Genomic DNA, 72089 nt, shown 5'->3' on the forward strand with positions numbered 1-72089 from the left:
TTTCTTTTTGTGATTTATATTTCATTTTTTGTTTATTTCTTTATATATAATTTTCCAATCTACCTCAAAGTCCTTCTCCTCTTTTTTATTTTATTCCTTTCTCCACTGTTTTCTAATGTTTTCTTCCTTTCTTTTCCCATCCCATTTTGCTTCCATATATTTGCCCTCAACCACCTTCCTTCTTTCTTTTTTCATTATGCTATCTTTTTTCTCCATATACCTATGTTTTTTATTAAGCTTCTATGATCTTCCCTGTATTTTTTTCCCCACTGAATACCCTTGTCTTGGTAAATGGGACACGATCAGCCCACGCTTGGCTCCTCGGGCATCAATGACTCTTTGAGCAGAGAATTAAAGGGCATGTGCATGGCTTGCAGAGCTGATGCGATAAGCTTCACACACTTCAAAGCTCACAGTTATGAAAGGGGCAGTGTGAAGACAGGAAATACCAACATGACCAAACATCATCATCATCATCATCATTATTATCATCTTCATTACTGATACATACAGGGATTTTCACAGTCATATGTGTTATAGAGCAGGTTTATCACGTAGTGAAATTGTGATAGTTGCATTTATTCAACATTACCGTATCTCATTCATGTAGTCAACATTGTTCTGACATAATTTCATCAAAGTAATTAAAACTTTAAAAAACAAACTAATACTAACGTTATCTCGACGTCTATCATTTTGCCATAATGTTTTGACAACCAAAAAGTCCTGTTGGCTCTGTCTTTAGATTTTTGGCCACACACCCCTAGTGTTAAGTGACACCAAACATTGAAGTAGGTGAATAAAGTGATCATGTGAATGTTCAATCTGTGACTGACTTAGCGCTCGTCCCACAGCAGGCTTCGGGCGCCCTTAGCAGCTTTGCTCCTACAAATCATGTTGCATTAATGTTCAAGACAGGGATATGGGGACAGACGAGGACAAAAAGTGCAGAGATGACATGGGAAATTAATCATCCGGAACATTCTTGGATTATGATAATGTCAGCTTTTGACTATTATAAAGCACAGGCTAGTTCAGTGTGTTAGCACTTTTCTCTTTGACTTCAGGCCAAAATATAGTGTACATACACTAGTGCTTCTCATAAACTTTAATATTCTGTAAAAAGGCCTTAATTTAAAACAAAATTTAAACACATAAATTAATATAGATTTAATACATGTAAATGGAAATATTTCGAGCATTTTTTTTTTCATTTCCATGAAGGCAGCATACAGCTCATTAAAATATCCAGTAACCCAAATTTTTTGAATATTTCATTTTGAATGTGACTAAATTACTATTCATACAGAATAAATATTGTACCTATATTGTATCTCCCTGTCTAGTATGGGAAGACTACTGATTTGACAGCTGTCTAGTAGACCATAATTGACACCCCTGACAAGGAGATAAGCCAGAGAAAGTACTGTTTTAAAGCATATTCATGGCCAGTTGGCTGGAAGGGGAAAAGTGTGGTAGGAAAAAATGCACAGGCAAGGAGAATGAGGCATAGAATTTAACTTGCTTGAAGTCCAGTGTGAACTTTCCACAACTGGTAATGATTTGTGGTACCAGTTCATATGTCGGTGTTTGTCCACTGTGTTTTATCAAGTACAAAGTCAAGACAACCACCTAGGAAGTGATTTCAGGGCACTTCATGGTTCTTTTTGCTGACAAGCTTTATGGAGATGCTGATTTCCTTTTTTCAGCACACTGTGCTCAGTGCCAAAACGTAACTGGTTTTAACATTAACCGGTCTGCTGACCATGATATTGCTGAATCTATGGGGTATTGTCAAGATGAGGATAAGAAACACCTTACCAAACAGTACTGACAGGATGAAGGCTGCTATTAAAGTAATCTTTTTTTTTTTATTATTATATAATAATTATATATATACTATATACTATAATATATTTTTTAAAATGTGCACACACAGAGACAGACGGACACTATATGGTGTGTCGATCCTTGTTACACATTCACAATCCTGAGGGTTGTCATCACATTGTGTGTGTCTCTTTCACACATTTATCCTATCCAAGATGGTTGAATGTCAGAATGTTGCGATGGTTGTGTCAGGGTAAGTAGCGAAGCACACAAAGCGATGCACTCTTTATGCATAGTGACCACAGTACTGTACAAGCCTCTTGAAGCAGCTTTGTAACCTCGGGTTGCTCCATTCAGCAACAAGATCCGCAGTTTTGGAGTTCCTCACACTCAGCAGTCTGGTCATGATGATTTGACCCGTGTACCAGCAGCTACAGTCACGATTTCTTATTACAATGGAACCTGGAGGTGGGTGAGATATATAAAGCAGCAAATGAACCTATTATATTGGAAGCAGAACAAATGGACAAACATAAGGATGTTAGTGACATTGACAAGGGCCAAATTATTATGACTAGATTACTCCAAAGTCCAAAACTGCAGATCTTGTTTGCTGTCTCCAGAAGAAAAAAAGGAAAATCGGTAAAGCAGTCACAGGGTCATTGATTTAAATGAGGAGCAAAGGCTGGCCTGTGTAGTCTAATCTAATAGAAGAGCTACTGCAGCTCAAATTGCTGAAAAGGTTAATGCTGGTTCCAGTAAAAAGGTGTCAGAACAGACAGCGCATCACTGTTTGGGTGGCAAAAGGGGAACCTGCTCAATATAAGCGGGCGGACATAATGTTTTTGCTCACCAGTGTAGATACTTTTATCCCTGTTTTTGATCTTTGCTTCAAAAGTATTGGAACAGAAGTTGAGATCAAAATATGAACATAAGATGATAGACAAGTATTTTGGCTTTACGTTCCTGACACATATATAAATCCATGTTGGTGTGTGTGTGTGTGTGTGTGTGTGTGTGTGTGTGTGTGTGTGTGAGACTGTGTGTTTTATACAACAGTTGTATGAAAAAAAAAGCTTATCTTGATTGCATGATATTTAACATTCAGTTTATTTTTACCACACTAAGAAGCCACACTCTCCATCTTTAAACTTATACTCTGAGTTTTCACTGGTTTACACTATACAGAGAGCTGGAAACCATTGATTTACACAGCTCTGAACACAGAACACCAACTTTCTCCCTCTTCCTCTTTCCCACACACACACACACACACACACACACTCATACACCCACACACACACTCACACACACACAGTGTGTGAACTCCAGTGTAACCATTATGTTTTAAAAGCCTGGACCTGCGCCAGGTGCCGGATCGTTATAACACCACAACAAAAAACCTAGATACAATAGTGTAGCATTTCAAATGGCAGATCAAGGAAAGGGGAGGAGTGCACTTTCTTTTTTAATTCTAGGTTTGCATTTTATTGAAACTCCAATACTACAGTAAAATAAAAAAGTCAGCAGACTAAATGCTAGTAAGATAACAATCTCACCATGAAAGCAGATAACTAACAGATAAGTAAAGATGGAAGCTGAAACATTTTTTTTAATTTATTAATAATTGTTTTACATCTAGCCAGTAAACCTCATGTGTGTCGGATGAATGGTTAGAGATGTACAGTTATGAAAACTGTGTATGAAAGCCACAATCTGCTTATGTACTAAACACGGTTTACCAAGTTGGGCACAAGTTAGTAAAAGTACAATGAAATCATTTGAAATACTGTACAAACAAACTTTGTTTTAGACCAGAAGCACTACAGTTACAGTCATTGTTTTATATTAAGGTACATTTTAAGTGGAAGAAAATCTGATTAAATACTGGAATTTATGTCTTGTTTATAAAATCTTGCATAATACCGCTCCTACTCCACTTAAAAAGTTTATTACACAGAGAAAAGATACTTATCAGGCTACCTGAGGAACAATCCGATTGCATTGTTTCATTTAGAAGAAGTAATTTTAGCCAGTCAACATGTTCTCTTAAAGCATCGCAAGAAGTAGATGTTATTCAGTACCAACTACACACATAAGAGACTCTCAGGTCAGCTGAACTCAGGGTTTACTGATTGTACAGAGTATGCTGTGTAAAAATAGCACTGTTCTGTTATTTTGGTACTTGCCTCATGACTTGCTGGCAAGGTTTTGTGCTTTTTTGTGTTTGTGGTGTGTTTAGCCCCCGCTATAAATTTTGCGTTTTACTTTCTGTTTTTTTTTTTTTACTGGTCGCTAACTTTTACACAAAAACTTGCTGTAACTAAATTGCACCTATACGTATATAACATAAATAGGAAAAATATTAAGTGGTCATTAATTCAACTAAGCAAATGGATTTCAGAAAGGTGAGTGTTAGTTTTAATCCCAAAATCTGTGTGTGGGTCAGGGTTTGTGTTTGGGCGATTGTGTTTGGTTGAGTGTATTTAAATAACATATTTGTAGATTTTTATGTTTGGGCGAGTGTTTGTTGGTGTTTCTGTGGGTTTTGATGTTTGCATTTGACAATACTGTTCTTCCAAGATCTATTCCAGAACAGCTGAGGTTTGTATCTTAAAATAACAGCTGAATGTTGTTGTTACTTAATTACCTAACACCATAAGTGTCATTTCATAGTTTGAAAAAATCCAGTATTGTCCTAGAATGTAAAAATGAAATCCAAACTTTGTACTGGGACTTCATAAGTTTGGGTAAGGTTCTGTGCTTAGGTGTGTTTATAGACATTTGTGGGTGTTTGGTTAAGCATATGTTTGAGTCAGTGTTTGTGTTTTGTGTGCCTAAGGGTAAGGTAAGCATTTTTGTTTGTGTTTGGATGAGTGCGTGAGTAAGTGTGCTTGGGTGAGTGTTTGGATGAGTGGTTGTGTTTGGGTGGTTGTTTATGATTTATGTTTATGTTTGGGTAAGGTGTCTTTGGTTGAGTGTTTGTCTTAGGTTGAGTGGTTGTGTTCGGGTGGTTGTTTATGTTTGGGTAAGTGTTTGGTTGAGTTGTGGTTGGGTATAAAGGAGTGTTATTCTTGGATGGGTGTTTATATTTTGGTGAGTGTATGTTTTTGATTAAGTTGTTGTGTTCGGGTAAGTGTTTATATTCAGGTGGGTGTTTATGTCTGGGTGAGTGATCGTGGTTGGGTAAGTGGTTATGGTTGATTGGGATTGAGTGCTTGCTTGGTTGAGTGTTTGTGGATGGCTGAATGGTTGTGTTTGGTTAAGAGGTTGTGTGTGGTTAACTCTTTATTTTTGGATAATTGCTTGGTTTGGTATTTGTATTTGGATGACTGATTGTGCTTGGGTGAATGTTTATGTTCGGGTCTTTGTGGCTGAGTGGATGTTAATGGACGATTTTAATGTGTTTTGGGTTTTGGATCTGATGATCTTTGCACAGGTAGTTCTCAAAGATGGCTTTATTCTTTTTAGCAGTGACTTAGGCGATGAATGCTCGTGTTGTTGGTTGAGTTTTGATGAATTTCCAATAGAGGTTTAAAAAACTCAAAGTAATTAGTTCATCAGCAAGATTTTTTATCCTTATTTTTGTGATTAATTAAAGACCATTAATTTCATTTCATTATAGAATGCAAATTTTTATATGTTTCATTGGGTTGCAAAGTTTTAGCCAATATTAAATAGGTAATGCTGTTTTGTTAGTATTTGTTGATTTGGATTTTATTGCAAATAAGGGTCTGCATGCTTTATCTGTGAGCATCTCCACACAGTAAAACACCTCAAGGTTAGAAAGATTATTTTTTATTTTTTATTTGTTAAGATACTACCCTGATCTGCCTTTACATAATTACAAGAATAATCACCCTGTCTGAGCGGGGTTTTTTTTCCCCACAAAAATACAGAAATCCTTTTTTTTTTTTTTTTTCTATGCAATTTTTATATCACTCACATTTTCTTGGTACACTGATCCAATAAAATCAAACACTTTACTGCCTCTATACCAGACTGAAGGCATTTAAGAATCAGTTCTTCATGCCAGAATGAAATGACTTCTACAAAGCAAGCAATAATATATCCCTTTTTTTTCTGGTTGTCTTTATAAGCATGGGAATGCGTAGATGTGGGCTTTGGCGTGGTGCATAGGTATCTAAAAAGAAAATTGCTTCTTTTTAAAGGAGTAATGTTTGTGTAATGGTGACAATGTGTGCATTGGGAATACAGCAGAACACTAACCTAAACTGTCTTTCTATGCTTGTTTTTGAAGATGTGGCCTTTGTTCTGGTTTGTAGAGAAGCTGTCAGTGTCTTGAATGAGGCTGAATAAGTTACTTAAAGCCTTGTACATCTGTCATTGCTATATTTAAAAAATTTTGTTGCTGATGTCATCTGGTAAAAAAATTCTATTTATATCCTCTTACTTCATAAAGTTAGATTTTGTCACCCAGGGGATTGTACTGAAGTTTCATTTTATTTATTTGGGACTGACAGGTTTGAATACAGTGGTCAAATTCTTTATCCAGATTTGTTGGTTTATTCAACTGACATTTCAGAGTTATGGATTCAATGCTTTTTCTATTCCATTTCCTTCATTAAACCTTAGTTGGTTGAAATTGTTCGGCTTGTCTTAAAAAAAAGAATTTATGAGCAATAAAAGGTTGTACTAAAGGTCCTTCATCTCCATGTTTAGCTCTACCCAGGAGATTCCATTTTATTTGTTCAAATCAGGCACAAAATAGACAGCACAGATTTGTGTTTTGAATTAAACCACTAAGAGAGTTGCTGCAACATGGGTGTTAAACGTTTGACATTAGATTGCTTTTTCAATGAGTTTACAAAAAAGAGTCGATCTTCTACAGAAGCATAATGATTTTTATGTTATTGTTTGTTAAGCTCATTTGTTGAATAAACTCAGACTGTGAGGCTAATGTTGCTGACCATAGCTTGTACTGCATGCTGATAAATTTAAGGATGGTAATTTTAAGGAATAGTGACATACAGTGTGTCAAATAAGTATTTGATCACTTGCTTATCAGCCAGATTTCTGACCTTAAAGGACCTGTTATTTTGCTTTTAAATAGTTCAGCTACACTCTGCTCATGATTCTAAATTAGTAGCACCTGTTTGAGGTCATTAGCTGTCATAAAGACACCCAAAGTCTAAGTAGATACATGGGGTATCAATGATGCTAAGAATGGTAAAGAATCAGCCCAGAACTACTGAGGAGGAGCTGGTCAATGCCGTGAAGAGAGCTGGGACCATTGTTTCCAAGGCTACCATCAGTAATACACTAAGACGTCATGGTTAAAAATCTTGCATTGCATGGAAGGTCAGTCCATGTCCATGCCCGTCTGAAGTTTGCCAGGGACCATCTGAATGATTCAGAGGAGTCATGGGAGAAAGTCCTGTGGTCAGATGAGACCAAAGTAAAACATTTTGGTCTTAACTCCATTCGCCGTGTTTGGAGGAAGAAGAATGATGAGTATCATCCCAATAATACCATACTTACAGTGAAGCATGGGGCTGGAAGCATCACACTCTGGGGGTGTTTTTCGGCACAAGGGACAGGACGACTGCACTGTATTAAATAGAGGATGAACGGGGCCATGTATTGTGACATATTGAGCAAAAACCTCCTTCCCTCAGTCAGAGCATTAAAGATGGGTCGTGGCTGGATCTTTTAACATGACAATGACCCAAAACACACAGGCAGGAAAACCTGTGAGTGGCTCTGTAAGAAGCATATGGACTATTTAAAAGCAAAATAACAGGTCTTTGAGGGTCAGAAATCGGGCTGATAAGCAAGTGATCAAATACTTATTTGACACAGTAATTCACAAATAAATTGGTAAAAAAAACTGGTGCCAAATGCCATATACCTGTATGTAAATAAATAAATAAATAAATAAATAGAGAATGTGTTTTTTTTTTCTCTCCTATTTTTAGCCTTTGCATTCTGATTTGGCAAGAAAATTGTATATTGTAATGGCGTGTTTGACAAAAGTGTGCAAAATCTTGTGGACAGCTTTCCAAGAAAAGTAGAAGCTGTTATAGCTGAAAAAGGGGACCAACAATGTCATTGCAGGTTTGGCCAAATACTTTTGTTTATAAAATACACTTGCAAAGTTCATTTCCAGTGAAAGTATTGAGAAATTCAGTGGAGAATCAAAATGATAAGACTGTCTCTGATGAGCAAGCCAAGGATGACGGCGACAGAAAAACTCCCTGAAAAACTCCCTGGAAAAACTCCCTGAGATGGTAATAGGAAGAAATCTTCCTTGAGTAATCAGACTCAACAGGGAACCCATCTTTATTTTAGACTCAGCCCATGAGTGTGTAGTGGGGAGGTACAGTATGTTGCATCCTAACCTGAAGCAGTCTGTAAATCTTACAAGAGTGTTCATTTTATTCTCCTATTTTAGTTGATTTTATTGTGATTGTACTTTGTTTGTGACAACATCCCTTGCTATATTGGCATCTCTGTCTATAAATCACTGCTTGTGGAAATTAAATCTGTTCTATTGCAAATTTCAGCTTTGAGATCTCTACATACAGTAGTTGTTTCCCCAGTGTCAGAAACAGAATGGTCTCTGCTTTCACAGTGGGAAAGGTGTCCTCATTAAAAAAAAAAAAAAAGTGATTTGTGTTGTAGGATGTACACTCCACCAGGAATACTGTTGATGTTGATAAGGATAACTTGGATTAGTCTGAACCAAATGTGTGATTCTCCTGTGAGTAGCATACCACACTCATTTTAAGAGGGAGCATTGTAATCTTTCTTTGCTATGGTGGGAAGTGTATCAACATGGCAGTGTGAATACAGATGGCACCATCTATGTTCCTTACGGTGTAGATAAACATTTTTAGATAAACTGGGGAACACAAAACCTGGACATTTTAGGAGCTTATTTTGAAAGTGGTGAATTACATAAGTTAAATGGTTAAGCGAAAACAGCTTGTTTTATGAAAGTATTGCAAATAGATTTGGACTGTTCGAGCATTTCATAAAACAACAACTGTGTAATTTCAGATTAATTATTCATATATTATATAATACATTATAATGTAATGTAACATAATTGTAATACAGTAAAACCTTGGATTGCGAGTAACTTGGTGCGTGAGTGTTTTGCAATACGAGCAACTTTTTTTTAGCAATTTTATCTCGGTAAACGAGTAAGGTCTTGAAATATGAGGATTCCGTATACGCTTTGTCTGCCAAGCGTCACGTGATCACATTTGAGCCAATGGTTCTTGTGTCCCTTGTGTGCTGTGGGATTGTGGGTAATCGTCTGCATGCTCGGTCTTAGCGCATGTGCATCACTCGTATAGTCACCATCCATGCATGCATGTACTGCTTACTATAACATTGTGACTGTGTATGTGCGCATGAAGAAAAAGGTTAAAAAGGCTGTGGAATTGTGGGAGATTAATCTGTTTAATGACAACACAATGTTACATTTCCATGAAATCCTCAAAAGGAGTCAAAAGCAAGTATCATTTGAGCAGTGATTCCATTTCTGGTTTTCTCGCATAGTTGAAAGACATGTGATTCATGTTGACTGGGATTTCCAAACTGCTCATAGTGTGAGTGTGTCTTGGTCTGCCTCTCTCTTTCTCTCTTCCTGCCCGTTTGTCTCTCTTAGTTTCTCTCTTTCTTTATGTCCTGCTCTCATAGTTTTTTTTTACTCTCTCTTACTCTACGGTGACCAGATTTCAACATTCCACATTACAAATGGTGCAGTGGACAATTGTATTCTCTTGACCCCGAATGTATAAATGGAAACTCCCTCGTCATGTTTTTTATTAAAATGACATTTATGTTTAAGCAAAAAAAAAAAAAAAATCCATTATACCAACTGTCTCTGCACTTTCTCATTTCTTTCTTTCTTACCTACTGTTTTCACTGCCCTTGCTTCATTCCAATTACACCCCTTTTTCCACTCTCTGAACAGTCCTCTTAAACACTTCTCATCTCCAATATAACTTCCTCTTACTGGTCACTGTTATACTGTAAGATACTTATTTAGACAAAATGCAAAAGAGAAGAGAATGAAACTTGAGATTAAATGAACAAGGTGGCTGTTAATAGTAGTCTTTATTAAATACACTTATAGTTTTCTATTAGTAAACTGAGATGTTTAGAATTACGTGACCATTTTCTGGTCATGTTAATTATTGTAGTTTATTTCTGAGCATTTAGCCAGCATAGTAGCTACTTATAACAATCTTACCCAAATCTAATGTGTTTCATAAAACATTGGACATGGTCCAACTTACTAGTTAAATATTTAAAAATTATTATTAATTGTTTATTTTAAGGTAGTAGAAGAAAATGAGTGTTTAGAAGGCATTAAAACTGATATAACAAGCAGTCCCCATTTTTGCCCAATGTGTAATGACACAATAGGTGTGCATCATGCAGAAGTTTCTGCTCATACATCTGTCATCCCAGGTAATGTCTGTGGACATTTATGTAGAAAGTTTGCCAATATTACTTTTTCTCACTGCCTGTCTCACACCTATCAATCTCTCTCTCTTTCTCTCTCTCTCTCTTTGACCCCCAGGCCGTGGACCGGTACCGGTCCGTGGATCAAATGGTACCGGGCCGTATATAAATAATTAAATATTTCCATTTTATGTATTATCTGAGTCTGAACGATATTTTATTTAAAAAAAAGTTTTTTTTAATGTTATTTTGAGAAATGACCGGATTCTCCTGGTTACATCTTGCGCGCCATTACGAGAGCCGCTGCAAAGATTTCTCTCAGACAAGAAGTCACCGCTGGCAGCACATTTCAGTGACGAGGAATGGGTCGCAAAACTGGCTTACCGGTGTTCTGGAGAAGAGTAGAGCTTGTGAGTATTAGCGGGCACACCAACATGCAGAAGCCTTATCTGACAGTTCATACTCCCCATTTTTTTTCTTTTTTCTCTCTCAGGTTGCCTGTCTGTCTCTTTATCTGTCTCTCTCTATTTCTATCATTCTTTATCTCTTGTTCTCCCTCTCTCCCCTCACTGATATTTTCTATACTGTTTCTCTCACTCAGTTATCTCACTGACATCAGGCAGGAGACATGACGTGAGCAATCGTGAGCGTGTGCCTAAGCGCTGCTGTCCCTCGATGATGTAACATGTGCGCATATTGGTGATGATGGTGGAGTTTGAATTGACTGAAGCGACTCAGCGGCACTTCATAAAGAGTCAATGAAGGCCAATCTTGCGCGGAGACAGCCTGCTCGTCGTTTACAGAGCAGGAATTATTATCGCTGGGAGACGTGCTCAGCAAGCAGAAAGCGCCTGGAATTCACTCAGCGGGTTTAAGAACGCAAGCCCTACACACTCGAGTGTGCTTTTAAGAGGAGTGATGTGCCTTTCCCTGGGTTAGAGGGTTAGTTGTAAAGCTGAACACGAGGGATATTTAGTCATGCTGCTCTTTATTAGACCTGGATAAAGCATGACATCATCTGATGTCTCTAGACATGATGTACATTTTACCCAGCTGATACAACCTTACACATAAATGTCTATTCATTTACTGTTAAAGTCTATTCACCAGTGTTTCTTTCTACACTGTTCTTTAGGTGAAAAAAATCCTGAGCAGTTGTTCTTCAGACCATTCACAGCAAATTGTGCTGTTCTGCCTGAACAGAATTACGGAATTATCTCCTTTCCTGAGCCGGATTTGACCAAAGTACAGAAACCTCATGCTGCCTTTTGTAATGTGGGACCGACTAGAAGAAATGGTTGATGACGAAAAAAGAAAGTAAGAATTTAAAGGGTTTAGAAAAAATTAAAAATAAGAAAAGGAATTGAGAAAGAAAGAAAGAAAGAAAGAAAGAAATGATGTGAAAAATGAAATGACAATGTCAAATTGATGGAAAGAAAGAAAGGAACGATGGAACGAACAAATGAAAGTGAAATTATTTTAAATAAAAAAAAACAAGCATGTGAAAGAAAGGACAAAGAAAGAAAGAAAGAAAGAAACAAAGAAAGAAAAATGTAAAAATATCTATTTTTAAATATATACAAATCAAAAAACAGGTGTATGAAAGCAAAAAAGGACAAAAAAGTAAGAAAAAAAGAAAGAAAAAAAAGTTGAATGAGAAGGAAAAAGAACATGGAGCAAGGAAGTAAGGAAGGAAGGGTTAAGAAAAAAAAGTTAAGAGTAATTAAATTCATGGAAAAACAAGAATTTGAAAGAGAAAGGAAAAGAAGAGAAAGGCTGGAAAAAGAAAGAAAGAAAGAAAGACATTTTGGAAAAGAATGAAGGTGAAAAATATGATTACATAAGATAAAGGAAATAAATCAACAAAAAAGGATTGAGAAGGAAAGAAAAAAGAGGGAAAGAAGGAAAGAAAGTGTTGAAAAACAGATCTGGGTTTGTGATGTTTTATTCTTTATATAGCCACACACACACACACACACATACACACAACATACAGGAAGCGCCCACTTTGAAAACGTTTACACGTGCAGACACAATAATGTCGTTTAAAATGCTAGCCATACTGAAGGCAGCTTTCTATTTTCAGTGTAATTATGGTGTCTTTTCAGTCGCACTAAGACTTTCATAGCAATCTTAGAGCACGTCAGAGGTAAATATCAGATGTTCCTGACAGATCTCACTTATGTCCAGCCTCAAACTAGCTAAATTGTAAGTTTAGGTAATGAGCTAGAGTAATCTCACATGTAGTCGCTTAGCAACAGTGTATTTGCATATTATATATTTGTGCTTAGTTTACAGTTTAAGAAACCCAAACTTTTAGAAAGCACTGCTTGACGTGAGAATTTATTATTATTTTTTTAATTCTCACAAAAAAAAAAAACTGGTGGAACCTTCAAGACAAAGCAGCATTTATGCCATAACAATTTATTTCCCCGAGTTCCATCTTGAAGATTTACCTATATTTTTTGTCTTGCCAGTTCCAGATTCAATCAGTGGAAGGATTTATGAAGGGGAAGCCAGTGGGCCATGATGCCGGCTCACTTCCTGCATCTCGCTTTAGGCTTAAAAAGATCCTGAAGCCTGGACATAAATGTATAAGCGCCTGCTGCTGGTCACAGAGGTGTTTTGGACCATGTCTTCAGGGACAAGCATCTTTCTGCTTTATTGCCGTGCTGCGTGTTCGTTCTCCAAACTTTTCTGACAGCTGTTTATGTTTTCGGAGATGAAGCAGCCTCTTGGCCTCCATCGTCTCTGCTCAGGAGCCTTTTCCGTTTAAAGACTGGATTTAGAGAACCTTCCATCACCCAACCAGGCCCCTCGGGACATGCAAAAGTTCAAAAGGAAATCTCATTTTACTCACAGAAGTATAATTTTAGGGGGGAAAAATCTAAGATACTAAGGCATTTGTAAAATTGGAAGTTAATTTTTTTTTCTCATGAACATTAAAATGCCTTAATATTGTTCAGTGTCAATACAAATTGGGCAATGAGTTTCAAATCTAGCACCAGGTTCACAGCAGGATACAAACGGGGAACTGTGGTTATTATCTTAGTTAAGAGAGTCAACATTCCTCCACCTTATTCCAACTGGAGGGTTTCCTCAACTTTCCAAACTACTTTGTGTATGAGAGCAGAGATGGATATGTGTCCAAAATAAGATAAATGTCTGTAGCTGCCTGGATCAGAGAAAATTGTGGAGAAGGAAGGAAGAAAGGAAAGAAGAAAGGAAGGATTATTTGAGGAGGAAAAAAATTAGGCAAGTAAATAACAAAACTGACAATAAGCAAAAAAAGCAAGCATGCAGCAAAAATAAAAGAAAGAAAGAAAGAAAGAAAGAAAAAGAATGGTTAAGAACAAATCAAAAGGAAAAAAAATAAAACAAGCTAGAAATATACAAAAAGACACAAAGAAAGGGACCAAGAAGGAAACGATGGCTGATGAGAAAATAAGGGAGCAAGCAAGAAACAAAGGCGTAAGCAATCAAAGAAAAGGAAAGAAACATTTGAGGAAGAAAGGAGTAAACAAGTAAGCAATAAAAACAATAGACAAGCAAGAAAAAAGAAATAAACAAAGCAAGCTAGAAAGAAACAAAAACATAAAAAGGATGCAAATAATTAATGAGAAGAAAGAAAGAAAGAAAGAAAAAAGAAAGAAAGAAAGAAAGAAAGAAAGAAAGAAAGTAAAATAATATTGTTTCTCTCACAAGCATGCTTAGGGTTGTAGAGGCATAAATCCTACCTGCATTATTTAAAGAAAGGTGTGTTTTAATGTCACAGTGTCTCTCAGAACTGCTTTAACAACCATGTCTTTGTCTTAAGCTCTTTCATAATCTGAACTGAGCTGTGTCCTGGTCACTGTTCAGAGCTTCTAGCCCAAAGCCAGAGTGCTGTTACAGCCGCATCACAGCGTCAAATTTGATTTCTACTAAAGGGGTATGGTTGTAGTGTGTTCTATGCCGCTAGTGGACGAAGTGTGCTGGAATGGAGCTTTGCTGTAGATCTGTGATACTTTTGGACTGTGCAGCTTGCTGTCACTTCTATCTAGGCCACAGTGGTGAAGGTTTACTTCTCCATGCTCCTGGAATCATCACACTAAGGGGAGAAAATCTCATCACTATGGAATAATTCATTCTGTTTTTCTACTTTCTTACACAGGCTTTATCGAGTTCCATTTTCAACGCAGCCTTCCTTTTTCTGTTTAAACCCCATGTTTGTTTAGTTGGTGGTTCTACTTGGCCATATGAAGACTATACCTACAAAACCTTACCAATGTCAGATAGTTCAGTTGGTAGAGTGGATTACAGTAGATGCTTTAAATGGACCTCCATTCCTTGTTTGAACTCGGCTGGAAGAATGCCGCAATCCCTGCAGCTATTTATCAATAATTCAGCTCCTCACACCCTTTCGTTGCTTTTCTCTCTACTTCATTCCATCCTCCAGGTTGCCATGAGAACATGGAGTGGGTGGGCTTAGGTGGACATAAGTGTATTTTAAGCAGGATTGGTGGATTCCAGGTAGGTGTAGGTGGATTTAACGTGTGGGTTTTAGGATGGAAATTATTCTATAGACAAGCCAGGGTCAAGTTGTAGGGCTTGCAAGAAGCCATGGGTTCATTGGGTGGATTTTTGAGCCAAGGTTTCAGTAGATGTGCATTGAATGTGTCTGTGTTTACTTGTTAGATTTTGACGTAGACATAAATTGGATCTCATTTTTTATGGATGGGTTCCTGTGTTAATCCTGGACTAGTGTGGGTTCCTTGGATGGATTTCTTTTCACTGGGTTTCAGGTTGATCTCAGATAGTTATTGGTAGGTGTCAGGTGGGAACAGGCCAAAATGCCTTAATTCTTCTTCTTCTTTTTAGATCCCTAGCCATCGGTTGGTAGATTTGTTTGTCCTCTCAGCCAACACAACGCTGTGGGTGCTGATGGATTCCAAACAACATTCACGATTCTCTTCCACTTTTGACAGTCTGCAGCCTTGCACTTGGCTTCATCAATGGTCAGTTGTTGGCTCCGCAGATCTTCTTCGATTTGTTTAATTCATGTTTTCTTTGGTGCTGCTCATTGGAACCTCCAGTGGTGTGGCTGTTCTCTTGACATGATTTTGTATGGTAGCCTATTGCTATTCATTCTGCAGATGTGACCAAACCATTTGGTCTTTGACTGCCAGTTGATGGTCACACCAGATTTAAATTGTCTCTTTTCAGTGATGGTCCAGTAAAGATATTCCTAGTATCTGGCAAAGGAATTTCATTTGGAACACCTCAAGCTTGTTCATCTCTGCTTTGAGCAAAGTCCACATTTCCAACCCATACAAAAAATTGGCAGGTCCAGAAGAACCAAACTTCGGTTTTGGTTGTAATATAATTTTGTTTCCAAAGACACCATTTGAGTCACACAAATGCTGCCATTGCCTGACTGATTCTGTTGTGAATCTCCATGGTTGATGCCACAAATTTCTCCTGCACAAGCGATCCCAAGTATTTGAATTTTTGCACCTGCTGGATTTTGACCTTGTTAAAGTAGATCTTAGTGATAGTGGCTATGCGGAATAGGATGCCAGTAGCTTGAGTCTCAGTGTCGGGAAGAATGGAGCTATCACCGGTGAACAGTAGGTCTGTGGGGAAGTCATTCTAGTCATACTGGACACTGCGCTTGCTCTCAAATGCCTTCTCTCATAATGGCATCAATCACAATATTGAAGAGCAGAGGCGACACAACCTCACCCTGGCGTACTTCAGTTTGGATGGAGAAGCCCTCAGAGAGCTCATTCCGGATGTGTACTCTGCTTGTTGAGACGTTGTATTAAGCCTAGAGAAGCCTGATGATCCTAAGCAGCACATGTTTAACCTCCAATGCTCTCCACAGAATGTGCCACTGCCCACAGTCAAAAGCAGATTTGAAATCGAAGAAGACAATGACAGTCCGCCTCCCGCATCTCACTCTTTCTTCCATCAGTTGTTGGATGGTGAATATTTGATCACAACAACCCCTATGTGGCCTGAATCCTGATTGCTCTTTGTGGCTGGTCTGCTCGCGGTGGCTCTGCAGGCTTGATTGAATTATTTTGGTGAAAACTTTGCCGGCAATGGACAACAGATAGGATGGCACAACCAGGTATAAGGTTTAGGTGCAAGTACTTTTTCACATAGGAACTGGCAGTTTTTTCCTCATTAAAAAGTTTCAGGTGGTTATCAGATGAGATTTCTAAATTTAGCAGTTCATTTACATGCACAGTTAAGTCAAGCTATGGTGAAGCTCACCTAGGCTGTTTAATTGAACTACTATCTTTGCTCCATTATACAAGCACAGCAGGACAATCAATTTCTTCTTTACCAAAGTATGTCAGCCTTTACTATAATAGGTGCCCCATTTCAATTTGGCCTCTCTTAGCATTTTATTCCTGGTTGATCTATTATGTGACTAGGTAGCTACTGTACTGCTAACACACTATCTGGGTTTGCTATTCTGAATTTGAGAAGTCTGCTTTTGTATGATTTCAGTAAGCATAACATGTTTACATTTATTTTAAAAGTCTGGTTCTAGTCAGACTCACACACTTGGTCAGGATAACATAACTTCATGTAAAAGTACTGACTGTGTGGGTGGATATCAGGTGGTAGTCGGTTCAGTTTGTGGGTTTTGGATGGATTTCAGGTGACTGTGAGTGTCTTTTAGGTGGACATGGATTGAATTACCTGTGGTAAACAATTAGAAATGCAGCTCCAGTCTCTATAAACCTTTTTTCTTAAATGCTCTTTTGGGTAACAATTGTTCTTTTCTAAATGGATACTTGGAATTTCCCTAAAAGGGCAAATCTCTGGTGGTTTATGAGATGTTTGCTTCTTTACAAAAAGCATAAAATTGAGTTTTACACTTGTTGTCACTAAGCATGCTATATTTAGCATAGTGAATGTCCATGCTTTAAGCGATTTCTAAAAATACAAGGCATTATTTTTTAGCTCATTTTGATAAAGACATTATGCATGTCCAACATTCTAAACCTTGCAATGTGTGTAATGAACCAGCGACACAATTTGCTACATAATCAGAAACATAATTAAATTACAGTACTGTCTCTCCAATAAGCTGATTAGCCTATTACCTACAACATTAATGGGGTGCTGTGCAAAAGCACTGTACATCATTGTCTATTACTTTCAAGAATGAAGTTTAATAATAGCACTCATGTCAAGCACCATGGTCTAAGAAACACCACATTAATAAAAGCTCATCCATGCTGATACAGAGTAATGATATGCTCAGCGAGGCAATTTGCTGTACGTTTCCGAACACGGCTGTGTGGAGAAAAGCTCTGAATAAGGCCTGTTCATGCTGGAAATATCTGATGCACCTGGAATTTCTGTGTCCTCCCGGGAAAGCGAGAATATTGACTCCAATTACGAACGCATGAACTGAGACTGAGAAAATATGCAACAATACCACAGGTTTCAACATCGTAACAGCAAGCAATTTCACCCCCGAACCTGCTTTATTACATCGTGCTGCTTACATAATCACATCTTAATTGTTTACCGAATGTAATTATTCTGCGCTATGTTGCAGTGCTTAATGAAGAATTTAATAAGAACGATGACAGCATGCTCAGAGTGGCGGAATATTAGCCACTGTGGAATTCCATTACATTAATATGACACATACTGGAGTGGTTTCTTCAATCAAGTTTCCAATTATAACCACCAGACGTCAATATTTTTTCCTCCAGACAGACCATTGCCGTGGTAACAACATTCTGACCAAATTGGGTGCGTCAGTCCCATAGATCACCATGGATCTCAATAGACTAAGATTTTTCATTTATATTACATTTACATTTCTGTTTCTTTTTGTCTGTGCCTGTTTTTTTCTTCGTTTGCATATGTCTGTTTATCACGAGTTCCATCTTAACATCCAGTGGAATCTTCTTCCATCTTTAAAATATTAGCATTTGGAGTCATAGGGGTGAGTTAACAAATTCTGTAAAAGTACATTTCTAGATAGATAAATATATAGAATTCATTAATAATTATTATCATCCATAAATATCCGTCATCTTTACCACCAATCCTGCATTGATAATAGCAGGATATAGGGCACTGTCCCAGGGAATCAGGATACACCCTGGAAAGGGTGCCAACCCATCTCTGGAAACAAACACACACACTCACACATACTATAGAAACAGCAATTAGACTACACTGCCTGTTTTTGGACTGTGGGAGGACTGGAATACTCAGAAAAACCCATTATGAAATGAAGGAAGACCATGAAGTCTCCATGCATGCAGAACTGGAGGTGAGAGGTGACAGTGCTAACCACTAAGTCATTCCTAACCTTGTACAAAATTATAATTTTACAAGGGTTGCAATTTTTCCTGGTTTAACATTAATGTTTCATGATTACAGATAAACACTGTTTTTTTTTGTTGTTTTTTTACGTATGTTTGAACACAAGTGTTACAAGATACAGGTTTATTAAATCGGCTTTGTATGAAGCACTGACTTACTGTATAACTCTTTTTAAGAGCATAGATTTATAAAAATGTTAAATATTTCTGACAGGTCATGGCAATCTTTTCAGGAAGTGGCATTTTGCTATATAAACACCGCTTGCTTTACCTCATTGCTCATGCTGACTTCTGATACAACTTGATTATTGCGTTTAGAGTGCAGTCATCTCATCTGTTTACACTACTCTAGATTTTTTACTTCAAATCAGAAACATGGTTAGTAACAATTAGCACACAACTACCTGATTCTTGCCATGGTTCTTTAAATAAAGTTAAAGCTGATCGAGTTTCTTTTCTCCTCATGTTTTTAATCCATACCCAAATACACTCTCCAGATGCTTGACTCGTTGTCACATCCGCACATCTGGAGCGCACATTTTGGACTTCTGCGCTCTTTTCTCTAAGCTGCATCTGCAGTGTGCGACCTGCTTCAACCACTCCACTCCCACCCCGCCTGTGTCCAAATATTTGTAAAAAGCTACATTTTTATTGTTATGCATAAACATTATGATGAGAGAAAAGTGTCAGAATGAGGTCTGGTGGTGATCTCTGCTTCCCTGAGCATCACCTACAGTAAGTGTTACCCAGATCTTAAATCCTTCAATTCTCAAATCTAGGGTTTTATGAATGCCTAATTGCATTTAAAAGCAATTCCACACTTTATTTGGAGATTTAAATTGCATTTTTAAGGTACATTAACTTAATTGGCTTAATTAGCATATTTATTTAGTTTTTTTTAGACAATTAAAGTAGAAATTTAGGCGCCAAGTAGACAAATGAAAATCTTTTGTCTCCTTTTTTAATTCCAAAACCAAAGGGTATCTGACATAGCTAAGGGGTAAGTAAAACATTTCCAAAAATATATTATTAAATAATCATATCATCTAAAGACAGAATTTTATATTATCGATAACATTTCCACTGAGGCACCTGTACAGAAGCTCTGAAGCACAAACTTTTAATAACTTTTATCCTCGCTAGGTTTAGTTCAGAAGTTTATGTTTAAAGATGGAGAATTGAAAAGGAAACCCAAGCAGGTGAGGGCCTTGGCTTTAGTCTAAAGAGTGAATAAGGGCTCCCTAGCAGTCTTGGCCTCTTCATTGTCCTCACTGGGCGTTCACGTTTAGCACGTTATAAAACACCCTGCAACTGAACCTTTCATGTTATTCAAGCAATACTTTTGTGTCTGCTTATTAATCTTCAACAATGTTCTGTGTTTGTTTGGACTTGCAAACCCACAAGCTCTTGAAGTACGCATGAAAATGAAAAACCTGTTGAGGTTGGTACAAGCGCTAATGATTAGTTTTGAGACCATGACCATCTTTGGGCAAGAATGCTAGACGATTGCGTGACCTGGATTTTGTGAAAATAACCATGCACCTATTCCAGCACTAATTATTCTTGCTTTTGTATGTTCTTGGAACGGGACCATATGGGGAAATGCAATGCATATTTTTTATTTATTTAACATCTGCTTGTTAAAAAAATTAGAGGTTAGATGAAGAGCTGAACTGGACCTAATTGCAGGAGCTGAAACTTTACTTTGAATGCATTCTTCATCAGATTACCCATTCGACAATTGAGCATTTCAGCCTAGACTATGAAGTGAAATAACAAACCAACAAATGCAGGAATAGGTATTTCCATAAGCTCAGTTTCAACCAGCATAGAAAACTGGTAAAAGTTTTGTGTGTGTGTTTCATTACAATCTCCATACATACTACACATTAAAAACATTTTTTTAAACTTAACTACAAATACTGGGCATATACATGTAATCAATAATCAACCAACAACTTCAAAGTAAATGTTTTCTTAAAAAAATTATCTGGTGTAAACAGAAATGAAAATTGTGAAAATGTGAAATAGTGTAAAGTACTGAATGATTTCAAATTTCAATTTGCAGCAACTAAGAGTCAAGCAGACATCATATCAAAGATAAAATATTTCAATTATTTTTAGGCCAATATCTCCCTTTTAACATATCTCCCAGTGACATATCTCATTATCCAAGGCAGTACACCTAAATCAGATATGTAATATATTGAGCAATAGAATGTAAAATAAAAAGGAATAAAATACCTTAACAAGACAGAAAGGAAATATAGGCAAAACGTTCTCTTTACATGTTTGTTCCTTGATGCTAAATGCGAAACTGATTGCAACTAGCTTTGGTTTTGGTCCAACAGCTCCCCTAATGCAGGCCCAACTAGATAAACTTATGGTACGACTAATTACTTTGTAAAAGGCTGAATATTTGAAATGTGCACTATGTAGTTTATCACCAAAACATGGTAATTAAAAAGTTAGGTGCTAGGTGTTTATTTCATCTCAGCTACACCATAATAATCCTTCCATTATGATTGAAGATATAAAATTATACCCCATTTACAGAAATATTCATCATATTTTTTGAGCAACCAATTTTTCTTTCTTTTTTTTTTTCTTTCTATTTTGGCTTGTTTTTAATAACAGTCTTTTTCATGCCAGTGACCACCAAACCTACCAGACAGCTAATGGAAACACTGCAAGTCCTTCAGTCAAAGAGTGAAAGAGTGACACTGAAACAGAGTAACAGGGAGAGAAGATGCCGCTGAAGGCCATTAGAGTGATCGAGAGTGACAGCGCCCCAACACTCATTAGCTTCTAGCTCCTACCAATGCCGATACACTGGGTGATGTGGCAAAGACTGTCTGGCATTGACACATAGAGATGTGACATACTATTTTATTTTGAAAATGGAAGGACAATGATTGGGATCAGCTGTCTGTCGGGGACTCCAAGGATGTGTTTAGGAGCTTTAGGAAGGTTTGCAGTCAATTTAGCCAAATGTAATATACCAAATCCAGAGTACACGCCCGGTGAAAGATAATACCCTGTTCATTTCCAGGCTAGTACCAAACCTAATGTTATCAAATAACAAGTTTGCTATCCAGTTCAATGGCTATAACCTAGTTCTATCCAATGCCTAGGTCCAGCACCCAACACATAATCCCATCAAGTAACTGCCAGTCATGTCAAGTGCATAGCATCAACTTCAGTATAAACCGTAAGTTTCAGCACCCATCATTCTATTGATATAGGCCTGATAGCAAGTTCAGTGCCTATCATTGGTCCATGACATCCAAAATAACCAATTTTGCCCTATACCAGTATGCAACACTCAATCCAATGGGGTCCAGTATCCATCACTCAGTCAAGTTTAGGTTACTATAGCTCCCAGTCGGAGTAAATCAAGTCTAGCACCCAACAATTAGTCAGATAATAAAGTCAAAATGGAGTCTCAAATCTAGTATCTAATACATATGCACCAGATAAACAATCTAGACCAGGAATAGGCAAGTTCGTTCCTAGAGAGCCGCAGTTCTGCAGATTCCAGCTGCAACTCTGAAAAACTCACCTGTCTGTTGCGTTAGTAATTCTGAAGAACCTGATCACCTTGTTCAGGTGTGTTTGATTAGGGTTGGAGCTAAACTCAACTCAGACCTAATCAACTCAGTCCCCAACACAAATAACATCCAGGAACAGATTCTCACCAAATGCAGATCCAGGTAATTGTGTATAATCCAAACCATGATCAGTTCACTACCTATTTCAGTTCATACTCAGTCAAGTATCCAGAACTGTTCCTAGTCCAGTCCAGTACCAGACAGGTCAAGTGCAAAACCTCATTGATTGGGTCCAAACCAAACCCCCAGTCCAGTAGTCTTTCAAGTGAACCATGCAATCAGTCTATGCAAAAATCTAGTCAAAATCTGGTCCAGACTAGCCAGGTTAGCTCACTGATTTTAATATCTGTCATTTTAAAATGCCATTTTGCCATGTTGATTCAGTTACAACCCACCTCCTTCTCCTGGGCCCGCACCCAGAAAACTGCCAAAGCTATATTTAATCATTTAAATTTGTATTATTTCTTATTCAGATCACGAAAAAGTTCTATATATGTATTTTGTCTCCCATTAATAAAATATCCCTAACGTCCTAACGCAAACAGTGCGTGATGCTTTCCATCATGATCACTCTTTGATTCCTCACATGTTAATTATGCACGTATGTAACCCTAGCCCTCGACCGAACGAGATACACAGACACAACCTCTGTGTGCATTCACATGTATATCAGTCCACCCTCCACCCCCACCCACCCCACACACACATATAAACGCACACACAAGAGTTAGTCATCCTTTGCCTTTCTACTCCTCTAGTATTCATCGGCGCTGCAAATGTGACTTTTCCCCGCTTGAATAAGTACAAAACACTCCAGGGCTTCTTCAATTAGAAAATAGTGAAAGAAGAGGAAGAGGAATAAAAAGAGCGAGCAAGTGAACGACACACACACTCCAGTGCACGCTAATCTTCATAGTGCTTGTTAAAATGTTTGTGTCCACAATTTTGGACAACTTTGTCTTTAAATGTAATAAATAACCAAGCTGGAAAAGGTCATCAAGGCTAATCAGTGATTTCGGCTCATGGATGAAGCGATATTCAAGACAATACATTGAGTTTATCAGCTCTGACCGTATTCCATCATTTGTTCTGTACAAGGCATTGGCCCCAACCAATCCAGTGTAAAGAAAGTTCCATGAGCAGAGACTGATCATGTTCCAATCAGAAGTGAAAATTTAAAAAAGGTGGGCAAACAAAAAACCCAAGTCTTCCCAAGTCTTTATAGACTGTTTTCGAGGCTAGAAGTCTTCATGTCTCATGATAAGAAAATACAGTCCCACCTGTAGGCCTGCTTTGTGGGGAAAAAAAGATAGAAAGATATTTAGGTTCTCTGGATGAACACAAAGTTAAAGTAAGGAAACTGACTACTGTTAAGTAAATTGTCATGAAGTGACTTGATATCAGTGTTTGTGAATAAAGATGTCATCAAGATTACCAGTGGCAGCCCATCTTTTGAGCTACCATCAAGTACTTAAATCATGAGTAAATACTCAGGTACAGGAGCGCACTTCATTGATGAAGAATGGCACATATCATTTGAATGAACTGCTATAAATGGAAGCAAGATATTTTGCTGATGGTTGCACCAATGTGTGGGAGCTAACACATCTTTTCCAAGGCTGGTGATAATTATTAAGCTGTCCATCACACACACACACACACACACACACACACACACACATACACAAGCTCCCATTATCATTATTCAAATGACAAACTCTAGGTGACACTTAAAGTGCACTAGAGAGTAGGGAGTAGGGTACTGTTTAGGACAGGGCAAGGCAGGGCAGGGTTCCCACCTGAGAGCCATTAGGGTTTAGTTTCAGTTAAGTATGCAGTTTCTGATGTCAAGCCCCTCAGGCTCTAAAAGGTGCTATTAGTCACACACACATACGCATACACACACCTACACTTGTATAACGGGGTGTGTTCTATTCACTGTATTCTGTGTTGGAGGAATTTTTTGGCGTAGGTCTCGGAGTTGTGTCTGAACCTGAGCGTGTCCTGTGACTCACTGGCAGCACCTGGAAAGTGAACTCTAAACAAACTATGTGTTTGTGTGTGTGTTTAAGGAACTTCTGTGATTAAGCATGTGTGTGTGTTGGCAACCTATCTAGGGAAGAACTCTTTTTTTTCAGATCCCTTGTGACCTGCACCCTTCATTCTTCGCCTATACCATTTATCCTGTACAGGGTTGTGGATAGCTGGGCCCTATCCCACGACTTTAGGCACAAGGTGGGGTAGACCCTGGGCATAGTGCCAATCCATTGCAGCGCACACACACATGCAATTAGCCTATTCTGCATTTCCTTGGATTGTGGGAAAAAAAACTGTAGTACGTGGAGGAACCCTCCAAACATGGGGAGAACATGAAAACTTCATGCAGACAGACCCAAGGTATGCATCAAACGCTTGACCCTGGAGGTGCAAAGCCACAGTGCTAAACGCTACGCCACTGTGCTGCACTACATAGGATAAGCCTGATATATAGATAATAGATGTATGGTGGAACATTCAACAGAAAACAATGGGGAAGATTAGAAAAGGAAGCAAAAAAAGGAAAAAAACAAAGATAGAAATTATAAAGTATGTTAGGTTTTAGCTAGCTGAAACCGTGTGCCTGTTTTGCTGTGTCCTTTTTGTGACGTAGTGTCTGCAGCATGTTAACTTGAATGCTAATCAGAATGGTCACATAAATGCACAGCAGAGATGATTTGGCGTGTCACTCGCTTCGTCTCTTTGATCTTGACTAGTTTCTTCTCCGATTTTGGCGACAATTGAGAAATGTTGTGGTCGGGCGTTGAAGTTGCTGAGAAATGACAAATTCTCTTTCTTTCTTTCTCAGTTACTTTGCTTGGGGCCAAATTCCACATGAGAACCGACACAATTCCAGCGCCTCACATCTCAGTAATTCTGCTTCTCTGTTATGTGAAGAAGTGCTTTGTGAGGCTGGGACTCGCTCCGAGGGTCTGCTGTATTTTGGGATATTTCTCTTTCCAGATGTCAACGTTAGTGGCTAATTTTCCGCCTGTTTGGATCCACATCAGTTCTGTCTGCGTTTGATCTTGCGTCTGTACCAGCCCGAGTTTGCCATGAGCAAGACATCATCGATTTCATTTAAAAGTTTATCAGCACAGAACACACACCTTAGGATCGGACGTGATAAACTGTAAAAAGCAAATTACAGATTTGTGTAGCTAAAAAAGAACACTAACTTAAGAAAGCGTACTCCATTCAATATGCTGGTTTTCTGTTAATATAGGAAGCAAGTATAATGCAGGCACGATTAATATGCAGTATGACGATGCGCCTGTCAGTCTCAGTAAAAAAGGTGTGGCCTTTTGTCTATAGTCTCATTGAAGAAGGCAGACTTTGTGGCTACACTCTCACTAAAAAAAGGTGTGGCTTCGGGCAGTCTGAGTCATTTCATCACACTGCTTCATTCATCCTTCATGTTTATGACTTTTAGTACTTTTAGAAGGAAAGCACAAGTGTTTTGTCAGTCTTCTCTAAACCTCAGCATTTCACATTAACGTCATTCATCCCCTTATTCTTCTACTATAGCTCCCTTTCTCCTTCCATTTTTCTATCACTCCATTTTTTTCTCCGTTGCTTCACCTCCACCGCTCTGCCTCACCACTGTGAAGCTATTTTTAGCTTCCTGGCTGCAAATCCGGAATAAGCAGATCCTTCCTCCGCAGAATCGAATAAACTGATGCAGCGTCTCCTGCTGCAAAAAAGTTCAGCCAAGGGGACAGTCGAGGGACAAAATAAACCAAGGGGGGCAATTCAAGGAATAAAACCGAGCGCAATAATCGGGGTAGGAAAATGAGAAGGACAAAAATAAGGGAAAATTGGGGGTGGAAAAGCAAGAGTGACAAAAAAAGGCACAAAAAACAACAAAACAAGGACAATCTGGAAGTGGAAACAAGAACGATAATTAGTGATCAAAATCAACAAAGACAATCAAGGAGATAAACAACAGGGACACAGACAATAGCAGTAATCAATGGCCAGAACAAGGGGGAGAATTAAGGGACAAAATACAAAAGGGGTTTAAAACAAGAAGGATAATCGAATGACAATAGGAGAAAAAGAAAAAACAAGAGATGCAATTTAGAGACAAAAAAAAGGAACAATTGATTAAAAGAATTGAAACAAGCTACACATTTAACAGACAAAAAAGTAAAAACAATCAAGGGGCACAAGAACAAGAGCAGGGCAAAAGAAGTGGGTCCAATTAAGGTAGAAAAACACATCCAATGATGAAAAATAGGAAAGAAAAGAAACAAGATACTTAAGGCAAAATACACAGGAGTAACAGTGAAGGACAAACATAAGAAAGATAATTGATGAAAAACAACAAGAGGGGAGGAAATAAAACAAATTAATCAAGGGACAAAACAAAGAGCCACAACTGAGTGACAAAAATAAGAGCAATAAAAACAAGAAGGACAACTGACGGGTAAACAAGATAAACAGTTGAGACATAAAAACAAGAATGACAAAAAAAAGGATGAGGGACAATGCAGGAGGGGCCAATAAGGACAACAATGAAAGGGACAGTGAGGACAAAGAACAAAACAATGTGGATTTAAAAAAGTCTTTCTCTCTCTCTCCCTCTCTCTCTCTCGCTCTTTTTTCTCTGATGCTGCTCTACCCATGCCTGCTGACAGGAAGTTCCCTCACCATGAGCGTGTCATGAAGATAAATTAGGACATGATCAGGATTCCTGACTGTCAAGACATGTCTCTCTCTCTCTCTTTCTCTCTCAGGAACCATCTCTCTGACGTAAACACACTTCATGCCGTGGCCATCCCGCAGATCTTATCAAAGATGTCTCCCCACCACGTTTATTATCCATGCAGTGGGTCCCTAACAAGTTCTGTCCTCAAAAAAGAAGCAAATTAAATAAAACGTTTGAGGTAAAAAACAAGCAGGTCAGTTGAGGGACAAAAACAAAAGGGATAAAAAGAGGAGGGAAACAATAAATGAGAGACAAAAACAACGGAGAAAAGAGGTTTTTAAAATGACACAAACAGAAACGAAGGTCAGTTAAAGAAAAATAAATAAATTGTGGCTTGTGTTTTGGGGAGGATTACAATTGCTAAAAATTACTAGTCATAATAGTTCTAAAATAAATAAAAGTGCAGACATAAAATTTTTAAACACTTTTAAGCTTTTCGTGCTTATCTAAAGTTTTTTTTTTCTTTTTTTTTATCATTCTACAAAACTCCACAATGATAAAGTAAAAACAGGTTGTTGGAGTGTTTTGTTAATTTATAAAATATATTACTTAATAAATAAATTTTCCTTCAGATGATACTACACCTGTGCCTAACAGACTTTATTAAATATAATTAGAAAAGTTACACATTTGTCTATTTAATGACTCACAGTAGATTTTGAAAACACATCCATGAGGTCAAGAGAATTATCTGTAGAGCTGCAATACAAGATTGTGTCAAGACACAGATCCGAGGAAAGATACAAGAAAGCTTCTGGAGCATTAAAAACACCCAAGAGCACAATAACCTCCATCATTCTCAAATAGAAGAAATTTGGAACAAATTAAATCTTCTCAGGTCTGGCCCACCCAAAAGCCAGACTGAGTAATCAGTGATGAAGAGCCTTGGTTATACCAATCAGGACTATATGATAGAGAAGCCAGGCAAAAGGTACATGACAACTTGCTGTGAGTTTGCCAAAAAGTGAAATGACTCTTAGACAGAAACAACATCTGCTCTGATGACACAAATAATAAACCATTTGTAATCAAGAAATCGAGCACTTAGGATCACCTTATTAAAACCATCCCTTCAATCAAACATGGTGGTAATAGCATCATGCTGTGTATTTGTATGCAACTGGGACTGGGAGATTAGTCAGTATGGGGGAAGGGAGAGGGGGGTGGAAAAAGCAGAAGAGCCATACTGAGCCAAAAACTTCTCCATAGTGATCAGGATCTCAGGGAGGATTGACGGTTTATGTTTCAAAGAGATAACAATCCGAAACAAACTGCCATGAAAGTACAGGAGTGGCTTCAGAACATCTCTGTGAAAGTCCTGGCGTGGCTCAGCCAGAGTCTGGACCAGGGCCCAGGACAGCATCTCTGGAGAGACCTGAACATGTCAGGGGACCAACACTGACCATCCAAACGGGTTCAGCTTAAATGCTTCTGCCAGAAAGAATGGAAGAAACTTCCAAAAGGAAGGAGTGCCAAGCCTGTAGCATCATTCACAAGCAGACGTGAGGCTGTCATTGCTGCCAAAGGTGCTTTGAACAAGTACTAAGTGATAAGCCTGAATACTTACATGGATGAATACTTACTATTGTTTGTGCTTTCACTGGGGAGTATTGTGTGTAGAATAATGAGAAAAAGGATTTACATCAATTTTAGAATCATTGTGAATCATAATTCAAATGGAAAATTTGTAAAAGTTGAAAAATGTCAAATGAGAAAGACAGTGACATATAAAATGGTAAAAATGATGACCTTAATCATGCAAAAGCAAAAAACAAAAACAAGATGTGCAAATAAAAATGTCACAATCACAAAAAGACTAAGATTAAAATTCAGCGTCTGGTATCAAGTATTTCTTTATGTGTTAAGGGGAAAGAACATCCAAAAGAACAATTACATAATTGACTTATAATATGGTCCAAAAATAATGTCTAGAGGAAAGCACTGTCCTAAATAATGTTCAAAAGAAAATGTCCTCAATATTTGTGTCCAAAATAAGATGTGTGTCCCAAATAAAAATGCCCAGAATAACAAAGAAGCGTGGTGTTGTGTTTATGAAGGATGGATTGAAACTCTCTCGAGCCCTGAAACTCTAAATCACATGAAAATTGAGAAGTTTATTCAACTGAGGGAATCCTTACACAAGCAGAAAAGAATCTAACTCTCCAGAAACACTTAGGAGCTACAATATGCTCAGTACTATAAAACTTTTTTCTCGAAGTGAGAAAAGGTAAATGGGCAGGTTTTTTGTTATTATTATTATTATTATTATTATTAATATTATTATTATGTTTATATATAAACATTGTTATAAAATGACATATTGTGGCGTGGGCGGGGCGGCGGCTGACGACCAGCATGCTTTGCGGGAATGTCGGTGTGTTCACCATGATGGGGAAAGGTGTTTGGGTTAGTGACTTCGGCCCTGTTGTGTGTGTGTTGAGGTGTAACGTGTGAAATGTGTTCTAATTCAGGCTGACGCTGAATTAGCGGTAGGCTCCTGAGTGAAGGTGCTGCTCATGCCATACTGGCTGTATGCTAAATAAAGTACTCCCAGCCATTGCATTGGGCAGCAAATAAGCTCACTCGTCTCTCCAGCATTTCTTCAGGCGTAAAAACGCTACAATATATTAAGTTTGTTTCTATTTATATTTTAACATTTGTTTTCTAATTAGCTAATGTCCAAACTTTTTATTAAAAATTATTTGTTTTATTAAAATTAATATAAATGAAAAAATATTGCACATAATGTTTTAGTCTACATTTAAAATTTTCTTTTGTGTATCTTCTTATTTACTATAATGTTTTTTTACATAAATTTTATATATTTTTTTAGCTCAAATGGCTAATTCACTGCCTTTTATTTTGATTGATAATGTCTTAATGTTGCTTTTACTTTTAATTTTTTAATATAATTTTTATGTTTTGTTTAACTACTTCTTATGTAAATTTGTTTCTGCAAAATTCAATTTTTTTTATTTGAATTTCCTAATGTTTAAGCTTTGCTGTCCCTTCAATTTCTTTATTTAAATTTACTAATGTTCTTTGTTTTGTTTTTTTCTTTAATTGTTTTTCCTAATAGCTTTTTGTTTTATTAATCTTTTGTATAATCTTAAATCTTATTTTTTATGTTCTGTTATGTTTTTAATTGTTTTATATTTGAATTTTTTTTAAGTTCTTATTTTTATTTTATTTTTTTATTTGGCTGGCAAATCCTCTTGATTATTATTTTTTATATAACTTTATCATTTTTAATTTCTAACTTTTTTCTAACAAAGATAACACAGTGTACGTGGCCGATCACAGTTCCAGGTGCCTGAGGTTTAATCTTGAGCTTGGGTAAATTTTTCAGGTTTCTGCCTCTTAACTCCCTAAAAAAAGCCAGTAAGTAGACTGGATAAAACAAACTAGCAAGATATGTGAATGGCAACCCATTCCAGATGTATTGCTGCCTTATCACATCAAGGTGGTTTAAATGTAATTTGGCAAATAGATTAGATTAGATTAGATTAGATTAGATTAGATTAGATTAGTAAACTGTGAAAATTAATCCTGAAAGAAAATCCCAAGAACGGAAAAATAATAAATCTGATGAATACCACTGTCACTGGTGTCTGAATGATTATCATGCTGACAGTTTTAATCAGATGCTAAGTTTTTAATTACTGTTTTGTTAAGGCCTGTTTCAAATGATGTGGTTACACACGCCTGTGATTAATCCCACACACTGCTACTTGATCATTTCTAAATTCAGGTTACTTTAATCCTGCCGCTTTGCCATCAGTCAGCTTTACATTGAGGAATGTGGATCTGTGTTGAAACATGCCTAAAAAGCGAATACAAAACAGTATGTGTGTATATGTGTGTGTGTGTGTGTGTGTGTGTTAATGCCATGGTAACAGAGCTTCATTTCAGCAGATATGCAATGGGATTAAACAACACTCATAAATCTCATGTGTATACATGCATATCTATAGGGGTTTGGTTAAATTTCTCATTTAAATGTACCACTGTACAATAATATTAAGCAATACCTAGTATATTGATTATAAATAAATAAGAAATGTCCTCTTTCCTATTTTAACATTCAATTCTCCTTAATAATCTCTTCTGACTAAAAATATATAAATGCAAAAATTATTAAACTTGACAACCAAGCTATTTTTTTCATATTTATTCTTTTTTTTCTTTACCTTTTACAAAGTATTTCCATTTTCAAACCATTTAAGAAGTTCCTGAGTTCCTGAGAGGCCAGCATTTTAGGTGTGAAGCAGGCAGTCTGATCATGGCTCCGGTGTACTGAGAAAACTTTCTGACTTGATGCTGAAAGGCTGCGAGAAGTGCATTAGTGTAGCAGGGGGATATATAGAAAAATAAAGAAAGTTCTCATAACTGTGTTCTGTTATACTGCGCATTTAAAAAAGTCCTGCTTCGACATGAATGCCCTACATAAATAAAAGTGGATGTAATTGGCCAGATTTTAAAGGAAGAGACTTGGTGTGGGTGTGTCTAGTATTTTATGTTTTCATAACATCAGTGAACATACTGTATGAGCTCTCTCTTTCTCTCTCTCTCACAAACATACACTCTCCCCTGCCCCCCCAACCAACACACACACACACACACACACAAGAAACAAAGTAGTCAGCAAACTTTCCATGACTGCTCTGAGCTAATGTAAACATTCCCGCTTGTTCATGTTTAAATAGCTTCAGCTTAGAGTATGTACAGTACGTGTAGAGTTAATAACAATCTTCGACACGCAAATATTATTCTTATTTATTGTGGTCATTTATTTGAGTTATTTAAGTTTAATAAACATAGTCATGTCCCCTACTTTTTCAAAAATACAATAATATAAATCAACTGATGATAGCAGGTCTTGTATTAGGCAAATACAACCTGTAACTTATTTTTAAAATAACATTATATATTATGTATAATATACCTAATATGTTAAATTACATAATAATAATAATAATACTATACTGAGCATACCCTTTCTGCATCCACAGGATTTACGAGGGTAAGTTGCATTTAGGTGCATCTAATCATTAGCCCTTGATTTAATGATCATCAGCAACTATGCAGACTTCTAGAAAAGCAGAAGGTTTGGCAGTTTGCTAATCTAGAGAATTCAGGTGTGTGTTAACACAATGCCAGGAGGGAAAGACATACTGTAAGCAGTGGTCTTAGAGAAAGCAATTATTGCTGCACATCAATCTGGAAAGGGTTATAAAACCATTTTCAAACAATTTTGAGTTAAGCATTCTACAGTAAGAAAGATCATCCACAAGCAGAAAGCATTCAAGGCAGTTGCTAATCTTCCCAGGAGCAGACGTTCCAGCACCCCAAGGTCAGACCATACAGTGCACAGAGAAATACGATAAATGTAAAAGTTACCATATCAGACCATACAAGCCTTACCGAGCATTTTAAATCTTAAACTCAATGGTGGCACAATTAGAAAAAGACTGAAAAAGTATGGATTTGTTTGGAAGGGCTCCTAGGAGAAAGCCTCTTCTGTCTAAAATGAGCATGGAAGCAAAAATGAGATTCACAGAACTGCATCTGGACAAAGCACAATGATCCTGGAACAATGTCCTATGGACAAATGAGGCCGAAATTCCCCCACAATGACTGATAAAATCATACAGAAAATTATTACATCAAGTTATTATTAAAGGTGGATCTCCAAGCTATTGAATCATGGTGTTCCTTTTTTTTTTCTTCTTGGCTTTATTTTGTTAAATAAATAATGATACAACATGTTGTTTCTCTAAGGTTCTATTTGCCTAATTATGTTTTTACATAAAAACATAGAATTAAAAGAAGTTGCACTCTTCAACTTTTAGACATGACTATGGTGTTTATTATAGCTAAGGAAATTGCTTAATGTGATATAATGCAAAAATGAAATGTAAAGAAATGTATAATTTTTGCATACATAACCATCTCATCTCCATTTTTTAAGGACATGAATAATTAATATGATGCACCGGAGCATGGGTGTAAATTAGAGAAGGAAGATTCTGACAAGCAAAGTGCAAAACAATGTTTATTTTCTACACTGTTGCTGGAAACCCATGATGGTAAATCTTTTTCATAAAGAAACAAGGACGCAAAATATGAGTCCACACAACCAAATGCTAAAAACATGGTTGTAATTATTTGCTAGTATGTATTGCTAATTAGGAAGGATATAATTAAGAAAAATTGTCATTCGGAGTCAAATGATAAGAAAAAAAAAAAACAGTATTTTTTAGCCTGACTTGTGAACACAGAATGTGGCTAACATGCTGTCAATAGAAAGTAGATTACTTACCCCAGAAAAAAAACACTGAAAAGGACAAAAAAAGTAAATGCCACAGGAGCTTGACAGACAGGTCCATAAATAAATAAGGTTCATGACATGCTAACTTGTCACTTAGAACAAAGAGAATGGACATGGATGTAAAGTGTGCACTTTTTCTTACCTGTCAGTTCTGTCAAAAATGTTGACAGGCTTGATAATTTCTTGCTAGTTAGCATTACTGTCATACTTCATCATGTAAGCTAGCTCTCACAAGATCATGATGTGGTCTTGGTAGACTAAAAGTTAGCTGAAAATCTTGTAGATATTAGAAGTAAATTAAAAATTTAAAAGCATTTTACAATGACACTAAAATGTTATAAATAAATGAAGTTAATACTTCCAAATATGGTGCTAGTTAAAATATGCTAAACAGTGCTACTACAGTTCACTAACATTTCCTTGCAGGGATGATCTAATCAGTCAAAAATAAGACTGAATCCATTGACAATGTGGAATTTCTCATGTGTATCATGGCACTCTCTGTCGTGTGTGTGTGTGTGTGTGTGTGTGTAAAAAAAATAGGTGGCTAAAGTGAGGTATGGCTGATTGACAGAAAGCCATCACTTTAACATATTATATTGATGAAGCCTGCAGTGCTACGTATGCATATCACACTTAGCTAGTAGTCAGCAAAATTATGAATTTAAATATTAATTTGACTTTTTTTAAAGTCAAAGGTAAACTTTAATCAACAACTGAAACATGTGTTGTCATTTCTTTGGAAATGTGTAGCATAAAAGACTGGTTTTAATCTCCTTACTATTAGCTAACAAAGCTAGCTACCTCAAAACAGCAGTGTACTAGTGCTGGCCAATTTGGTTAGCAAGCTTGGAAACATTTACACTGATATTACGTAGTTAGGGATGTTACTATCCATATAAATAAAAGAAAGGTTTTGTATGTACATTTGTCAGAACTCGCTCTTTGATTGATATCTTTATGTTTCATACACTGGATGACCCGAACCCAGGCTCAGAAAATGTCCTGTTTGTCTGTACAGTATGTCTGTCCCAGATGTGACAGTATCCTGAAAAACTGTCTTAAAATAATTTAATGAAACTTTGGCAGTACTTAGCTAATAGCCTAAAGTTAAACTTGCACTATTAATTACATCAAAATGTTGAGTAGACGTGAAGTTAGGAGCAGTTGTGCCAAATTATAAACCACAAGTTTTGACAGTGTACTGCTGTGGGCGTGTCTTAAACCGTGCACTGGACAGAATTTTATTAAACTTCTGCAGTACTGTACTTACATATCTGCCTGAAGTTTAACCTGCACCATAAATAAAATAAAAATGTTAAATAAAAGTGATGTAATGAACAGTTATGTGTCAGATTAAATAACCTACTTCAAATATTCTAATAATCTATTTGCTCACTCTAAACAAAGATCTACACCAATAGATATTAATTAAAAAATCTAAGCTTAATATTTTTACTGGGATTAGTTTATATTTTTTACTGCTGAAATAACAGCACTGATATGGTTTAAGTGAATTTTAATGTGCTGGAGTTCTTTTAACACAAAGCTTAATCTTTATCCGGCCAACTTCTTCAAGTCAGGCAGACATGTGGGGGGCATAAAACCTGAAATAATAATATCATTACCATAAAGCTAATTAGCTTATTTTTAGCCTTTAAACTTCTTCTATAAACTATAAACTCTCTCATTCACATGCTAAAGAAGAGCAATTGCAAATATAGAAAAGAAATTAAGTGCTAGCATCGTGTAGATGCTTTTTATTCCTGTACACTATACTGTAACTTTTATTTACATCCATCATTACAACATTAAAAGGCACACATACATACAAATGTTCAGTTATGTACAAATATATACAGAATAAATAAACTCTGATCTACATCAGTACAAAATAAAGCTATGGTGCTCTTACATACAGCGAATCCTTTTCAGACCACCCTGCATAATTATTGATCATGCTGAGTCAAAAGTGTTCATTTAATTCTGTAGTGGAATGAAAATCAAAAGAAAAAAAACTGTATACTTCAATCTCGTACACACCAGTAGCTACACTTGATTGTCAAGTGCCATCGCTTAAATGGCATTTCGAGTAGTGCAATTATACTTTTATCTGTAATATTATGACCTGCATTAAATGCTGGGATGGTGATTATAATGAGATGCAAAAGACGATGCTATTGACAAAAGTTTTTTCTTTTCTTTTTTTTGTGGCGTTACCAAAAAATAAAATCACAAATAAATAAATACAACTTAATGGAAAATGCACAGAAGACATCCTAAAATGACATTAAGCTGACAATATATCATGTGCACCTTCTGCATAGGTCATCTTTTAACTGTTCTGCTGTACAAAGTATTGGCACCACTCTATCCCCCAAGAAAAAAAAAACAAAAACATTGGAACATGGTGTGGTTCAAGGAGTTAAGGTACAGTGGTGTATAATGAGAAACCAACCTTAAGCACACCAACAGCTAATAACATCTTAACTTCATGATCATTAACACTCACTGCATGGAAGACAAGGAGATTTAGATTTTAATTTAATTGCATTTTTCCACCAAAAATCGACAGTACAGCTTGGTTCAAAAGTGCCAGGAGTACCTCTACTCCTGATGCTCCTCATCACAAAGATTAATGGATTATACTCATTTCAGCTCCACCCACATTTCCTGACTTGGCTCACATGGTAATGGGTGATGCATTATTTGGCTTGATATAGAACCCTACCTTGATATAGGCTTTATTTGGCTTGATATAGAACCCTACAACAGATCCTAATCATAAATGTTCTATGTAGAACCCTATAAGGAGCCTGACAATCCTTAATTATGAAATTATCAAAAGAACCCTGTTTTGTAAAAATGTACCATGTATTCAAATAGCTAAAGCACCATGTAGGTTCTGGTTATTAAGAATAAAACAATACACAATTAATGGATTATTAGGTAATTAAGTTTTCTTAGCATCCAAAATGTGGTCTACTTGGAATCCTTTCTGCTGTGTTGTAGGGTTCTACATGGAACAATGACATCGCCATAAACAGGTTAGATTACTGTAACATACTGTAACCTTAGGTTATAGGTTTTGTGAAATGTTTGTTTGTAGTAATACACGAACGTACCAATAATGTTAATATAATTCCTATAGCTCTGGATGTGTTCTCAATTTCCGTAAAAAGAAACTTGTTTAAAAATTCTTAAAAACACTCAAAATACCTTTTTCTTAAAAAAAAAAGTGTTTAACATAACATAACGTAATAGCCAACTGAAGTATAATAAATTTAAAACAGGTTTGAAAACCATTTTGAATAAGGAAGTACAATACAAACAGAAATCCTATTAGCGTTATCTTGTGTATATGTATGCCATAGGTTTTATGAAGATATAACCTCTCTGCATGGAGACTTCTAGCAACATGGTGTTAATATATCACAGTTTGGACTTTAGTGTAAAATTACAGTTTCCTGGTGTTCATGATTTTATGAAATACAATTCTTAAAAGAAACCTTCCAAAACTTCTAATTAACATTACTATGCCTTTATCTAGTATATCCATGTTGAATTGCCATGCATTGAGATTATTAAGGACATACTAAGGTTTATTTCACTGATTTTAAATCAGAACTTAATAATGCACAGTACTATCCAAAAGTCTTGAGCCACCCCTGATTTCTTCATATTAAATTAAATTTATTTATAGAAATGGGAATATATGTGACTGCTGCTGGCTGCAAAGTGTCTAAAAATACGATTTATAAATTGTTGTTTAAGTAACACTGGCCTCAGCAGCAACCCCATTTCCCCTCTTGTTGGTTCCAACAACAGCATTCAGCATCACCAGTACTGTATACTAATCACCTGCCTGGTCATCTGTCTTCATCTGCACCTGTTTCTCACTGGTTCATGCTTTAAGTTAGATTTTGTTTTTATGTTTAAATGATTCATAGGTCACTGTGTGGCTTAACAAATAAAAAAACATTCCTCTGAACCTTCTCAGCTACAGCGACTGGACTGAAAATGAGAGCAAAATAATTGCCAAAAATCAGAGCCAAAAAAGTCATTCAGTAGGCCTGGAGAAGTATTCCCCAAGACTACACTTTTTATATTAAATAAGTTGTACTTTATTTCCACGAAAAAAGAAACAACAGAACTGTTGGCATTGATAGCTCAGAGGTAGGTGTCATGCCTGCCATTGGGAATGCCTGGTTCAATTCCTAGACAATTTTTAGACCCCTAGCCATTCCCTTTTCTAAAAAAAAAAATATATATATTTTTACACTATTGAAAAATGCCTTGTTTGTAAAGTGGGAGTATTTTTATTGCACATGTCCACGCACTTAAGCCTGGATAAAAGGATTGCATTAGGAAGGGCATCTGGTGTAAAAACCTGCACCAAATCAAATATGTAGAACAGATGATATCTTTTCCTATGAAGTTAAATGCAAACCTTCCTAAACACACATAAAAAACATGGTAATATTATAGAAAGCTTTTATATTGGTTCTTAGCTAATAATTTCAAGCTTTCTATAAACTAGCTTTTTCTAACATTTATATATATTTAAATTGTTTTGTAATTAAATTGTATTTGATGTACCATTAATACATTTTGTTACCCTTCTTACTTGCCAAGATACCATGTGAGTCATGTTGGGACATGGGGTGAAGCTAAAAGCAACTGCAAACACTGATTGGTCAAAATCTAATCCATGATCATGCTGATTATTATATCAAGGTGAACTACTGTCTTTACTCTGTCTTTAAAGTAATAGTAGGATTTACATTTAATCTTTAAGGACTCCCTCAAAAGGAAGTAAGGAAAAATGCTGAAAAAGGGCTTTAAATTTTTAAGAGTATACGAGGTGACAATTTGCCAATTTTGACCTATTTTACCAGACTGCAAGGGGCTGCGTTTAACAAATGGCACATGTTATTTATGGCAAATTGTCAAGACTTAATAGACTAGCCAATGACCTCATTTGACATTTATGAAAAGTAGGTCAAGGTTTCTTTTCAGTAACGTCCACTCCTCTGTGTCCTGCTAAATGACCATGTTCATGAAGACTTTATGTCTGCTTCAAACTCATCAAGGCACTTTGGGTATTATCTCTCGAAGCAGGTATGATAGTAAAGTGTTACAGTGTGCTGCATCTCAGTTAAAAGTTGTCTGGTGCTCAAGTACCTCTAAGTAATCAGGTTCGGCATGTAGATTAGCTTTCAGTTCAAAGTACTCGTTTTTAGTCTGCTCCACCATAACCTTCCTCGGCCTGGAGTAGACAAGTGTCTCCATCAGTTTGAGCTCTTGATGATGACTGGGCACTTGCACGTCCTGTAACTGTGAGATGTTTTTCCTGAGATATTCTGTGATGCTAAGCTGTTGGAGTTCACGCTCCCGCTCCAGGATGTTTTTGTACAAAGATCCCTTGTCACCCAAAGAAACAAAATCAGCAGGATATTCGTGGGACACTGCCTTGTACTTCATTGACCCTGTAAGAGGGGAGCCATTCTCTTTATCCTTGATGCTGTGGCAAAACCGTTTTGGTTTCTCTGCGTCGTAATCCTCTGTGTCATAGTCTTTGTGCTGTGAACAATAGCTGGGGTTCCTGCAAACCTGAATGATTGGACTTCGGGAAGCTTCATCATACATGTTTGTGTCATGCCTCTCTGCCAAGTGGTGAGTTGTTTTCTGGCCATACATGCTGTAATGCAGGTGTATCGGGCTGTTCTCACGAGGCTGTTCTTCGTTTTGCTTTTTCTTTGAATCCCTGCGCCGGCGATGCAAGACAAATACAATGATCCCAGCAGAGCAGAAGATGATGGTAAGGAAAAGAATAAGAAGGCAGAGAATGAGGACAGAAAGAGGAACTGCATTCGTTAAGGATCGGAAAAAGCTGTGTATGCCTCCATCTGGTGCTTCTGTTGTTACATCCCCTAATTCACTTGAAGGCAGAGAGTTATGGGTGACTAAACCAGGGCAGAGAACATCATGCTTTAGGTTCCTGACCTCAAAATTAAGCACCTTTTTGGGACTCTGGCACAAGATGGAACCTACCGCTGTTTCCTTTCTCAGCTTCTCCAACCATTGCTTCATGCTGACTAGATCACAAGTACAATCCCAAGGATTGTCCTCAAGATAAATCTGTTCCAGAAATTCAAGCTGCTCCAACACATTACTGACCTGCAGGTGCACGAACAGATTGTTCCTTAAATTCAACTTGGCCAGGGGGACATTCCTAAATATTTGTGCTGGTAGAGCACTGAGCTGGTTGTTGTTCAAGAACAGGAGCTTTAGGTTTGTCAAAGGGTTAAATGAGCCTGCCTCAATCTCCCTGATTGCATTGTATTCTAAGTACAAATACTCCAGATTATGGAGGCCTACAAACATAGTTGCAGTTATCTTCTCTATTCTATTACCATTCAGGTACAGCTTTTTAAGACTGCTCAAACTGAGGAAAGTTTCATTGTCCAAATAGTTTATTTGGTTGTTCGCCAAATTCAGCAATTCCAAACTGTCATATGTGACGAAATCATATTTTAGCAGTCTCTCTATCATGTTCCCAGTTAGAACAAGCTTACTTGGGCTTTGCTGAAAAATTCCAAGATCCGATATTCTTTGGATGCCCCGATCCTCACAGTGCATGAGGAACCCAGTGTTAGGATGGTTATGACAAAAACACTGTGGTGCACAGGATGTCTTTGGGACATGAGACGGTGTGGGAATCTTTACATCATTTTTTGAGTCTGGTATTTGGAGCACCTTTGTAGAAGGGGTAACAACCATGTCCAGAGACTTGGAAGGTTCTTCAAAGTTTATATCTGCATGGGATGGGCACAATACATCACGCTTTACTTTGGCCAGAGGAATACCCCTGAGATGCTCGGGACTGCTGCAAACCACTTCTCCAATGGCCGACTGTGCTCGCATGTTCTCGATCCAGACCTTCAAATGAAGGTTCTGGCAGTCACAAACCCATTTGTTGTCTTCTAGCAGAAGCTCAATAATGCGGCCGATGTGTTCCAGAAAGCCCACATAGGGCAGAGTCTGCAGGTTGTTTCCACGAAGATCCAGATGAGTCAGCGGCACAAATCGGAAGATGTTGTTGGGAAGGAAGTCGATGGAGTTGTCGTTGAGGATCAGGACTTTGAGATGGACAAGTTTGCTGAAAGCTCCAGGCTCCACAACTCGGATAAAGTTTGTGTCAGCCTGGAGGTACTCCAAATTTATCAATCCGTGAAAAGTATCTTCCTTCAACATCACCAGGAAATTACTGTTAATGTGCAACTTCTTCAAGGAGCCCAGTGCACTGAAAACTCCAGGTACTAGCTCTTGTATGCTGTTACCACCCAGATGCAGGGTGACTGCATTTCTGAAAGCCTCCATGTCCTCTGGGAGCAGCTCCACAATATCATTTTTGTATAGATTTAGGTGGAAAGGTCTATCTGAAGGTACCTGGACTTGAGAAATCTTGTTTATGCGTCTCTCCTCACAGTTTATATGCAACACTCCGTCTTTCTCCTCACAGATGCACAGTGTTTCACAAGCTCCTCCAAAAGAAACCTTGGGGCTCTCGTCCTCATGAAAACTAGCACAAGCTATAAAGGAACAAAGAAACAGAATCCTGGGCAGCATTTTCTCTCTTGGGTGTCTGCAAAGACAAGAAAAGGGAGAAAATGAGGAGTTAACTACCATAACATGGAGGAAAAAAAACGAAAAATGACATTTGGTTGTGAAAATGCTGCAAAGCATTAATTAGACCATAATTACTAAAACCTGTTATATGCATGGTTGCTTTGAATGACAACAGCCTGGGTCATCAGTTGTCACCTGCTTCTAATGGCATATCTCTGGACCTCACATAATTCCCAATGTGTAACTAAAAAAAAAAAAAAAAAAAAAAAATCTTTCAAAAGTTCATAGGTGTCTAAAAACATTTGCAAGGAGCTCTGTTAATCTTTTAAGAAGGCTTTTTTTATGTTGAAGATCACATAATTAAATGCTATGCTCAGAAGAAATCCAGTCCATCTCACTGGAATAAAGCAAAGTACAAACTCTTCTGTACTTCAGAAGAAAAAAAAAAGTTAAATTCAAAGTTCCACTCTTGCCTCAGAATGTTACAAAGTGCTGACTTTCCAGACACCCTCTATACATTTTAAATAGATATTTAAATCCCCTTACAGAAACCCTACCTTTAATCTGCCATTGGAGCATCTGATAAACAGGTTCCTGTAAATAGCTTTTTCCTTGGAAATGCGAACGTGTCAGTACTTGCACATTACTCTATAAACCTGTATTTTTTTTTTTTTTACAGTGGTGTCAGTGCTGTTTCCTTAATTAGTTCACCTCTAACCTTGAACTAAAACTTTAGTCACTGCTAATATCTATATAATGTAAGATAGTCTTACGTTTCTACAACTTTCCATAAGAAATGTAACTATGATATAGGTACCCATGTCACCCGATGGTACGTGTAACATGGTATATATGTAGCACCATGGTATGTTTAACAGTACCATGGTACTTATTTTCCAATATACTACATGTCATAACATACACTAATACATACTTTGGTACGACAGTACATGTACTGTAATATGATATTATGGAACACATACCAAACTGTCAGACATATGTTATACATATTTATGTACCACAGTGGCTACCAGTGTTCATCAGGTATAGTACTGGCTGCACAACAACATATCAACAGTATCTACCAACATACCTAAAATATAGTACGGTACATACACACATACCATATTAGATACCTGGTGAACTTTGGTATCCCCTGTGGAATCTAACAAGTAACATGATATTTAAAAAAGTACTGTGGTACATACCGTATTACTCCCATGATACCCATTGAAGTGCCAGAGTACCTACCCTGATACCATAAGTCATTTAGTGCCTACCATGGTAAAGCCTGAAGTACCATGTAGTTGTAAGGTTTTCTAATATTATGTGAATGTTCCCATGCCTCTATGGCCATCAAATATATGAATATACATACAAGTAGCTTGTTCAATTCAATTCAATTTTATTTGTATAGCGCTTTTAACAATTGTCATTGTTGCAAAGCAGCTTTACACAATCAAAAGAATTATTTAAGCCTGTATGGAATGTAAGTGTGCATGAATCAAGATGAGCAGATTGTCTCTGGTGAGCAAGACGCGGGGGACAGTGGCAAGGAAAAACTCCCTGAGATGGTAAAAGGAAGAAACCTTGAGAGGAACCAGACTCAACAGGGAACCCATCCTCATCTGGGTGAAACAGAAATCAGGAATTGATCTGCATTTATACAGTGTGTTGGATGGCAGGCAGTTGATGTTAATTGATGTAAATATGGAGTCCAGGTAGTTATTGGAGACAATTGCAATCTTGAACTATCGAGCAACCGCAGCCAAGTCAAGTCTTCAGAGAAACAGCTGTCAACACCAGTTGAGGCCAGAACCGTCTTTATGGTAGTGAAACCATCCCCAGACACCAGACGCATCCCAAAAAGACACACGGGGCATCCATGCAACGAGATCTCCAACCAGAAGCGGGGCACCAGGATGGGTCAGAAAGGTTCGTTGGGCAGAGGGAGTCTGGATCACTGGCAGCTCAGGAACGACATGGTGTCCACTGGAACACTTTTGTTTAACCAGAAAATGCTAATGTGTTTTCCTATCCTGCCCAAAGCTTAAATATGCTCTCAATAAACAGAGAAATTCAGACACATCATGCATGCATGTGAGTTTGTCTCACTCCTCCAATTCGGAGCTGGCTGGTAGGCATATTAAGGTGCAACACACACAGCAAGCAATAATTTTTCTTTTAATTTATCTTAAAACTTACATATGCACGCTAACATGATGTTTATACAATCATCATGCCCATGTTCATAGAAACAGTACATTCGTATTATTTTACACAACTCATTAATGCACCTTCAACTTATGTGTATCTCTTATTGTGATTTTTGCTTGTTGCTTATTAATTGTAAAATCTATCTATCTATCTATCTATCTATCTAGTTTAACAATTTTGACACTTTTCCTAAACCATATTACACTATGGTCTATAGTTTATCATAGTAACAAGACTCCAAAAGCTTAAAGTTAGCATTCTTTAACTATTCCACATCAGCTTTGATGTATGCTTGGGGTCATGGTTCTGTTGAAAGCACAAATTTCACCAAGTTTCAACTGTCTAGCTTATATTTTGAGTTTATGCTAAAGAGGTAGTCACCCTTGTTTATTATTCCATCCACTTTGTGCAATTCACCATCAAGCAAATTAAAATGGTTGAGGATTGAATGTCCTCCAAACAAACCTCCGGTCAAATCTTTTCTTCAGAAGGAGGTGCACATGTTCACAAACTTACAGTGTTGTGAGCTTGAAAGTGTGGATTTTGGAGCAGCTGCTACTTTCACGGATATCCTGCTATACTGTACACATGGACACTGCTTCCATCTGTACCTCTGTGGTTCTTGGGTTGTATCTAAACCATCTTCTTTGGGTCCCATTGTACTGAGGGTTGTTCAATCCATTATGTTCTACCAAACAAACCATATTGGCAGAGAGAAGCTACCAGCTACCGCCCTAAATCAGGATCTATAACAGAAAGTTGAAAGGGCTCGACAAATTGAAGCATTTCTTAACTTTTGGCAGCACTGAATTAATAATCTGTGTGGTTGTATGTATTTCTTGACCCTGTGGTCGATATGCAAGTTGTATAATCATTCAAGTCCAGTTCAAAGACACAATTAAAAGCCTAATATTAGCATGACATTCATGCAACTGTGCATATGATAGCTTTTTATCATAACTGTTAAATACTGTAATAAATTAAAATGACAACCCAGGCATTGCTAGAGCAATATAAAGTTTTTTTTTGTTTGTTTTTATTTTCCCTGGACTGTTACACACACCACTAAGAAAGATAAATAGGAAAGAAATGATGAAACCTCAATTTTACCAGCAGGAAAAAACATTAAATAAATATTATGCACATGTGTATATCTATTTAAACGACTCATTTCATTTTCCATGACGTAACGTATCCTGATTGTGATCTAAATTATAATTTTTTTATTAATCCGTGCTCAGCTGGCTGACCTTCAATACTGGTTATGTATTCACAATGCATGCTTTGATAGCTTGTCCTGTGAGGTTGCTTACACTGTCCTAGTGCTCTTCCTGCAGAGAGACAAACATCCACTCATTTTTCATCAGCCTTAACGCAATTTTGAACTTGACGTGAGGACACAGCAGCGGCATCACGTCTGTTTGACAGCAATGCTACAGTCAATCGATTTCCCAGCTGAAATCAAACAGTGGCAGGTCAAAAAAAAAAAAAAAAGAAAAGAAAAAACTCTAGGCTGTGGGCGCTGACGAAACGAAGAGCAAGTAAGAGATGAAACGATCAAACGCTGCTCATTTATTCCCACCCGGGGACACAGGCACGGGTTGGACGAAATGAGATTAAAACAATACACAAGGGGAAAGGCCTCCTGCCCCATTAGGACTTGCTGAAGCTGAGATTTCAACCTCCCACGCATGCCAAATAATGAGGCAGTTAAGAAAAAAAAAAAGCAGACAGTTGTGCTACTTGTAAATCCCAGCATCAATCAATGTGTGTTGAAAAAAAGGAAGGAAAGAAAAAAAAACAGTTTTACGCTAAGCACACGTCATGTTTCTGTAGTGCTGATAAATTACCGTTTAATTAACATGCGGTTTTGTAGGAAATGGCAACGGATCAGGAGGTGCTTAGCACGCAATCATAAATCATACACACCAGACCATGAGAAAAATTTGCCAAACAAAATACCACTCAGTAGGACTCATCATTTTTCTTACCAGTTGTTAATTGTGATTTCAGCAATTCAGCAATATGCAAATGAGCACACAGTAACAGTAACCACTTTTTCTAATCTTATCAGAGGATCCAAAGATCCTGTTTTGTTGGTGTTTGTTTCATGACGTACAACAGAATTTGTCGACCAAGCACACGCTTACTTGGTGACTTTTAAATCTGAATTTATGTATTATAAATTTATGTAACATAAATATGATGAGTCAATGTCCTATTATAAGAAATAAAAATAGTATCTTTAAAAAAAATATATATATATAAAAAAATGGAAAATACTAATATATATCTAAATATATATATATATATCTCGAGCCAACCTCAAGTACCAGTTTAATTTTATACCTTGAAAAAAAAAAGACAGCCATATGTTTGAAGAATTTCGTCTGAGGAAATGCCTCTCGCGTATCTCTATACTTGTGTGCTATGGCTGTATTTCAGCAGATGCTGTAATGGGCTATTATTTTCAGTAGCTTATTAGCGTTTGGTGCTAACCACCGCAACCTGAATGCTGAGAGGGAGAACACAGTGTCTCGTTTAATAACTACAGAAAAAGCAGTTCGTTGCAACTTTAGTGCCAAAAACTATCCAATATTAACACTTTAATTGAGCCTATATGGCCGCTTCTCATGAAATATTTAAGCTGTTAGCGACTAGAAGCTTCGCATGCACCAGGGGTTGCGTTTTGTGTTTACAGCGGGCAAGTTTTGTGTCTGGACATGTCGAAATAACAGCCGCTGTTTGCAACACTGGAAGAGGGAGTTAGACATTTGTTACCCTAAAGCGAGTAATTACACACTCTTAGTGCACTGAGCTAGCTAAACAGATTAAACATGTGCTGTTCACCTTTTCATTAGTTATCACACTGACGGGTCTCACTTGGCTAATCCACTAGTTTGAGTATACTGGGATATATAAAAAAGTTTAATAAAACCAAACATGTTAACAATGTTGTTTTTGGTTTGTTTGTTTGTCTGCTGGTTGTTCTCTCTCTCTCTCTCTCTCTCTCTCTCTTTCTCTCTCTTTCTTTTTTCATTTTACTAGCTAATGCTAGCCAGCTACTTACCTCAACTTACTCCAAAACATGTTGATAAGTTAACATTATCATTTAAGTATGGAAATATTAAACACAGTCAATCCAGTATTTTGTGACAAACACTATATCAAGCTAAAAAACAGGACATTCATGCTCACAGTTACGTCATATGAGATATCTTGTTAGTGGCTAATTACACCTTAGCTATGCCACAATAACACTACAACTATCAATCTCATATGCTAGCTGCTTACAAGATTAGCATGAAATTTTGTCACATAATGGATTTCAGAACATCCCCGCTAGATATATGCTAAGCTAAATAATTTCCTGAGGTGCTGACACTCAAGGTATTGTGTACATTGTACAGCTTGACCATTACAGTATTTAGCCTTATGTTGGCTAGCTTGCTATTGAATTAAAATTTCTCTCACATACACACAGACCCGACTCAGATAGCACAAGTACATCGCGGAGACGTCGGCTAAAGAGCGTATCATCTGGTAAACATTGCATTTTTTTTATAGTCGTATTTTGATCGTCTGTAGATCGCCTGTTTGAGCTGTTAAATTATACATCACCTTTACATCTATACGACGTCTATACGAGAAGTATTTAAACTCCAAAACAAGAAGAAGAAGAACAGATTGTTGAGAAGACAAACGTTTGGCAGGCGTGTGGAAAAGGTAAGCAGGAATTAATTCCCATCTTTCTAAATAGAAATGAAATACCGAACATAAAAGTCACCTGCTGTTTAGCGATGTTTAGTCACGTTATTTTGGTTTAAGCTATTTCTTGTATTTTTAATCACGGTTATATGCGCGTGCTTAATCTGCAATTCGGTTCTGGTTTCGGTCTGTTCTCATGAGTTGTGAAGCGAGAGGAACAAAGTATAAATATTGTTCATTTGATAAATTTAGTATCATGAATTTTAATTAAATCTATTTCTATATTTTTTTACAGCAGTTTGTGGGTGAAAGTGTCCTGTCTGCATCTGACTTCAAGTGGTTCCTAACCAACCGTATCTAACAGTCATATTTAAAAGTCATAACGTACAGTTATGAAGTACAAAACGTTTCTGTTGGTGTTTAATTGTTTTTCTATGATTTATACTTATTTGTGGTGTTTTATGTTTTGTACATCTTTTCAAATTGAGACCTCATTTGTAAGTTGCTGCTGGTGTAAAACAGACGGCGTCGCATAGACGTCTCCGCGACGTGTGTGTGCTATCTGGGGAATATCTAGTGTGTGCTAAGTAATTATTACTTGTATGGGCTCACGTTACATCACACTCTGCTTAGTGATGCTAAGCAGTTGTGTTTTTGATTGGCTAGTGGGCAAAGTGTCGGACTCATATGCTAATCTATTGAACTCACGTGCTAATACCTGCTTAGTAAGGTTATTATGTATTAGGTTTTTAACTGCATTTAACAATTTTTTTTTGTTTGTTTTGCACTTTTCCATACAAAACCCTACGTAGCTTGATTCCGAAGGGAATTTTTAGCTGCACACTTGGATGCTAATCAGATTAGCTGTAATTATTGCAGAGGCGTTAGTTATTAGATCAACGGGATAGAATTGAATGTGAAATGAAAAATGAACATCTGGAAGCACCAGCTGCTGCTTTATCTCTAAATAATGTGAGAGCAGGTTCTCCTTCCCACACACACACACACACACACATACACACATACTCACGCACGCACACACAGCATGTAAGTGTCCTAGGCATCTCGGTGATTAATTTGTACTTAGTGGAAATAAAAGTGTTTTTCAACTGCTAGCTCCGCCCCTCATCCTGGCATAAAATATTATATTATATACAGTAAACGTGCCAGAAAAGAATAAGACCAAGATCTACTACACTACACTGTGCCAAAAGAAACAATCAGCCCACCATGAGTAACACCGTTTTATTCCACTAAAGCAGTAAAGCACCCTGTCTCAACAGAAATGTCCTTGGATAACAACTGCACTCCACTGTTTTATTATCGTCACTGGTACACTGATTATTATTGTTTTAATGTCTTCTTCATTGTCTTTAAAGTTTGTGAATAATGTGTCAGCAGCCATTGGACATTCATTGCTTCTTTTAGAAACTCGCCATTGCTGAAGGGACGTTTTGTGCTTGGCCAGAAAACGAAGAACACAGAATGATGCCGTGCTAGCAGCTTTAACTCTCTCGGTGGATTTTGAGAAAAAGTGACTGCAGGTTTTTAAAACCAATTTGAAAATTTGAAAAAATCTTTTAAATATTCTGCACTTGGGTGGAAATAATTCCAAAGCTTAAGTTAAGCTTACAGTCTTTTCTGTATGTAAATTCTGTCTAAAAGTGTTAAAGCAGTTAAAACATGCACAGTACACATATGAAGTTAGAGACAGAGCTTGCCATATAGAAATCGAACTAGTAATTCACATTTAACACCAATAGAAAAATACTCCATATGGAGGGGGAGCAAATCTATATAGTTCTATAGTTCTTGAAAATATAGTTCTCTTGTGCGGCAATTTATGTCTCGTTACATCCAAAATCCAAAATTTGAAGTAGTAAAATGTTGCCATTCCTTTATAATCCCACAGGTAATGCTCTTTATTTGCAATAAATTTGTTTATAATTGTAAACATAGTCTGAAATTAAATTGGGATATTAATAAAATGACAATATTTGAGTCTCAATACAAATCGAATCGGCACCTACGTATAGTGGCAATGTCATATTGTGGCTGCTCCCCGGTGATTCCCATCCATTCTCATAGTAACACTTAAGACAGAATAGCTACAGCTGTGGGACGGTAACATTGTCATTCCAATTTACTCTGCCCTACATCCTGGCCCTAATCAATCACACTTGTACATAATAAGCTACCAAAGTTGATTCTTTAGGGTAAAAGTATAGCACATGTCTCCATCAAAGGAACCCTTTTAGGAACTTAAGAACTTTCCCCCAAAAAACACATATCCGCTTATTTCTATAGAATGATACCATCTGACATTTCTAGTAAAGAAACCTTTTAAGAACGTTTTCTTTAGGGTTCCACTGACATTTTCATCCTTGGCCTAAACCTTTTCAGTTTTTTTTTTTATCTCCAGAGATAATTCTTATCATCAAACCAGTAACAGTTAGGGGTGGAGCTTACCACACAGAAGGCCGCTGATTGGGCACAGATGCTCCTGATTTATTTATCTGGTTAAATAATCAGCACTTTTTTTTCAACCTGTTTGATCCCAATACACCAACAAGGCTCATGTTTTGTGAAAAACAACCAACAACATAGTTCTGTTATTCTGACACTCTATAAAAACAACAAACCACTATAAATAGAATAAAAAGAAATGCCTTGGTTAATTTCGTCCACTTTCAGGCATCCAGTATTGTGTCGAAACAATGGACGAGAACGGAAATCATGCCCATCTTTATGCTACACAGACAGATTAGGTTCTTGCACCTTCAACTCTGCTGAAAGGTTCAAGCTTGCAGACGTGTGTACTGTATTTAACCCTATTATGTGCACATACTGTGTTTATAGACATTATGCGTACTACATGCCTAAGATCGAGCAATGAAATAATTATTACTATTCTAGAGTGCTGTTCTCCGTTCTTACCAGATAGAAAGTGTTTTTTACTTTTCTATAAACAGCAGCTCTGACCGTTGTGCAGCTGGAAACCTCCGGTTTCTATTAATGTCCTTTATCATCGTTTCTATAGTAACAACTCATTCACAGGGATGTGTGCAGTGGACGTTCTACATAAACAGATTTAAAAAGTGTGTAATTGTTGATATGGTGACGTTTACTGTAAGGAGACATTTATTTATACAGTCTGTATTGCTTACATATTCCACATGTACTATAATATTAACTTCTCGATTGACGGGGAGAGCGAGGTACAAAACGAAAGCATTCGGAGAGTGTGTGTTACACATTGAGAGTGTGTATTCAATGTGAGGAATGTATGATGCTATCAGAGAGTGTGTATTACATGCAAATAATTTGTAATGAACGTAAAGAATGTTTGTTGCAGGTAGAAGGTGTGTATTTCATTTGGGGAATGTTTACTGCATGTAGAGAGTGTGTATTTTATGTGAAAATTGTGCAATATATGTTGAATAATAAAAATGTTCTATTACACATAAAAATTGTTTATTGAATGTGCAGAGTGGCCTGCATGTAGACAGTGTGTATTCCATGTGAAGCACGTGTGTGAGCGAAGGATGTTTATTCCATGTAAACAGTGTGTTGTGTATGGATAGTGTGTATTGCATGTGACGAGTGTGTGTTTAGTGAAGAGAGTGTGTATAGCATATGATGACTGTGTGTTACTGTATGTGTGGCAAGTAAGTAATATTAATATGTGTGTGTGTGTGTGTGTGTGTGTTGCATGCGACCGTGGCGTATTACATGTAAACAGTGTGTGCTTTGTCTGAAGAATGTGTATTGCATGTGACGAGTGTGTGCTGTGTGTGGAGAGTGTGTATTCCATGCAGAAAGTGTATATTTAGTGTAAAAAGTGTGGTTGCATGTGGAGAGAGGGTAAATTGCATGAACATAGGGTGTGTTGCATATGAAGAGTGTGTGTTGTGTGGGAAGGGTGTGTATTTTATGTCAACATTAAATGTTGCACGTGATGAGTTTTTATTGAATTTGTGTGTTGCATGTGGAAGTAGTGAATACTGCATGTATAGAGTATGTATAGCATGTTAAGAGTGTGTATGTTGCAAGCAAAGGGTAGCATGTTAAGAGTGTGTGCTGCATGTGGGTGTATTGGATGTACAGAATGTGGGTTGCATGTAGGGTCAACGTGGCGAGCTTATGTTGTGTAGGAAGGGTCTGTATTTCATTTAAAGTCTGCGTTGCATGTGACGAGTCTATGTTGCATATAGAGAGAGTGTATATTGCTTTTATAGGAGTGTGTGCTGCACATGTAGACTGTGTTGCATATAGAAATCCAGATTGTTGTGTGTGTACATGTTTCAGCTCACTCGTTCGCTAGTCCTTTAACTGTTCCATTCGGAGCCCTAGCAGAAAATCGTTCCCTTAAGAAACTGCATACAATGAACCAACTAACGCATCATTAAGTTGGGTTTCCACCGTGTTTCCCAGTGTCTTCTAATGTTCCCTCCTTTTTATTGTTTCCTAGTTTCTTTTTTTTTCAAACTTGTGTTCCTCTGTTTTCAACGTTCCCTTGTTTCCAGTTTTTCCTAGCTCCTAACATCCCTTTATTTTTGCTCTTGAGAGTGTACCCTGTTACCTACTTCCATGACTTGCCTACTTCATTTATACATCCACCGGTTGCTAGTGTTCCCTACTTTCCAGTTTTCCCTTGTTTCCTGCAGGGAAGGGTGTGTATTTCATTAAACTGTACATGAAGAGTGTTTACTGTATGTTAAGAGGATGTGTGCAATGTGGAGTGTGTAAGTTGCAAGTGAAGGGTGTGTATTCCATGTAGACAGTATGTGTTGTGTGGAGAGTGTATCTCTAATGTAAATAGGTTGTGTTGCAGGTAGAGTATTTGCAATGAGTGTGTGTTGCCTGTGGAAAGAAGGTGTTCAGGGTGTGTTCCTTCAGTTTTCGATGCTTTTAAGTTTGTCCACTGTTCATCACTTCTTAGACTTGCCTATTTCTTTCTACATCCACATTGCTTGTTTTCCCTACTTTCCAGTGTTCCATCATTCTCTTGTTTCCTGTGTTCCTTAGTTTTCATTTACTTGTTTTCTGCGTTCTTTAGGTTACATTGTTCCCTTATTTTATGCGTTCCTTACTTTTCATCGTTCCCTTGTTTTCTGCGTTCTCTACTTTTCATCATTCTCATTTTCTGAGTTCTTCACTTTTCATCGTTCCCTTGTTCCCTGCGTTCCTTACTTCACAAGGTTCCCTCATTGTTTTTCTCAACATAACACTATTTTTTTACACATCGTTCCCTAGTTTCTAGTGTTCCCTCCGCCGAACAGTCTTGAAAACCCAGTGTCTTTTTGCTTATAGCTGTCTCCAGTGTTGTAATGTTCCCCTTTGCCAAAACAATGTGCATTTACTCTTCCATATCCACTTGTTCCCTTTTCCCGCACATCCCTCAGTGTTTTTTTCCGAGTGTTCCTTAGTTTTTAGCGTTCCCTAGCTTCCAGTGTCCCTTCATTTTCGATGTTCCTGAGTGCCCAATGTTCACTCCTTCCTAGTCTTGTTTTTTTTTCTTACATCCACCAGTTGATAGTGTTCCCTACTTTCCTGTGTTCCATACAGTAGTTCCTCCTTCTCTTATTTTCTGCGTTAATTCATTGTTCCATTGTTGTTTTTGTCACTCCAATAAATAAAAAATGATGTATATTATATCTTAGTTTTCAATCTTCCCTAGTTTCGAATGTTCTTTGTGTGAATCAGTCCTGACTGTTTCAGCGTTCCCTTACCCAACGCAGTGTGCATTTATTCCCAGTGCCCCTAATTCTCACACATCTCTCAGTCTCTCATTACTTTTTGTGTTTTACTTATATAATTTCTATCTTTCTTAGGGTGCAATAGAGTTGAATGCTTCTTTTTTTGTTCTTTGACGTTTTGTACCTATCTATCTATCTATCTATCTATATATATATATATATATATATATATGCAGCGCGCGCGCTCCTGAACTGGCACAACGAGCACTTTATTGCTTAAAAACGGCGCGTGCTCCGAGGTGCACGCGCTGGTTTTATTACCTAGCCCGCCAGTTAATGACACGATAAATAAGGCAAGTCTCGTGAATGTCAGCGCGTGCATGCAAATCTCTTCGAATTTGTATTTTTTTTTTTATTTATGCAAACGCTTTTAGGTGTTATGGGTTTGTCTCTGGAGAAAGTGTGTGTGTGCGCGCGCGCGCTCGCGTGTGTGTGTAAAAAGACGCAGTCTGTCTTCTGGCTCGTCCTCCAAACTTCACATGCAAGCCGCAGAACTATATAAATATTCATTAATATTTATCGCAATACCTCTATCAATTGGGAGGATATGACACGCACGCACGCGCTCATATACATTATTATTATTATTATCATTATAATTGATAATAAAAATAAATCGCACTCACCGCACTCGCAGGTAAAATCCACCGGTCACTTCATCCGCCTGTAATCAGATCAGTTTAAAAAGAAAAAAACTCCGGAACGGGTCACAGAGAAACCCCGAGCACCGGAAACGTCCCATTGATGAACACACTGAAAGGCGCGCGCGTCCGAATCAATCCCCTAGATCCCCGGTTAGAACGAAGCTCGCGCTTCAGCGTTCGACTCTTCTAGCTCATCTGCTGCTGTCGTTTCTGCTCAGTTTGTGTGTGTGTGTGTGTGTAAGTGTGTGCGTGTGTGTGAATGTGAGTGAGGGTGCACACAGAACTGCACCTGAGCTCCTCCTGCTGTTAGTGCGGCAGATATGCACCATATCTAACACACACACACACACACACACAGAGCTTCCTTTACTCGTTTAGTTTTATCTGCATGGATCTAAAAATATTTCTGGTGTTTAATCTGTATTAAGTCTGTAAGGTGTTATTTTGTATTGAAAGTTATACATTCTTAAACAGCAATAGAGTGGTACTATATATATATATATATTTTGGAGACAGGGATTTTTTTCCTGATTGTCTCCCTAATTTAGTCGTAGACAACAACTCCCACATCAAGGCCAGCAACCACGTGCATCCTCCGAGCCACGTGACGCCACCAACCGCATCTTTTCAAACTGCTTGATCATACACTGTTGGGAGCGGCGGAACACACTCGCCCGTGACTGATGTGAAAAGTGCCTCCCATCCCTCCCCCCTGAAAGTGCTCAGTCAATCAGCTCTCCTTAGACCCCCGGCTAAGAGAGGCTACAGCATTGCCCAGGATTCAAACTCTCGATCTCCGGATGATATGGCGAGCTGTTTACCACCGCGGCACTCAGGAGGGCCCGCAGTGGTTTAATCAGTTCCAGAAGTGAGTTCTTAAGGCAAAAATAAAACTCATTTTCCCATAGGAAAAAATGTAAACGCAGATTATCTGTTCCAAATTACCAACACTATAGTCATAAAATTTTGCATGTAACAAAAACGTAAATAAAGTAAAATATAATATAAATAGACATTAAACGTCACTTAACCTTGATTTATGATTTCTTATAACCAGCTGCTTTAAAAACCAAACTCAATTCATGAGCTCACTTCGCTTGGCTTTCCACTGACGCAAACCAGTTTTGAACAGTTCCCATACATATGTGAGACTTAGCTGGTGTCCAGTTCAGCTTGGTTCGTTCGCTCGTATGCAGAAAATGCTTTGTATGCCAAAGTTGCTTTGTATGCCGAGGCAAATTTCTTGATAAATTTCAGTTATTTACATGAAAATTTGTAAGGTGGAGCGCTCCTATACTGAGGTACCACTGTATAAAATGGATCTAAAAATATGTTTGGTGTTTAATCAACACATGTTAGTTTGTTATGCCTAAGTATACAATAATAAATAAATAAATAAATAAATGCTAACACAGCTATGCTTAAAAGGGATGTTACATGGCGAAGAATAATTGCAGTTATACAACAGTTAGCTCCAACCAAGCAATTTTATAGGACAATAAGTGCTAATATAAAGTATAACAGTACAGGGACGTTTATCTATGTGTGGCATTTATATTTACATTTAGGCATTTGGCAGATGCTCTTATCCAGAAAGACTTGCAATAGTGCTTTGAGATTTTCGTCATTGGACAGATCATTACACTGGTTACTAAGTTACTAACTAAGTGAAACCTTGTGGGAATTTCAATTATTATTAAAAAAAAATCTTTTTTGAGCGGTGGAGCTGGGGAGAATTAACCCAAATATCTAAGAAACAGATATGTCTTTAGTCGTTGCTTAAAAATTGCCACTATCTCTCTGCTTCACAGGTGTTCTAATCAGAGGGTTTGTGCCCATTCAGGTTGAGGGAGTATGTTCCGCCTTTAAATTTTTACTTTGGTTAGGTGTGGTATGTGATGAAATTGGCCCCACTGATGCAATTTTGAAGCTGAATTGCACACACAGACACTCCTCTCAAATTCAAATTTATATTTAAATTTTTATTTGTCACGTACACAACCATCCACAGTATGATGTGAGATGAAATGCTTATACAACTGTCTGAAAAATTGTACTAGAAGAATACAGTTGAACTAAAGATAGAAGATAGAATTTCCAGTAAATATAAAAATAAATAATTACAAATTAAAAATTTCGACTGGAGAGCTCGGCGTAGGATCGACTCACCAGCACGGCTGTAGGAGTAAAGCAGAGATTTTACTCACAAAGGCAATACTTAAATAAATGTGGAAATAATAGTAGTTTCAGAATTTCCATTTGTAATGTTTATTTAAACATCAGTGACCAACTTCTAATTGAATAACATTAACTCCAACACTCCACTTGTTGTTCTTTGCTCTTATTAAGTTATTTTATTTTTAAAAACTTTTTAAATTGAGAAGCTTGACAGCTGTGCTGATATCCAACACAACAGCACTCCTGCTTGTGTGCTATTGCTTCATTAAACCAGTTTTTGGAATGATTCGCATGCATATAAAAAAAAAAATTCTGCATTATTACAGTTAATATGAAATACATTTTAAATATTCTTGAATTGTGCAATTTATTGTATTTTTAAGCTTTTTTAAAAAAAAAAAGATTATTTATTTGTTGTTCATTATGCAATGCCCATCTGCAATCGTGTAAGACTGTAAGTGTGGATGTTCAGCTGATAATTTGGCACGTTCGGAAAAAAGCCCCACCTATTTTGCATCCAGGACTAAAGAGACATCCTGTGGCCCAAAGGGCACAACAACGCTTCGCAGGGAACAGAGCTCACGCCTAAAGCGATGTCTTTTCTAACTGATTTGCATGCGATCGCTTTACATAAACATCCATCTGTATTTCCTTTAGGCAAATCATCCTCACCTCAGCTGCTCGTTTTAGCACATCTGCTAATCCCTCGTATTCAAACTAGTCTCGATGCCCGAGGATCTGGCTAGTCTATTGTTCTTTAATAGGCTTTACGGTACAGGTGATTGGCTGTATTCTGATTGGCTAAGAGATGTGGTGATAGGAAACAAATTGTTTCTTTGTGGTCAGATAGAAATCAAAGCGCATAAACAAATTATATCGCCGCACTACGATGAGGATTAACACGTTGAACAGATGTAACACATTAGGTCATGTTCAAATGGTGATTAAGGAGGGGTTTTCTAGTCCTCTCCTGTATGATGGCTTCATTCATTTGTGTTTACCATCAGATTCCACAAAATCAAATAAACTCAGGAATTATGCAAAATCTTAGTGAATCAAAACATGGTGAGTTTTATCTCTAAATATTATTCCACGTAAAAAAAAAAACAATCCCGAATAGTAATCTCATGACAGGTTTCACTTCACCTCCCTTCACTGAAATATGCACGTGGGAGGAGGGTGTGGTCGAGCGTCCGAATTAAATGTAGATAAACAGGCAGGTAAGTCACAATGACTTTCATCTGTATGACAAATTTACTTTTGTCTGCTTTGTTTGTCTGTTCAAAATATAAAAAAGAACACCACGAACATGAGAGAGAGACAGGACGGGGCATGAGCCCCGGAGCATGAGCTTGGAAACTGACTAAGGAAAAAATTCAAAGATTTTGGGACAGTCTTAAATTATTTACCTCCTTTAAACATTCAAAATGCTACTGATTTAGTCATTTTGCACTTTACTACACAAAGCTACATACTGTTTTCTGATTTGGACCTAAAACTATCAGACCGACTGCGGTCGTAAGCCATCATAGCAAACCAAAACCGTAAAGCCATCTTCATGATTTCTCAGAAGTCACATGCATCTACAGTACTAGCAGAACATACAAGGCCATCCTCAGCAGCAGTAAGTGTTGTACGTGCGATGAGAACTCCAACCAGAAATAGGGCATCAGGATGGACCAGGCAAGTCCAGAGGGCAGAAGAGGTCAGGGCCATTGGTACAGCGTTGACAGCATGACTAATGATAGCCATAGAAAACAAAATAAAACCTCAACCCAATATTTAAGGGATTTTTCCCCTGCTCATGTTCATCAGCACTTACCATGCTCTGGTGCATGTAGTTGTGTGTATGTGTAATGTGTGACCTCTGTCAGCTCTGTCCCTCTTTTTTCTCTGGTTCATAGGATTCCCATTTTTTTCCCCTGATAGACCAAACAAAGCACACATTTGTAAACTCGCTTGATCACTCCCTCACACACACCTGCCGATCCAACCATCCTGCTCTCAGGCTAAAGCTGACGCCTGACCATGCCAGAAAACAGAACAGAAAAAACATTTTCCTTTCTTCAACATCCATCAAAGCGTTTATTTCTTCATATAATGAAACAAAAAAATTTTATACAAAGGGCATTCACGTCAAACCGGGACTGGTGATAAGATTTCTTGTGAAAGAAGGTGAAACGCTGATTGATCATTTCAGAAGACATTTAAATGTAGTAACAATCCTGTGAACATTCAACGAGTGGAATGCCTGATCCTTAAAAATCGACGGATAACCAATTTAAGGATGAGATACATCTGTTTGTAGGAACTGAACACACAATCGTTGACCAACACCACTTTTTTGTTTGTTTTGGAGTTATACACTTTCCCAGTATAGTCCTGACTTCGCTCAAAGCCATTTTCACATGTCTGGGACATTAAAGATGTTCCTGGGAGGCCAGCATTTTAGACTTGAAGCAGGCAGTCCAATCCTGGCTCCAGTGTATTAATAAATTGTTCTACCTTGGTGGCATCTAAGCAGTAGTAAAACACTGGGATTAGTGCATGAGTGTTGCAGGGGATGATATAAAAAAAAAATAAAGATTTTATTCTCAAAACTGTGTTCTTATTCTACATTATTGAAAGTCCCAGTTTGACTTTAACACCCCTCGTCATTTCAGTTTAGTTTGTCATCAATATTATTTATTGCGACTTAAAGGGCACCTACTATGCAAAATTCTAATTTTAACCATTTTTTTAATAGATGGGTCTTTTGTGTGTGTGTGTGTGTGTGTGTGTGTGTGTGTATAAACAAAAGAAAACATAAAAAAAATATTGCTTTGGGGGGAAATTGGGAAAAATGAATCATGTTTTGGAAGAAAAGCATCAATCTAAGCAGGTTTTAGGGAGAATGAAATGGAAACAATGTTGGGCTTCTCAGATTTTAAAGAAATTTGAGATGAAGCACAGATTTTATTGGGTTCTCCTGAAATTAGAACCCTACAACAGATCCCTCTGAGACAGGGTTGTTAGTTGAACCCTAAGAGCACTTACCTACAAAGAATGATGGACTCATTGCCATCTTGTCTCATTGCCTGGAACCATCGCAAACAGCTTTAAGAAAAAAGATCCTTTAACTCACAAGAGCTAACGCTGATCTAAAACCTATTTCTAGACACATTTAAGCAGACAATTTATATCTTATTTATTTCTAAGTGTAAAAATGTAAGTGTTGCTACGTGGCCTGCCACTTGATCACTGTTGTACATTTTTATTTTGTAGACGAGCGCCGGGTGCATTGTATTGTAAATTCACTTCCCGTCCCATCATGTGCAACATGTAGTCAGGTTCCTGCTGATTTTCTTACATGCTCTAAGGCTATCATGTTCTCGTCACTATGTGCCAGTCATTGATATTTTTTTGATAAACCCCCCAAAGTCTACGCCCTTAGAAACATTATTTACCCTGCCTGTTAGCGATGTTTCAGTAACATTTCACTCTTTGTTCAATACTATAGCCCTACTAAAAAACTGTTTGACTTCCAGTTTATCACAGCCTGCAGCCACCCCCTTACCTTTCTGTTTATTAGTTTGTTTCTACTCTTCTTTTTATTGCCTTTGGCAGGTACTGTGTGCATGGGGGATTGATAGCTTGATAACTGACTGATCATTTTTTTCTGAACTCCGGCAGTAAATCTTTTCAATTGTCAACTACTGCTGTGTGTTGGATCTGAAAAACAGGATACAATGGCTTTCTAAATATCATTAATAATAGTGAGAGAGCCTGGGTAAAGGCTTAAGTCATATATTTACCAATCATACTGCAACTACTGTATATAAATGATAAAATGCATTCATTAACTTCATTACATACTAGTAGTACTAAGTTGGACACCTTTTACAGTCAGAACTGCCTTAACTCATCATAGCATAGATTCATCAAGGTGTTGGAAACATTACATTTAGGCATTTGGCAGATGCCCTGATCCAGAGTGACTTACATTTTTATCTCATTATACTTCTGAGCAGTTGAGGGTTAAGGACCATGCTCAAGGCCCCAAAAGTGGTAACTTGGTGGTTTTGGGGTTTGAACCTGGGACCTTCTGATTAACCCCTGAGTACAGTTGCTGCAGATTCACCCTTACATATTACCCTACTGTATAATGCAAATCGTCTATTCCTCCACTCCGCAAAGGTGCCTATTGGATTGAGATTGAGATTGGATTGAGGTAACTGTGGGTGACTGTTTGAGATGATTTTAGCTATGTGACATGGTTTCCCAGGGAAGGGATGAACATTGTCCCAAAAATACTCAGGTAGGCTGTGGCATTTAAACAAATGCTCAAATGGTAGTATGGGCCCCAACATCCACCAAGAAAATCTCTTCTACACAGTTACTCCAGCATTACCTGCAAGGCTGGGTGGATCCAAGCTTTTGAGTTCTTTACACCACATTCTGACTGTACCATGGGAATATCGCAAAGGAAATAGAAACTCATTAGACCAGGCCAACATTTTATTCTTCTATTGTCCAATTTTGGAGAACCCTTGCAAGCTGTATCCTCGGGTTCCTGTTCATGGTGACATGACAGGTGTGGCACTCGATGTGGGTTTCTGCTGCCATCAGCTTTAAGGGTCAACATGTTGTGTGTTTAGAGATTATCTTAAGCATACATTGTTTGTAACTAGATGTTATTTGAGTTTATGTTGCCTTTCTTTCAGCTCAAACCATTCTCAAACTTCTTCTCTGACCTCTGGTTGAAACATGACATTTTTGCCTGGGGAACTGCAGCTTCCTGGATATTTTCTTTTTTCAGAACATTTTCTGTAAACCCTAGAGATCGTTGTGTGTGAAAATCCCAGTAGATCAGCAGTTTCAGAAATACTTAGAGTAGCCCGTCTGGCACTGACAATCCTGTCACTTAAATCAACTTTCCTCCCTATTCTGATGTTCGGTTTGAAATCCAACCGATCATCTTTACCATGTCTACATACCTAAATGAAATACATTGCTGCCATTTGTTTGGATGATTAGATATTTGTATTAACAAGCAGAACTATAAAACAAATTTTTAAAGTAATAAATATTAGGATTAAGTTAATGATAAATTTTTATTATTTATGATGATGATGATGATTACTATTATTATTATTAGCTTAACAAATTTGTGTCACTTACTGAATAGATGCTGTCTAAATAGGCTGCCTTCTTCCTTAGAGCCCTTGTTTAAGCACTCATAAAAGATGCAACCATAATAACAGTAACAATATGGCCTGTGTTAATTATTGAGGTGTGTCATGTCATTTATTACTGGCACAACAATTTCGTCTTATTCATTGCTGTTGTTTCTGTTGAATAGTCTGTGTACAAAACAGCACACACATGCAGTACACACAAATCTACCACACACACACACACACACACACACACACACACACACACACACACACATAACTCATCTTTAAACTGGGTGTGTTTTGTGCATTGTGTTTCTGAGAGATTGTAGATTACAGTAAAGGATTTAAAAAAAGAAAAAAAATTGTGAGGCTAACATGATTACTGTAAACAAACAAGCTGGAATGTGATCGAACATGTTTCAGGGTTCAGAATCACCTAGACAACACTCCAAGGTAACAAGTTTAATTTTCTTCCCATCCACCAATAATAATAATTAAATTAGGTTATTTTAGTTATAAAACAAGTATTATGTAAAGTTTTGTTCATTTGAAATATTTGACATTTAATGTAATCTTAGATTAAGGCTCTCTAAACAATGAACATAATGAATACTTTATAAAAAATTATTATATATAATAATTATAATAATAATAGTTTCTGTTATACACACTTTATGACAATGGCATATATTTTTGCTTTTTTTATATATTTATTAAGTTATGTAATTATATTTGTTCTGTATTGTACTATATATATATATATACACACACTACCATTCATAAAATAACATATATGGAATTAGGTAATTACGTAACAACAACAAAAACAACAGTTAGTTGTTATTTTAAGACACAGAGGTCAGCCTTTCTGTAATAGTTCTTGCAAGAACAGTATTGTCAAGTGCATTTGCAAAATCCGTCAAGCACCATAATGAAACTAGCTCTCATGAAGGCCGTCCCAGGAGGACGAGACCAAAACCTACCTCTGCCGCAGACGAGAAGTTCATTTAGAGTTATCAGCCTGAAAAATGACCAATTAACAGCTCCTCAGATTAGAGGCTTTATGAAGTCTTTACAGAGTAGAAGTAGCAGAAACATCTCACCATTAACTGTTCAAAGGAGAATAATGCATTTTTTGGACGCCTTCAGCATTCCTTTACAATGTAGAAAGAAATTAAAATCAGGAACGATCATGGGGTTAGAAAATGACCACAAACTTTTGAGCGGTAAGTGTGTGTGTGTGTGTATATATATATATATATATATATATATATATATATATAAATATATATATATATATAAAATACTATTGATTAACCATAACATTAAAACCACCAAGAAGTGACATTAATAAAAACATGCTGGAATGCCACCTGCATTTAACCTCATTAAAATGCCTCTTGTCAATGGTTCGTGATATATTAGGCATCAAGTGATCACTCAGTTCTTGAAGTTGATGTATTGGAAGCAAAAAAATAAATAAATAAATAAAAAGTGTAAGGGAATTTGACAGGAGCCACATTGTAATCACTAGACAACTGACTCAGATTATCTCCAAAACAGCCGGTCTTGGGAAGTGTTTATGGGAAACAGTGTTTAGTCTCTTCCAAAAGTGAAAGGACAACTTTAAACCTGTGTCAGAGTTATGGGCACACAAAGTTTCACTAAGACATATGCAGTAAAAAGGTTATCCCATGTGGTATTCTCTTACTGAAGCTATTGCAAAAGATATTGGAAATTGAGGGAAAGTGGCTAAACACACAATAGATCGAAGTCAGAGTGACCCCTGTCCAACACTGTCAGGGTAACGCGTTGGCACCTGAGCATCAGAACTGGACCGCTGAGCAATGGAAGAAGGTGGCCTGATCTAGTGATTATTTTGCCTTGAAGAATATGACAAAGAGTTCAATGTTTTGACTTGGCTTTGAAAATTCCTCAGATCTCAATCTGTTTGAGCATCTGTAGGATGTGCCGAACAAACAAGCCGAGTCGTTGGACGCGTCACCGCATAACTTACAGGAATTAAAGGATCTGCTGCTAATTTTCTTGCTTGGTTGCAGATGTGCAGATGCATGATATTATTCAGCTATCTCTGTGTATACATGCGTATTCATTCATACTTATCCATTTGTATCTATACTGTACACTATATCATCTTTATGTGATCATACACTGAATAAAATGAACAGGAAGTGTCAGTAGTGATCAACTCTCACTGTCATAAAGGCATAAAAAATTACAGTTACAATAAGAGATTACTATGTGCAAATGAATTAAACTATTTTAGTCGATTATGCATTGATACCTTCTGACTTCGTGTTTCTTTCTTTTTTGTTCCATTTCACTTAAGAAAGGGATATCTTTTATATATATATATATATATATATATATATATATATATATATATATTTTTTTTTTTTTTTTTTTTTTTTTGTAGAGGTAATAACACAATACCTTTCATTTGTGGCTTCATTAAGTACAAAATTTATTTTAAATACAAATTGTATTTTTATGTCTCAAATTATGAAATTGAATCAAAATCCTTTTGTAACTTTATTAACTATTAGCATGGCTTAAAATTTTCTAAAATAATCGGCCGTCTGTATATAATTCTAACATGCACCAACACTTTAGCCTATATCTTTCCTGCATTCCTGCATTTCCTGCGTTTTTATATTTTTCCTGCATTGCTTCAGCATTACAACAGTCCAACTTCCAACATTACACACACAAACACAAACACACAAAGTTCTTGTTTACTTTTTTATATTTTTTACCCCAGGATATATTTCAGAGTTTTTACATCAGCTTCTCCATCCCAAATCTCTGATATGCCAATATCTTTAAACTCACTTGCTCTTCTGAACATTTGTTCTAATGAATGCTCCATTTCACTTTAATAAACTCTTCATACCAAAAATGAAATGTCTGCATTGTTCCTCTTGTTTGATCAGGTAAGACAAGTTTGTTGTTTGAAGTCTGCTTGCTTAATTTACCACTAGAGCTATGAGGCTAGCAGGGAACGTATTTCACAAACACACTCCCACTCTAAAATGTCTATGGTTATAGACCTGGTTGATGAGTGTATTACTTGATCTGGGATAATTCGAGGTGACAATAGGCTAAGATGACACATAACATAGTGCCCTGGGATAAAGGCGACATGTAGTCCTAGGTATAATAAGCTAAGGTAAAATAGAGTTCTATATCTAGGGGCTCAGGTGACATAGGGCCCAAGATTACATTGGCCCCTGGGAATATAGGGCTAAGATGAGATAAACAGGGGTGACACAAGGTCTGGGAGATAAAGGACTGAGGTGAGATAAGACTAAAGTGATTTGGAGCTGAGGTTAAAGGTTCAAGGTAACATTGGCCCCTGGGAATATATGGCTATGGTGAGATAAGGTTGATGTGACATAGGGTCAAGATAATGTAACTTAGGCGATATAGGGCTGAGTTGACATGTGGCTCAGAAATAAAGAGCTAGGTTGTACAAGATGAAAATAGAGCCAAGCTGACACATGAATGTGGTGACATGGGGACAAGATGACATAAGGCCAAGTCACATAGAGGTCATCCCTACATTCCAAGGGCCCTATGTGCTCAGGGTCCTATGGTCCCCAAATTTATTTGGCATATAACAAAAGCTTGAAAAGAGCCCTGTGTTTCCAGAGCCCTGTGTTTTCCAGTTCTACGGTCATTTGTCCCCATGGCCCCATGTTACCGAATTACATATTTTTTAAAAATTTGTGAAACTTTGTTCCAATAAAATAAGCTTTTTTTCTGAAACAGAATAAGATAGTTATGGTGTGTTAAAAGAAAAATTAACTAGGGAACATAGGGCCCTGGGAACATAGGAATGCTCCCCCAGGGACTATGGGGGCAAGGTGATACAGGGACGAGGTGCCTCTAGGAATTTAGGATACTACAAACATATAGTAAGATCCTGGGAACACAGGACTCTGTAAAAATAGGGCAATTGGAATATAAGACCCTAAAGACATAGTTCCTAAATACATAAAGTCTGATCACAAAATTGTTCTGAAAATATACAGATCTGGATATACTGTACAGGGCTTTAAGAATTGTTTCCAACATAATGAACATATACTGTAGAATATATACACTAGTCTTGGAAATACAGTATACATTACTGTAGATATAGAACTCCAGAATCCTTGCAGTATAAAGCCCTTCAAATTTATAACTTGAAATATATGGTTTCAAGAATATACAACTTGTATATACTGTACATAGTTACTGCATATAGTGATCTGGTACAGGGTTAAACCAAACTAAGATTACAAACAAACAAACAAGTCATATTATTTTGGTTGAAGCTTATGCCACTATATAGCAATTTATAATTAAAAATGTATATTCTTAGAACCCTACATTTCCAGGGATACATATAAATATAACAAATATAATAAATAAATAAATAAATAAAAAAAATAAACTGGCCTGACCAAAAATAATGGGATCCTTACATTTTTTTTTTCATTTTTTTTCTGCACAACCTTTTGAGCTGATTACTGCAATCAAGCAATTTCAGTACCTCTCAGTCAGACTTCTGTACCTTTCGAAAGGTAGTTTGGACCTCGCAATGAGCAAACTGCTCCAGCTGTCATGGGTTTAAACTGATTCTGTTAAACACAATGCATCAAACTCCTGATCAGTGATTGTTTCATTACCAACATGTGCTTTAAATGTACACGATGCAATATGTAACAGTTCTAGCTTTAGATAAAAGGTGCCAAATGTACATATGTATGGTATAATCTGACTGTTATATTTAGATCTTATGCCGAGTGAGCCAAACTACCTGTCGAAAGGTGCAGAAATCTGATTGAGAGCCACAAAAAATCATTTGATTGCAGTGATTAGCTCATAAGGTTGGGCAAAAAAAAAGGGTCACATCGTATTTTTCCAGGCCAGTTTCTTTCTTTCTTTCTTTCTTTCTTTCTTTATTATTCTGTTGAATCACAATTCAAAAACAATGTCTAATTTTCTTTAGTCACTTTTTATTTATTTATTATTTATTAATACTACATTAGGTATAATAATTATTTTCAATTTCAAGTTATTTCTGTCACTATTGTAAGCATTTCTTTTTTACAAACAAATTTCTCAATGTGTGTATTTATTATCAGAATAAAAATATAAGATATAGTCGCATTTCCACAGTCGGTAATCTTTCAGAGTTATCAAGTGTAATTGGATCACCATCTGACCCACACGTATAATAATGCGACTGAATCCTTAGAGTCAGCATTCCGATACAGTGTATATAGTGTGGCTGCACTTAAAAGAAGAAATAAATCAAGAGAAATGAAATAGCACCCTGGTATAATGATCACACACCTTAAGACAAACCACTGGAAAACTACTCAGTAAATCGAATCAAAGTAATTTGGCAGTGTTTTAAACAGCTTGGACGGAGAACTCCTTGACCTATAAAAAAGCTGCCATATCAACATATATCTCCACTCTTATAGAATATACCAAAAACAATCCGAGATTCTTATTTAATACTGTAGAAAAAAATAACTCGGGATCAGTCCTCCTCATAAACATGCAAACAAGTAACACCTAGCAGTGAGGAGTTCATGTTTTTGAATGACAAAATAGAAAATATCAGGAATGGACATTTTAAAGTTAAAGCTACACAAATTCATCAAACTATGTTATTGATCATTTTAATCATCAGCTCAGCGATTACAAAGATTTACTCCCCTTCTGAAATAATTTCAAATATTTATTATTATTTATATATTTCCTAAATTTTTTTTAGAAATTATTTAATCAGCCAGACAAAATGATAAAAAAAATTCTGACATTTTCAAATATTAAATTAAATGAAATAAATAAAAATAATAAAAATAAATAAATATATTTACAAAATAGCAAAGTAAGGAACAAGAAACACATTTCTTAACCTCACTTTTTCACAACATAAAGCTTTTAAAACAAATACCTACTGTAGGTAACATACTGCATTTATGTTTGAACTGTGTAAACTATTTCCACTGTTAGGTATAATGTACAAGAGGTCTCGCTTTACCTTAAACTGTGTCCAGTAGAACAAATTTAAGATACTTATACTTTTTTAGCCTCTAGCATATTTGCTAATCATGTATGTTAACATTGCAAAATTAAATAAAACAGCTAAACTAACCGTGACATGTTTCGTCAGGTTAGAAATCGAGTTTTTAAAAATTCATCAAAATATTGTACATGAAAATATTGTGTTAGTTCTGCATAGTGGTGTGGTTGAGAGACCTTATCGCCTGCGGGAAGAAGCTCCTCCTCAGTCTCTCTGTGTTGGCTCTCAGGGAGTGGAATCGCTTCCCAGACCGCAACAGAGTGAACAGTCCATTGTTGGGGTGGCTGAGGTCCTTCACGATCTTCCTGGCCTTGGTCCAGCACCGCTTGGTGTAGATTGAGTGCAGGTCAGGGAGCTCGGTGCGGATGATGCGCTCAGCTGATCGCACCACCCTCTGTAGAGCTCGTCTGTCCTGCATGGTGCTGTTCCCGAACCAGGTCGTGATGTTTCCCGTCAGGATGCTCTCTATGGTGCGGGAGTAGAAATTCCTGAGCACCTTGGAGGGCAGTCTAAAGTCTCTCAAGCGTCTGAGGTGGTACAGACACTGCCGGGCCTTTTTTACCACGGTGTTGATGTGACAGGACCATGTCAGGTCCTGCGTGATGTGAACACAGAGGTATCTGAAGCTGTCCACTCTCTCCACTGGGCTCCTGTTGATGATGGGGGTCTGGTAGTTCCTCACCTGCTTTGTACTGAAGTCCACTATCAGCTCCTTTGTCTTGCTGACGTTCAGGAGGAGATTGTTTCTCTGGCACCAGTTTTCCAGATTTCCAACCTCCTCCAGGTAGGCCGTCTCATCGTTGTTGGTGATCAGGCCCACCACGACAGTGTCGTCAGCAAACTTGATAACGGTGGTGGAGTTGGTAGTGGCCACGCAGTCAGAGGTGTACAGAGAGTACAGCAGGGGGCTCAGAACACAACCCTGGGGGGCTCCAGTACTGAGAGTGATGGAGGCTGAGACATCTCCGCCCATCCTTACTGCCTGTGGTCTGCCAGTCAGAAAATTGGAGATCCACTGACACATAGATGAGCTGAGTCCCAGGTGCTCCAGCTTTGTTGTGAGTGTGGAGGGAATTATGGTATTAAATGCAGAGCTGTAGTCGATGAAGAGCATTTTCACATAATTCCCCCTCTGAGTGTCCAGGTGAGTGAGAGATGTATGGAGGAGATGTGAGATTCCATCGTCCGTGGAACGGTTTGGACGGTATGCAAACTGTAGTGGGTCCAGTGTGTCTGGTAGTGAAGAAATGATGAAGTCTCTGACCAGGCGTTCAAAGCACTTCATCACTACTGAAGTGAGGGCTACAGGGCGATAATCATTGAGGGAAGCAGGATGTGGTTTCTTTGGGACAGGAACAATAATGGACTCTTTGAAACAGTGGGGATCACTGACTGAGATAAAGAGATGTTGAATATCTCAGTAAACACAGGAGCTAGCTGGTCTGCGCAGGCTCTGAGGATACGGCCTGAGATGCCGTCTGGTCCTGCTGCTTTCCTGGTGTTCACTCTCTTGAAGGCTCTCCTCACGTCATGCTCGGTGATGATGAACGCGCTTCCGGTGCTGGCAGTGACTTCCTGTCTGCAGCCGTTAGCGCTGCTAGCATTAGCATCGCTAGCGTCTTTAGCTGCAGCCTTGAAGCGAGCATAGAAAGTGTTCAGCTCGTCTGCCAGAGTCACGTCCGCGTTCGTCATTCCGGTTGTTGTTGCTTTATAATCAGTAATTGTCCTTAATCCCTGCCACAGGCTCCTAGTCACTTTGTTGGAGCTGTGACTCTAGTTTCCTCCCGTAGCGCTGCTTCGCCTCTTTCACCGCCTTCAGGATGCTGTATAACGCAGCCTTGTACGGTTCCATGTCCCCCGACGCGAGTCCCATGTTGTAGGCAGCGGTGCGAGATTTCAGAGCATCGCGGATGGTTTTATCCACCCACGGCTTCTGGCTTCAGTCATGTGGTAGATCCACCAGCTGCATTTCTCTGGCAAAAATAAAGAATATCTAATGTGTAAAATAAATGGTAGAAAACTAACAAGTTGAGTGTGGCCGAATGTCGCAGAGTAAGAGAAGTGTTTCTTCTTCACAAATCTACTCAAGTAAAAGTAAAAAGTATGGTGCAGTAAAACTACTCATAGAAGTACATAAAAAAAAAGTTACTTAAACAAATGTAACGGAGTAAATGTACCTCATTACTACCCAACCCTGAGGATAATACCAAAAATAATTTAATTTCTTTAAATATGTAACTTTTCTCTCAGCATTACTTAAAATATGTACCAAAATCTTTTAAACCAGCAGTTATTAAACCACTATTTAAGAAACCTGACCTCGACTGCTGTTAGCTGTCCAACTGTAGGCCAAAATTTCCTCTCTAAAATCCTAGACAAGGTTGTAGCACAGCAGTTATTTTCAAACCTAAATGTATTAATCAGGGTTTAGGGCATCATAGCCAAGTCAAATCAAATCAAGTAGGCGTTTACTGTCATTTCAACCATATACAGTTCAGCACACAATGAAACAAAACAACATTCCCCTTGGACCAAGGTGCTGCATACATACAATATAGATTAACAACATAAATTAACAAAACTAACTAGGACACCTAATTAGCTGACTACCTAAGACAAAACAAATTAACACCATAAATAAAAAAAAGATATGTAAATACTATACAAAAGACTGCAAAATACAACATAAAATGCATGTGCAAATGTGCGAACAAAACAACAACACAACAACAACATAACACAATGCAAAACTCTGTGGTAATGAGTTAAAGTAGTGCAAGTAACATATCTGTGAGTTGATAGATAAAAAAGAAAACATTTTCTTATTAAAGTATTAGATAAAAGGAAAAGAGTTTTTGCGCAAATAACAGGAAATAAATATACGGCACGAAAATCATGCTGGTTGAAGTGGTAAATGACCAATAACAAACTAGACTCATAAAAAGAGGTGTATCTGTACTAGGAAACTCTTGTATGCACCACTGATTTTTCATAAGTATCCACAAGTACCACTGAGTGTATATATCAAATTCTACCAAGCTAGGATACTTTCAGGTTGATACCAATTGGATGTATCTTGCTGAGGTATCCTTACATGGTACATCCATTTGTTGCCATGGCAAATAATCCACTCACGGATTTTGTCGGGAGACATTTACATCTCAAGCTCCATTTGCATTTTACACCTTTGCACAACTCTGCTCTTCTCTATTGTTTTTTTTTTTATCTCAACATTGATTGGTTGTTTAAAAAAACAAACAAAAAAAAAAAAAAAAACCTGACATCTATTGGGATATCACCCAGCCACTACTTTTTTGTTTAGCCTAATCCAAGCAGTCATAACTTAGTGACTTGATTGGTTATTGGGCAGGTATGTAGATAGATCCTATCCAACATCCCCCGCTCCCCACCCCCCTGCACACACACAGTACTATACATTCCCCATATCATTTAAAAAATGATAATTGAATTAATACAGATTAAAAATGCTTTAATACATACATTTTTAAACAACATTGTATAATTTGGACATTACAAACTGTTAAATAAGCTGGACACCTACAACAATGCAAGTAACAAAAAGTAGTTGTGTAGCCAAGTGTTTAGTCTAACTTGGCAAGGTATAATTTAGTACTATATTGTCAGCTAACATTAAGCTCAACTTAAATCAATGCCCACATTATGCGCACTCTTAGTTTTTTTTATGCACATGGCTTGACTCTTCCTGTGGTCTTTGCTTATCAAACATGCGCTCAAGGGCATCAAGACGCCGGATAACCTCTTTGAGAAGAGCAGTGTTTGCAGCTTGCTTTCCTTTTAAACCCTCAAGCTGAAGAGACAAAGACACACCATGGCTAATCCCCCCACCCGGCTATGATAATATGGACAGCACCTCTTTCTGCTAGTCATTAACATACCAAAGGCCTTTACACCTTACAGTCATCAACTCTCACTGCTAGTTGTAAGGATTCATAGAAACTTTCACCGATTCCTAAATACATCCACATACATAAGGTATCTGGTTGTTTCACAAAATTTCCTTTTGCATGCTACCTTTCCAAGCACTCTGCCTCATACATCTGACAATCTTAAAGTTTAGCGGGGATTTCCTATACTCATATTTGTCCGAATAAAGCTCTTTTCATTGATTAGGATGGGGTTCCTGTTGAGTCTGGTTCCTCTCAAGGTTTCTTCCTATTGCCATGGAGTTTTTCATTGCCACTGTAGCTGTCACCCTTGGCTTGCTCATCAGGGACATCAGGCACCTTATTTTGATTCATACACATTCATAATTCATATAAACTTCTATTATTCTTTTGATTAAGCCTCTTTGCAACAATGACAATTGTAAAAAGCCCTATAGAAATAACATTTTGTTTAATTCAATTCAATTTAATCTACTACTGGCATCTGTGTTATGTCGAATTGCTTGTGTTGTTTAGTGTTTTGTCAGCTTAGTGCAGCTTTTTCTTTGTTAGATTAGAAAATGCTATATGAGTCAATAACAAAGCTTTATCCTGGCTTAGGTCTCATTTGACTGATCATTATCAGTTTGTAGGGGTGAATGTTGTAAAAATAAAGTTGGTGCCCTCAAGGTTACATTTCAGACCATTGCTATTTTCTGTAGATATGCTTCATTAACTTCCTTCTATTTAAATCTGACGAGATAGAAGTACTACTGGTACTAGGTCCACATGTAGCTAGAAATAAGGTTTCATAGTAACTCTGGGTGGCCATTCTGTTTCATCATGTGCAGCAATAAAAGATCTTCGTTTGATTATTGATTCCAGGATTTAATTTAAAGCTCATATAGATAATAATATTACTGATCTAAAATTTATTTTCAATCTCAGAAATATTGGCAAAATAATAAATATAGTATCACTACATGATGTACATGACACATAAAAAAATAGTCCTTTTTTGTTACCTCTAGGTTCGACTACTATAAGGCCTACTATCTGGATATTTCACTAGGTTCATCAATAGTTTAGAATGCAGTAACCAGAGTCCTTACTACAACCAGAGAATATGAGCACCCCTATATTATATACACTGCATTAGCCACCAGTGACGTTTTTTGGTTTACGTTTTTAATACTTTTGCAACAGTGAATTGTACCAGAGTGAGCTGGTGGGATTTTATGATATGCCATACCTCTTAGTTAAAAAAAAAAAAGTACAGGCTGTTTGCTGGTACCTTGTATAATGACAACTACAAACACTGTATAGCAAACACTTCTAGAATAAGATAAGATAAAGGGACTTTATTTTTATTGTAATGATACAACAAAATTTGTTTGGTAGCTCTTAGAGACCAGCAGCAATAATAGACATGAGAATAAAAAAAAAATAGAATAAACAAGGCACTTACATATTAT

General features: G+C 37.3%; 1 protein-coding gene across 1 annotated transcript; it reads right to left on the reverse strand.

Moving 5' to 3' along the window:
* Positions 1 to 37874: 37874 nt before the first annotated feature.
* Positions 37875 to 53449, reverse strand: slitrk6 (SLIT and NTRK-like family, member 6). Its single transcript, XM_053477254.1, has 2 exons — positions 53249 to 53449; positions 37875 to 40954 (listed from the first exon to the last, which is right to left on the reverse strand). Exon 2 carries the CDS (start codon positions 40936 to 40938, stop codon positions 38461 to 38463), a length of 2478 nt encoding a protein of 825 aa, XP_053333229.1. The 5' UTR covers positions 40939 to 40954; positions 53249 to 53449; the 3' UTR covers positions 37875 to 38460.
* Between the last annotated feature and the right edge of the window lie 18640 nt (positions 53450 to 72089).

The sequence above is a fragment of the Clarias gariepinus genome, chromosome 18 (genome assembly GCF_024256425.1).
Source record: "Clarias gariepinus isolate MV-2021 ecotype Netherlands chromosome 18, CGAR_prim_01v2, whole genome shotgun sequence".
In the NCBI taxonomy this organism is placed as follows: Eukaryota; Metazoa; Chordata; class Actinopteri; order Siluriformes; family Clariidae; genus Clarias; species Clarias gariepinus.

What these genes read in the sequence shown, in the direction of transcription:
- slitrk6 (XM_053477254.1), bottom strand. Translation starts at nt 40,938, where the DNA reads ATGCTGCCCAGGATTCTGTTTCTTTGTTCCTTTATAGCTTGTGCTAGT.